The sequence below is a fragment of the Pteropus medius genome, unplaced genomic scaffold (assembly GCF_902729225.1).
Source record: "Pteropus medius unplaced genomic scaffold, Ma_sr-lr_union100, whole genome shotgun sequence".
Lineage (NCBI taxonomy): Eukaryota > Metazoa > Chordata > Mammalia > Chiroptera > Pteropodidae > Pteropus > Pteropus medius.
In genome coordinates, this window is record NW_024344370.1 from 1,712,468 (window position 1) to 1,784,556 (window position 72,089).

General features: G+C 35.5%; 1 protein-coding gene, 1 long non-coding RNA gene and 2 pseudogenes across 3 annotated transcripts in view; 3 read left to right on the top strand and 1 right to left on the bottom strand.

Annotated features, from left to right (window-relative positions):
* The first annotated feature begins 14,795 nt into the window (after window positions 1-14,795).
* On the top strand, window positions 14,796-33,054 carry LOC120608141 (elongation factor 1-alpha 1-like; annotated as a pseudogene).
* Window positions 33,055-63,501: 30,447 nt separating this feature from the next.
* LOC120608165 (uncharacterized) lies at window positions 63,502-71,226 on the bottom strand. Of its 2 annotated transcripts, none has more exons than XR_005654318.1 (4): window positions 71,098-71,226; window positions 70,257-70,338; window positions 65,170-65,339; window positions 63,502-63,839 (listed from the first exon to the last, which is right to left on the bottom strand). It is a non-coding gene; the product is annotated as an uncharacterized LOC120608165 (long non-coding RNA). The 2 variants fall into 2 exon arrangements; XR_005654317.1 differs by having other exon boundaries at window positions 70,988-71,118.
* Window positions 67,337-67,452, top strand: LOC120608388 (uncharacterized; annotated as a pseudogene).
* Window positions 71,227-71,780: 554 nt separating the features above from the next.
* ITGA1 (integrin subunit alpha 1) overlaps window positions 71,781-72,089 on the top strand; it is a 155,864-nt gene continuing 155,555 nt past the window's right edge. The window contains exon 1 of the mRNA XM_039869916.1: window positions 71,781-71,907. Coding sequence (XP_039725850.1) covers window positions 71,847-71,907 — 61 coding nt within the window. The 5' untranslated portion in view covers window positions 71,781-71,846. The remainder of the gene's footprint in view (window positions 71,908-72,089) is intronic.

Here is a 72,089-nt window from a genome sequence, read left to right on the forward strand (position 1 = left end):
ACAAGAGATAAAGAAATCTTAGGAGATAAAAATGGAGTTTCGAGATTGAAGAATAGGTGAGAGACAACAGAGTCCCACAATATAAGCCCACCCCATCTTCCTCATCCCCATTGAAATCTCTTGAAAATTTCTGATTTAGTTCATTATGTTTATTTATAAATAAGAACAAAGATCTGAACCGGCTAAATTTCTTACCCAAGGATATAGACCTTGTTAGTTATACAGCATAAAAAGAACTGAAGTCTTCCAATTGTTTACCTACAGGGCTAAGGGTATGTCATGATGTCTCTCTCCTCCTCAAAGAGTTCCATTTTGAAAATCACACTCTGACCACAAAAGCGGTGGTGATGGAGCATTGAGATCCTGCTTAAACTGTGAAGTGTGCATTCCAAGAAAACAAGTAGACTGGCTCATCACTGTGTCTGCCTATGTTCTGTGTTTTCTGTACTCTTGCATTTATATCTTTGACCTGATCATTAACAAATGAGTTAGACAGAAGCTTATAGCTGAGAATTCTGTGGTTTCATATATGTGGGAGCCTGTGACTATAGCTATGATAACAGTGATAGAATTATATAAACACTTGTTATGTGTCTAAATTTAGGCACGTTTTAATGAGTTTGAATAAGCAACATTTCCAGACAGATTCTATAATGGTCACTGCCCTCCAGCTATGACTCAGCTAGTGATATAAATCAGCCCACAAATAAACAAATTTCTGTAAACTGGATCTTTCTTGAGAATGAGATATTATCACAAAGCCTTGGGAAGACATTAACTGTTCAAAACATGTTTACCAAAGACTATAAAAACTTTTGTATAGCATTCATAATGATTAAAGAATAACCTAATTAATCCGAGCCCCATTGAATTCAGAATCTATGATATTCATAATTAATATTCATTTTCTTACTCAGCTTGGGCTGCCATAATAAAATATCATAGACCGGGTGCTTTAAACAACAGAAATTTATTTTCTCACAATTCTGGAGGTCAGGTGAAAGCTTTTTTCCTGGCTTTGCAGAAACTGCCTTTTCATTGTGTCCTTATCAGTCCTCGAATGGCAGAAAGAGAGAGAAATTGAGAGAGAGAGAGAGAGAGAGCACTAGCTCTCTGGTCTCTCTTCTTATAAGGACACTAATGCTATGGGATAAGGGCTCCATCCTTATGACCTCATTTAACCTTAATTTCTTCCATAAAGACTCTATCTCCAAATGTTGTCCATTGGACTTGGACTTCAACATGTGAATTTGAGAAAGACAATTCAGGTCATAGTATGCATGATTCTCATTTATTATAAAACTTGGAATGAATGCCATAATGTGGGCCTTAGATGTTTCTAGCACATATTATAAAATGTTTTATGTATTACACAATTATATTGGAATCCATATTATATCTATATTTAAAATACATATAACACAAAGGGAAAGGCATTTTTCAAACATGTGGGAATAAAACATTTAGTACATATGGATTTTCCAGATAAGTAAAAATTACCCTTATAAGCAATGCATCTTTAATATTATAAATATTTAATGGAATTATTTGCTGCATGGTACAAGTGTCCCTCTTATAGACAGCAATTTAAAAAATAATTCAAAAATATTCTCTTGACAATACATCAACATTTGGAAGATCGAGTTTTATACTCTTAACAGTGAAGAACACAGGATGTACAAACTTTTCCTCTACTGTGAGACCCAGATTTAACATCTCCATACTCAAAAATAAAACAAATGCAGAAAAAACACAATCTCAGATATTTCAGATAGCAAACCTTCTATTGTACTGTTATACATTGTTATTTATTGGATAATTCGGTATATTGAATTGCAACATTTCCTTTTACATTTAATTCTGAATCAATAGCATGTGGCCTTTGAGCCTAAACTTTCATACCTGGGAAAAGAGTAGGAACTCTGCAACTTTTACGTTTGTTGCTACGTGTGTGCACACACATGAGTGCACACACATTAATATTTAGTTTATCTTAAGGATTGAAGTTACTAAAAGTCCAGTGATATGTAGACTCATTATTTGAAAGTAATCGAGCCACATTTAATTGAAATATTCTACAATTCAGGCTTTTCACTAAATGTTCTGTATTTATAAGCATAAAATGGAAAAAACTATATTGGCATGATGATTATTATTAAAATATAATTATGTAAATATTTCTCAGTTCTATTGGGAGTAGCCTATGTACTATTTTTACTATATGTACTTCTCATAGACCCCAACATATTCAAATAATTTAAATTAAATAAAAAACAAATGTTTTGTACAAGAATTTAACTCAGCTTTCTTATTACAATAATGCCATTTTATACATTTTCAATACTTATTTCATTTCTACAGAGCTGGCTCATGATTTTACTAACAATTTTTAAAGTTATTTGATTAGAATTTTATTACTATTGGTGAAGATAAACCTTAAATTGTATTTTGAATATGATATTCATTACTTTAAGTAACATTCAAGTATACATTAAATATGTAGTATGTCTATGTGCATTTTGGAATTTTAGAGCATATTTGCTGTTTTTCAAAATTCAATATGTATAATTCCAGAGAGACATAAATTAAAATCTATTGGTTATGAATATAAATGAAGACTTAGTTTTAGGTAAGTAAGAATTTACTTTTTTATTAAAAAATATTTGGCAAATATTCTCTGTTGAGATTTGTCTAAAACTTCTGATTTATTTTCTCTTAACATTACACTATTGCTTCACTAAAATGTTATTATAGTTGAATAGAATTTGGCCTTAGTTTTCACTCTGGCAACCCAACTTGGTAGATCAAGACACTTATATTCCACGATCTCATAGTAAGCCATTCCCTAAACTTCATGGACAGTGGTTTAATAATAAGACAGCTTTTTTAAGATTCCTTTGTTGTCACAATCATTAGCAGAAGCAATGTGCTATAGTAAAAAATTTTAACTTAGATTCAAAATTTTGTTTCAAAGAAATTTGGGAATATGTATCAAGAAACTAAACTATTCATAGAATGATTTTCTCTTGGGGACCTATTATTAAATATGAAAAAGTTAATATTAAAATGATACACAGAGATAAGCATTGGGGCACTATGTTATAAACATCTGAAAAAATTAAAATTACATGAGAGAACATTATTTTGTTCTCAAAATGTGGTTTAAAGCCTAAAATTAAGGCCCATTGTTAGGTACTGCCTGGATATGTGGCCTAACCACAGTTCTTCTCTTCCCTCTGTTTTCACAAATAATGTATAAGCACTGAATGGTCATTTCTAAAACTATCAGTAATAGTATGTGATTTATTACAAGCCAGAATACATTACCAATATGAAAATTCAAGTGCTTGTATTCTGTTATAATTATTAACATTTAGAATGGGCTGGGGTTTGGACTATTTTTTTTAACCACTAATCATCAAAAGACGGTATCTATAATAATTTTGAACATCTTAAGAGGCCTGTTTCCATTTGAACCATTTGATATTATGTAATTATAGGTTAATACTCTATTTTAAAAGGTCTCAGAAACTATCATTCGAAGCCTTCACAGATGTATGTGATGCATCAGACAGGAGAGCTTAGCTCTGGAAAAGAAAGATTAATAACACTAGATGGTGGACCAGAATCTAATTTGAGAGATAATAACATGTTGAGTGAAATTTAGTCAGGGGAAAAAAACAAACAAAAACTTTTGGGACCTATTCTGAAGTAAGCCACCACTAAATAAATTGTTTCCTTCACTTGAAAATAAAAATAATTTAACAAAATGAAAAAGCATACCAGAACTGAGAGAAATACATGTCATCAGATGTGACTTCTTTCTTATTTTCTCTCCTGAATGGGTGTGTGCTTTTGTCCAGAGCTTGCAAATTAGCTCTTTTCTGTCTGTCTGTCTGTCTGTCTGTCTGTCTATCTATCTGTCTTCACAGCTGGGGTTGGGAATAGAGTCTTTCCCACACGAACACCACCAATTATAACTAACATAGGCAAAGAGTCCAGTGGCTATTTTTAAGAATATTTTGGCTGATTTTCTCTTGTAAAATATTAGGGAATGTATCTAAAAATCCACAGAAGCAATTTTGGAAGACATGCAGATACATAACTCTTTTACTTAAAAAGAGTTCCCCCCAGACAGGACCCACCTCAAAATGACCTATGTGATATGATAAACAGAGGACCAGGCAGTTTCCCTGGCACTTAATCCTCTGGTTAAAAACACCGAACTCGCCACTAAGCCTTCCATGAAAAGGCTTTCTAGAATTGTGTCCCTAATATTAGTGACATAAAGCTTTATCTGCAGATACTTTGGGCAGAATTATAATAGGTTCCTTTGAGTAGGACTTACAATTTAAATAGAAGCTCAAGAGGAAGGAGGGAGTCTCTGATAAGGAAAAAGACTAGGGGCTTAGGAGTGAAAAAGATTCATCATATCATTTACTTGGCAAAGGAATCAATATCTTTTGTACAAGTTCGGAAATATACATTAAACCACATATACACACATGTATACATGTAAACATTTTTGACATTAATTAAACAGATTTTTTCTCATCACTAAGATCATATCTATTAGATCACTTCAACCTCTAATTACAGCCTCGCTTTAGAATTCATCTCTAAGCACAATATTCATTAAGAAAAAAGACCTGTTATTCTTTCTCAGTCTCAGAAACTGAGACTAAGTTTAAAATTTTATCACAGCCAGGAATCAGTTAATATAGACTCATGTGTTAAACGAACCGACCAATAAATTTGAACAATTCTTGTTATTTTCTTTGACCTGTAATAGCACTGTACATCTAGCTGAGTATTTCTTGAGGAAACTACAAATAACATCCTTCGGCTACAATACTACTTAATATTCTTATAAAAATCTTTAGTATTGCTATATTCTTTTGACATAAACAATCCCAAGAGAAACTGTAAGTCTCTGTGCACATGAGTTTACTAGTTTCAATTAAATTACTTAAATTTCCATTTATTTAGAGAACAGCACAACTAACTAAAATCTAGAGGAGAAACTCTCAGTGGGACCATATGTGAACTTTGAGTATTAATAGAAAAGTCCAAAGTTTATACAAATCTCAAATCATAACTCCAGCTCTTGCTCATTATGGAAATCCTGAATTTTTCTCACACCTCTGCATGTTCAGTTATCTTTAAGACTAAACATGGAAGTGCTTAAATACCAAAGGCATGACTCTTTTATGTTATTTATGGCCTGACCAGAGCAGGAAGTATCAGAAACCTCATGAGGATTCCCTCCCTTGTGTTATTTTCAGCATTATGTTTTATGTTTTTAGTGGTCTGCATAGTTAAGAAGGCTTTCTCAAAAGCAAATGAACCTGAATCTTTTTCAAAAGCAAGTCCTAAATATCCTCATAGTTCTATTCTTTAAATTTTATAAGAGCTAGGAGAAATATACTCCAGAAAGCTATTTTCTGGCCTATAAAGTGGATTCAATAAAAAGCAAGAGGTCCACAAATGTTTAAAAAGTTTAATCTAAATTGTACTCAAAATAATCACACAACTCTCATATATATGAATAAGCCCAATGACCTAGGTTGCATACAGAGCATACAACGCAATATACTTATCCCTATTTATCCTTACTTATCCCTTGGCTAATAGCAAGTTTCTTTAATTTCATTAAACATACCAAGTCATAAAGTTTTCAGTGAAAGAAGACTGTGGAAAAGTAGAACTGGGTTTCATCCTCAGAAATCATAAGGGCACAATAACAATAGCTCAGCAAAAGGATAATCAGGTACAGTAATTCTAACCAACACCGCTGCTAGTGTATATCTCCTTCTCTGGAGGAGTGTAATGGAAAAGGCACCACCATCAGGAAAGACACATTGGAAAAAAGATGCTCTTCCTACAGGAAAAGGCATTTGCATCCTAAGGCACATGACTTGGGAGTAAAGCATAGGCTATAGAATTCTGACCCCATCTCCCTCTCTGACGCTGCCTTTATACCCAACTGTACAATCAAAAAGCAGGTTCTGCTTTCTATACATGGCCCTGACTATTGTCACTGTTTACATGCCCAAAGCCTAAAATAAGTCAGCAAGTGCTAGATTTAAATATTGTTCTCAATTTAAATCTTCTATTTATGTTCATCGGGAGGTCAGGAACGCTAAAAGTGTTTTCTTCTGGTAAGATCAATATATTTTTATTCTTACGAAGTAGGAAACAATAAAAAGGAGAAGAGATGGGAAAGAAACACAATAATCTCTTTTATGTAGGATTAATGGAGACTACATGAGTTTCGTCGACCTAATACCACTTTTTCAGGCATATTTAATTTTATAAATTACTTCCTAGCCTGACAAACAAAAAAATACAACTGTTACAAAATGCCTGGTATTTGCAAAAAAATAAAGACAGAAATATTTTTTTATATACATTATCGATGACAGAATCACACTAAATTATGTAAGAATTTCACATCACTTTAGCCCAACCAGAGTCACTGTACTCTGTTCTGCTCTCTGTTCTAACCCGGGTTGTCAACTGGTAGATTGTCAACTAGCTATAGAATGTTCAAAAACATGTAAATGATCATGTCATATTTCTCCAACTATAGGTTGACAGAAAAATTGTACAATAGGTTAGAGAATACACTATTCTGTGACCAGAATGTAAATGTAAAAGATTTAAAACAACTATTCTCATACTAAGCTCTTCATTTGCCTCCAGACTGAACTACTGCCATTCACATTTAGAGAGGAAGTACTGCCTAACACACTTAAGTTAACAATACTCTTTTTATTTCAAGAGCATTCCTTCCTTTACACAGTGTTTTAGCAATACTGGACAATAATGCTACAGAAAAATTTGGAGACACATTTTATAGAATATTTTATCTTTAATAGCAATATAGCTTAAAAGAGAATAAACCAGTATTCTAGATCTAGGGTGAGCAAATAATAGCTCTCAGGACAGATTAAGCTCACTGCCAATTTATTGATGAAGTTTTATTAGAACTGAAGCACATTTATTTACATAGTCTAAGTGTCTGTTCTCACTACAACAGCCAAATTGGGTAGTTGCAACCGAGACTATATGGCCCACCAAACCAAAAAGGTTTATTTTCTATCTGGCTCTTTACTGAATAAGTTGGTAGGCCCTTGTTTTAGAGGCAGCTTCATCATTTATGATCTGTGTGATCTTGAGCAAGCCACCTTACCTACTTAATTTCTCCTGGAAAATTAAAGCTAGTGACTTCATTCAGTTTCTGTGAAAATTATGTGAGATAAAGCCGATGAAGCACTTATCCCAGGACTGGATGCATAGTGAACTAGTATTATAAAGGTGATGAAGAATCGATCTTGACTCTTTTTGCATGTTAATCAAACACCATCAGAAAAGCTTTTGAAAATATTTTGCAGAGTAACTACTGGCAATTAAAATAGGAGATGTGAAGAGTTTTTAAAAACTCTTTGATGTGTGATGTGTTTAGTCAGAAGGGAAAAGGCAGAGGCAGAGGGGACACTTGGGAACAGAGACATGTGTGGTGCTGGACTGCCATTTTTTTTCTCTTCTTGTGTCTGTAGACTCATCCCCACAACTTCTATTTGTTGCAAGGTATCCTGGACAACATAGTGTCAAAAAGAGTACCCCAAAGCACCACTCAATGGTGTTTGTGAAGCTTTAGTGGTACAGATTGTGTGTTTCTTACTGATGCCACTCTAAAGCAGGTAACAGTGGACAGATGCTAGAAAGACACAATTGTTTTATGATGGAAAAGATGTATAGAGATTTTTTTTTTTTTTTAGTCTCAAACACACAATAAAACTGCCACCCTAAACCTAATAAACCATCTCTCGATACAAATGGGCGTTGCTCAAAGAATCCCCTGCACAAACATACATGCATCTCTCTGTGGCTCTCAGATAATTCCTTTCCCCAGCCCACCTCTGTACTCCCCACCCCTTAGGGAACATTTCACAAAGTCTGAAGATATTGTTGGTTGTCATAACTGGGAGGCAGAGGGAGAGGTACTACTGGCATCTCATTGGTAGACGCTAGGCATGCTGCTAAACAGCGTGCTAAACAGCTAGGCATCTACCCAAACACACACACACACACACACACACACACACACACACACACCCCAAACAATTATCCAGTCCCAAATGTCATTAGTGCCAAGACTGAAAAAATCTGATCCGGCTGAAATCATATAAAAAGTCAGATATAGAAACAAAAAGCTCATAGCAAAACAACCAGTCTGCAGCACCTGGATATCCTCTTAGAATGGACTCAAGATGGCTTGGATTAAATTTAAAATCATTATTCTTTCTCACTCCTTATCTTAAAGACACTGATATAACCATGGTCAATTACTTCACTCATTAAATCTGTCTTTACTATGATAAACACAGAGGACAGAACGGAGAGCAAATTACATTTAGTTATTGCGCTCGTGGAGCTTTATATCAAGGCATATTATTTATAAATTCAGTGACTAGAGCTATGTTTACACTTCTAGTTTTCATTTTTTACTCAATGTGTCTTTGTTTTGGCTTTACCATATGCTAGGTACTGGACTAAATGCTGCTAGGTAAAATGGAGAAAAAAATACAATCTCTATAGAGCGTTTTAGTAACTTTGATATAAAGTGATGAGTGCCACGGGATGCTTTGGCACAAAAAATGAATCTCAGTCTTGGGGAACTGAGGGCGGCTGCCCAGAGGGTGTGACATCTAAGACCAGAAGAATGAATACAAATTAGCCAGACAGGAAGAGCGGAGATTCAGGCAAATTTGCAGTGTTTCAGGGAATCGTAAGCATTTCAATGTGGTTGAAGTACAAAGAGATGAACCTGACGAGTAAGCACAGCCAGATCATAATGAGTCTATATTATCTATTTGACATTTAGACTTTATCCTAAGGACAATTAGAGCTATTACAGGTGTTTAAGAGAGGGAAGTGATCTGATGTGCACTTTGACAAGGTCATTCTGAAAAAGATAAAAGGAAAGAAAAAAACACGGACACTGGTAGATGAAGAGAAACTGTAAACCCAAAAAGGCAGCAGTCGCATTAAATCAGTGGAACCAAGATTGTGACTTAGAGTAAAGGGGTGAAAAGAAGGATGGAGAAAAATAAGGGATTTGGGACGTGTTTAAGTGGTAAGATGGATAGAAATTGATCATCGACATTAATATAGTGACTGAGAACAAAATTCAAGAATGATGCCATTTTCTGGCTTAGGCGAGTGAGTAAATGGTGGCACAAGATAACAAGTAGAATCTTGGACATATTTTGAAGTCATCGTGAGACACTCTAGTGGAGCTGTTTGATATGAGGTTGAATATGTGTATCCCCTTGCTCCTCTCCTCCCTCACTCCAAGGCCAAAGTGATGTCTCTCCATTAGTATCATTTTAAAAAGTTCTGAGGATTATGTTTTAGGACATTCTACCCAGGATAGAGCTAAATTATGAGACTTGCAGCTCACTACTGCAGAACTTCCTCTAGAAAGGTTGATATTAATTCACTAATGACTTTTTTAAAGAAAGGTGCTTAACCAATTGTGAATTCCCTAACAAGAATATCCAGTTCATAACTGCGCACAAGGAAAGCATGATATATTTTTTAAATCCTTCCTCTAAACCGAGTGATACAATGGCAATGCCTTTCCTCTTATTTGCCAGTCATAGCGCCCTATCAAATAAAGGAAGTTGAGGGTTATTTAGCATTATTTAGTTTCTACTAGAACCATGGGGCTTATGATAATTTAATATTTTGTTTTGAGTATCTGTGCAAACCATTGGTTTATCAGTCTCTCCAGATTTTTGTCTTGGACTGTCTTATTCCTTAACTTCCAGCAATCTCCGTTTTCCCAGTGGCAGACGATCTGCTAGTTAATTCTGCATCATTTTCTCCCGGCAACACTCTCATTTGAATCAGAAGGCCTGAAGACCCGAGAACTCAATTTCCTAGAACCTCTGCTGGCAGTTTCCACTCTAGACATAAAAAGCGCTCAGGTGAAATTTAGAAGGGAAAAAAGAAAAAAGTAGAAACCATATTTTGACCCTCTGGAGGATGGAGTAGAAGGCCCATTGATTTCAGCAGACACGAGATTACAGCAGCCTCTACTTATTTCCCTGAAAAGTATACTTTTTAGTGCTAGAAGCAGCTGTGATCATTGTCAACCGTTTCCTGCAATTTCCTGACTTCCTAAAATCAGCAAATCTGAGATCTAGCGGTAACCTCTCTTCCTGCCCTTTCGAAAGTATTATAAGCACCTACTTTCTGTCTTGAATTCTTTGACACCCAAAATACGTAGAGTGGCTTCTGTTTTCCTAACTGAAAAATGTCCCAATCAAAACAATGGAAGAGGTAGCATCACCAGGTGATTAACATCATGGGCTTCTTTCTTATTTCTTTTAGACTTTTTCCATCAGAGACTTTATTTTGCAGTGACTTGAATAAAGTTATTTCTATCTACTGTATTCCTCCCTTAACCCTAAGCCTGGAAATACATCGGACATGGAAAAGACATTTAAGACTTGTCAAGAGTGAATGAGTGTGGCTATTTATATAAAAAAAAAAAATGTTGCAAACTAATTTTATTAGCAGTAATAGTGAAGACATTCAATCTTTCAAAGCAAAAGAAAATATGACATTTAAGACAAGTCACTTTTTCTCAAAAATGAACTTTTTTGACAGAGATATAAGGGAACTACTGCAATATTCTCAAAATGCCAAATTCACACAGAATTGTTAACTGGGTATTTCAATGTCACTTCTATGTGAGTAACATTCTTCTCTGGAGTGTCATACTTAAGTGTTCATTTCATGCTTGAAAAAACAAAAATTATGGGAAGTTTCATGGGAATTGGACAGACAAAATGACGATTCCCTGCTCTTTAATTTTACTTTCCATTCTCATATTCCCATTATAAAAAGCAAAATATAAGTGAGACACTGTTTTGCTTCCCAACATTTACAAGCTTTTAAACATTAAGAAGAGAAATGTGGGGTAGAAAACTGAAAGCAACAAATGAACAAAACAAAAAAAACAAGACTCATAGACACAGACAACAGTTTAATGGTTACCAGAGGGAAAGGGGAGTGAAGGGGTAGATAACTGTAAAGAGAGTCAAGTATATGGTGACAGAGGAAATTTAATTTTGGGTAGTGAAGACACAATGCAATATACATATGACATATCTTTAAATTGTACACTTGAAACCTGCATAATTTTATTAACCAGTGTCACCCAAAAAAATTAATTAAAAAATAGATAAATATGAAAAAATTTAAAAACTGAAAAATATGAAGGCAAATGGCTATCTAAGAGTTGAGCAAAATCGTTTATTTAAAAAGCCTATGGTACATTTTGTGGTTTGGTTTGGTTGGTGTTAATTTCCTCCCTAGATATCATTTTCTACTAATTTTCTTGCATATTCTGTAAGGGAAGTATTTTTTTTTTTCTGAAGAGAAAAATGAATACTAAGACAAAAACACCACGAAGTAAACTTTATTTCTTGCTCTTTGGTTATTTATTTTTATTCTACTCCCAGATTAAATGAACAATAATCTAGCATGTTAGATTTGCTTGCCAATTTTAAAATAAAAGTGTAGTTGTTGAATTTTATACTTGTTTGGGCTAACATGTTTGATATCGTTCTTGTGTGTCCATTATTTCTAAAATAGTCACGTGAAAGAATTCTATTATTCAACTTGGAACAGATATTTATTGTCCTGAATCTACAAGGTTCAAGTAGTTATATGTGGTTTTATATATGGCCATGACTGGACACAAATACCAATAAGCCATAATTCCTGCTTTCAAGGAGCTCAGAGTTTGTCAATCTAAGCAATAGATCTTACTTCCCATGGTTTTTATGTTCTTTCTTCAGCAGCCGAGGAGTGAAAATATACCCATGGGCCAGAAATCAATTTTCTAGCTTTAAGTCACATATATGTAAAAAGGGGAACAAACAAAAAAAATTAGACTCCTGAACGCTTAGAGACTTTCCACAAAACTCACACTGCTTGGCACATCAGCAAAACACTAGACATCTGTCAGATCTTCCTTTTTGGGAAAATTCACTACAAACTAGACAAGAATGCATGCTATTTGTTCAAGAGATCACTGGTGTTTCCCTGGGAGTCATTGATTGGTCTGAAAGGTTCACTTCCTCCTGCCACACTAGCCAAGGCAGATGGCCTGCTTTTCCCACACTTAGTTCAGCTGGAAGGATATAGCAGCCGAGGCCCATAGCCTTTAGAACATATGAATAATTTCAGGACTGAGCACAGTACTTCTCAATTTTATTTTCACATTCTATTTAATACATTACTCTCAGGCCCAGGTAAGCATGTACTATGGATTAAAGTAGCAACTTGTACTACTCTTAGGGGTTTCTCCAAGATTCCCTAAGCATTTCCTTTGCAGAGGTGGTGGAAAATTTAAATTCATTTGGATCAAAACAAGGTCTCCTACCTCTCAAATATTACTTTCCCGTAGGACTTCTACATTCCAATTTAAAGACCCCCCAGGGTTTTCTATCCTCCTTTTGTGCTACATTTCACTTTTCTTTACAGTATTTGTGCTTTTTAACAGACTATAAAATGTCCTTCTGGTTTATTAATTGTTTCTCTCCACTAGAATATAAATGGGACGTGGACTTCTGTGTCTGTTTTGTTCATTGCTGCATTCCCAACCCTAGACTAGGTTCTGGTCTATAAGAGTACTCAATCAATATTTTTTCAGTGGTTCATAAATAATCTTATACTAAATAATCTTATTGTGTACATATGAGATACGGTCCATGAACCTGAGAAAAAGTAAATAATACTGTGGATCTCTTTACTAAACAAATTGTTCGAGGCAGTGGTATAGTATAATTGTTAACTGCATGGCCTATGAACTTAGAATGAGTTCAAGTTCCAGCTCTGCTACTACTTGCTATGTTACTTTTCCTAAAATTCTGTTTTCTGTCTGTGAAATGAGGATGTCATTAGTGCCTCTCCTGTAGGATTGTTGTGAAGATTAAAAGAAATACACAGTGCATGTATGACAGTATCGCTACCATGTCTGCTCATTTCCACTTAACATGGTCTCAGTATGCGGCAGTCTATCTTTACAAAAGGTCCTTTCATTCTGTAGGAAAAAGTATTTTATGTAATCTGCCAATCATCACAGTGACATCACAGTCTCCTATTCCTCACCTTTACCTTAACTACTAGACCAACACCCACATTCTGAGATCAGTGACCAAGCAAGAGGGCTCTTTCCCAGTGTCCTTTCTCAGCATCAGAAAAGACTATACTTTCTTTCTATTAAATACCTCTCCCAAGCCATCTTACCCACCCCCCAAAAATATAGTTATAGAATCTCATAGACGAAAGGAATGTTTTTCAGATTTCATCGACCACTGCTCTTTCACTCTACCCCAAACTGGATCTCTTTTGAAATCTCCCTGAAAAGGTGTCATACAGCATTTGTTCTCCACCCATGTACAAAGGAGTTTTTCTCATATATGTGCAGCATGTGTTGTTAGAAAGCCTTCCTCACACGAAGTGAAATCTAACCACTGGCTTAGTTCTGACCTCCAGAGTTACCGGAGTAATATGGCTCCAATTTCCATGGCATGCACATGGGATATTTGAAGACAACCTAGATGTCTCTTTCTTTTATAAAATGTCCCTGGTCCTTATGACCATTTCTCATATGGCAAAGTTTCCAGATCCTTCTTCATCTTGCCCATTTCCTTTAATATTTTTTTCACTCAACAGTGACTCTTTGAATTATGATCCTCATGACATGCTCCAAAGCTATAAATGTGGCGTGACCTCTGCTGTGCCCTGGAATTTGAGCATCCAGGATTGAAATTTCAACTTATTTAAAGGCTTTATGGACTTGTACAGACGTTTCTAGAAATTACATCACACTGTTGGCTCAGTGGGAGCTTGCAGTCAAGTAAAATCTCCAAGTCTGTTTTTTATAAGTTGCTATTGAGCCAGGTCTTCTGGCTTCTTATAAACTTGGATCAATGCTCTGATTTCTTCACATGGTCCGGAGTTATGCTGAATGCGCACGTGATTTTCTTTTGGCAGCCCGTGCACTATACACCAACCCATAAGATTGTTCTCAAGAAGCCCAGGTTTGGTGTCAGGAACAGACAAACCTGAGACACAAACTTGAGGGAACTGAAAGGCAATGTCTATATTAGCACAAGAACTTATTAATAATTATTCATGACCCTAAAGTGATTTGGGGCAATCTACCCTATAGAAATATAAAGTTCAAAACGTGTTTCATTTGGTTATTCTTACCAGCAAGTCTATGAATGAATTTCAGGAAGTCAATGACATTCCGCAAACGCACACGAAATTTAGAGCAAATATGCATTCATTAATTTCTCTGAGAATATCTATAGATTTCATCAGACTCATAAAGGGGCCCATAATCATAAAAGAGATTTAAAACCACTACCAATCCCCTTATTTTAGAAAGAGTATATTTGAGCCCTGGAAGTATTAGGAAAATTACTGAAGGTCACATAGCTAATAGGTAATAGAGTCTGATTTATAATGGGTGTCCTCCAAATACCAGAGCAAGTTCCCTTCATACCGCATGTAATTGCAAGAAAGCATTACTAAATAAAAGAAAAATATATATATGTGTGTATGTTTATATACTATGTGTAAATGAATATGTGTATTTAATACATACATGTCTTAGATGTCTCAAAACTTGTATCATTTTACTTGTTACAAGTATACCCAAATCTCTTATTGAAAAAGATCTTAGACATTCTTAATTGACCATGGACAAAGCTAAAATCACGGCGACTCATACAGGGTAAAAAATAAAATCTTCTCATAGGTGTTATGTAACAGCCTTCTTTGTGCTTTGCAACTGATGTCTCGAACATTATAAACTTCAAAGTAAAATCTGTACTTCAAAAAAATCAAAGGAATTTATACCAAAAGTATTTTAAAACAATCAGTTTTGTTCAATTTGTGTATATGGTGCACAGTGCTGAGAACTATAAGAATAGATGTCACATTGTTCTAAGTCAAAGTGGGTGTCTTTTCTACTGGAGAGAAATGAATAACAATGCTTTAGTATTTGCAGTTTATTAATTTAAAAATGCTATTTGACAAGAGGGTGAATTTTGTGTTTCCTAATTTTATTCTCATGCTGATTTGAGTTTTTAAATAATATATTAAGTTTAATTATACACCCAGTGTTTCTGTTACCCAATTTGAGAAGCATAAGAATAAATAATAGTATTTAATAGTAACTTAAGGCATGCTGGACTTCAAAATACTAAGTGACAATGTCACTTAAGAAAAAAATAGTTCAGAAATGAATCATAAAAATATACGATTTTGATTTGGGAAGGAATGGATAGATTATTTATTGTGGCCTCTTGTTTCATGAAAGGGAAGACTGATACTCAAAGAAATAATGTGACCTAACTTATCAAGGTTACATTGAAAATTAACATCAACAATTAAATAGAAAACCAGATTGAAGTTCAGAATTATAATAATTCTAACAATGGTAGCCTGTTTAGTCTTTCAGGGTATACCTGAAGAGATAAAGAAGATGTGATATATATATATATATATATGATGGAACACTAGTCAGCCATAAAAAGGTGTAATTTTGCCTTTTGCCACAACATGGATGGACCTTGAAGATATTATGCTAACCAAAACAAGTCAGATGGAAAGGATATTATTTTACTCTTATGTGGAATATAAAACAAAAAGGAAACAAATGAACAAGCAAAACAAAATGAAAACAAACTAATAGATACAGACAACAGACTGGTGGTTACTAGAGAGGAAAAAGGATAGGAGGAAGGCAAAATGGGTAAAGGAGTCAAATGAATGATGACAAATGGAAACTAAATTTTTAGTTGTGACCATGCTATAGTGTAAATAGATATTGAATTATGTAATGTGTTCACCTGAAAAATAAATAAATACATACATAAATACATAAATATATAACAATATCATTGTTATTTATCTTATCTTAGTCTTTTACTATTTTAATGAGGTCTGAATTATCTAAGTCCTCAAAAAGAGCTTCATTTTCAAGGAGACATTTACTGTATACAGTTCATTTTAGTCCTTTTGATGTTGACTTTTGCATATGTTCAAAGTTTCTGAATCATGAATAATCTTAGATCATCTGAAGAATCATAGATTGTTAACAATGGAAAGAATGTTAGAGATTTGTCATCCAAACAAAGGGTTTCATTTTTCCAGATGTGGCAATCGAAATGCCAAAGTTGCTATCTCAGTAGAAGTGACTTAAAGCCACAATAAGAGTAGCCTCACTCACTTACTATCACTCCCAGTAATTTGTTTGAAGAATTTGTATTTCTTGTCCCCTCAAATATGGGCTCTGTAGAAATAGCTTCATCAAAATTTAAGCTATAGCAGCTTCCCAGTCGCTCTGTGTTTCAAGTTCTAAGATACCAAGAAGCAAGCAAAGTAGTCATCATCTTGCAGAGGTATTTGATCCCAATCATCAAGGGCTGCTGTTACACAATGAATGCAGGAAAAAATGTGTTCCTCACCCAGCCAATTCATCTAGACATCTCCTAGTATACCCTTGTGCAATCCCGATGACAAATGATGGATGTATCAGCAATGGCCTGAAAAGAGCATGGTGACCTTAACTTAGATCTTTCAGTAATGAGGGTCTGTGTCACCCTACCAGTTAATCCACTTAGATCATCAGAGATGCAAGCCAAAGATGAGAATACAGAATGAATAGTAGAGGTGCTAAGAGGGGAATACCAATTGGGGCCTCAAGATCAACTGCAATGGCAGAAGCATTAACCAGAATCCCAAAGGAGGTGTTACAGAATTTATATTAAACAGGTGCATCTGAGTAGCTCAAGAGGTAGACTAGGATGAACCACACAGATTATTCTTCAAGACTGAAGCATTCGTCTCTCTGGTTTCTGAAACTACAAGCTGAGGCCCTCTCCAGAGGTGAACTTGATGAAAGATACCCGCTTCACTCAAAGTGATTCTCCCTTCTCCAGGGTAGCACACTTTCAACAAGGGTTCATGTAGGGGTGTGAAGACCTGATCCCTCCCCCTAACCAAGTAGGAACCACTCTGCAGAGTCATTCCAGCTCCACAGTGCTGCCATGGGATTGACTGAGGCCTCTGCTGAGACCTCATTACAGTTTAGTTTCTTCCTCTGTCCTGTCCCACTTCATTTATTCCTACTGGTTCTGACTCTACTCCCCTACTAAACCTCCTTTCTGGGGAAACTAATTCTCAACAGTCACCCACCTGGGTAGTACTAGAAAAAACTAAATACTAATTTCCTGATGCCCAGGCAAATCAACACACAAGGCCCTTTTCACTTTACCATTTCTCAAAATTAAATCTGAAATTTGGACTTTTGTGCTCATGCATACAATAGGAGGTTCCTCATCGTATAACTTTATCAGAGTAACCTGAATATCTCAGAAAGATGTACATTCAACACATTGCTGGCCACTCCTGATGGGGAAGAAGATCGTAGTGGAGGATCCAATGCATCAGAGATGCCATCAGGGGGAGGAAGCGGCGAAGAGAAGGACATCTAATCAGACTTAAATAATCCCCTTTTGAATGAATGAAATTTGATTGAAATTGATAAAGTTAAAGGATCAACTTTTGAATAAATTTACTTAAAAAGCTCAAGTAAAGTGCTTAATTTTCTAATGAACGTATTTACTCTAAAATGTCTTGAGCATATGTTGATAGTATTGTTTTCATTTATTCTGAACAACAAAAAATGTGTCTTAATCTAACACAGGAATCGATATATCTGAGGTGTTAGAGGTTCATCTTTTTTTAAGCATTTTCTGTAATAAAGTTCCTCTAGCTGACATGTTGAAGCATTTTACATTTGATGCTTAGTTGAGCAGGGCTTTTCAAGAGTTTTGATAATAATATACTGACCACTTACAATAAATGGTTGACCTAGTTTTATTTCCTAATAAATAATAATAACTTAAACCCCTCTGACTACTCAACAACAACTCTCCACTTCTCTACCTTACAATTTTTGCACTCAATTATGAGACCCTGGGCCCACCGGACAATTAATAAGTATTTGATAACCTATTTAGAAAAGATCAACATTTCCTCTTTTCTCATATTTTCTTTTATAAACAGATCCATTAAGTTTAGGCCCATGAACTGGGTAAAATCCAGAGATGAACATTAAGAAAAATTAAGCTGTTAGTACTATTTCATTTAAGGTGGAAAATTAAAACAGAATTGAAATATTTTATCTTTCATTCACAGGGCAAGTTAGGATTCTGAAGGTCCCAGACACAATGGCACACTGATGAAAACAAGATGTAGTTGAGTGAAAAAAGCCAAACATTTCAATCCTATACAATGTCAACCCAGACAGACACATATTTCCTCTCCTGTGTGGAAAAGTCTCTTATTCCTAACCAAACTCACTATAAATTGAAGAGTTAAACTAGCAAGAGAGAGACTGGTAATGTGCAAGAGTAAGAGGAATGGGGATGAGGATGGAGTCTGTATATCAGTATAAATATACAGCCTGAAACACTTTTAAATTTTAATGTAAATCAATGGAGCTTATTATCAACCTATATAATATGAATACCTGAAGAAAAATATTACAAAAGGATAACTAGAAATTTTTCAGCTTAGTGCTTCTTCAGCATAGAAATGTAAACCAAGTGTCAGTCTCATATACATGTATGTGTGGGGCAGAGGAGTGGTTTATCAGAAGGAAATGGAATAGAGAAGCTGAAATAAAAAGTACAAGTGTAGGCAAGAGAGCCATTTAAAGAACTGACTGTGATCATTCATTTTATTTGTTAACTTAACTGGTCCACGCTGTGCCCAGATATTTGGTTAAACGCTATTCTAGATATGTCTTCAAGTGTGTTTGCAAATGAAATTAACATTTGAATACGCAGACTGAGTAAATTAGATTTCCCTCCCCAATGTGGATAGGCCTCATCCAATCCATTAGAGTCCTCAATAGAACAAAAGGTGTAAGAAAGAATTTAAGCTTTCTCTCTCTCTCTCTGCCTCACTATCTGAGCTGAGACATCACTCTTTTGCCCTTGGACTCAGGCGAACTAGGAGTTACACCATCTGCTCTTCTGCTTCGCAGGCCTTTGGGCTGGCACTGGAACTATACCTGATTGGCTCTCCTAGGTCTTATCCAGACTTCTCAGCCTCCATAATCCTGTGAACCACCAATTTCTTAATAAGTCTATATAACTATATCTATTACCATATATACGTATATACATACATATAGATAGAACTGCTTATATATAGATATTTGCATATGTACTGTAGTGATATATATATGTGTGAATTATATGTATAATTTAAACATATAATGTAGTAAATGTTTAAGGATATAAATAATTATATATACACATACACACACACACACACACACACACACACACACAGCATCCTTTGGTTCTGTTTCTCTGGAGAACCTTAACTAATATACGGAGGGAACAGGAAGTAGAGATAAAATGGTGATCCAGGATAGAGGGTCTGAAATACACAAGGTAGGGAGAACCTGTTAGAATAAAGGCCAGAACCTGAGAGTCAGATCATAGGTACCTCAGCAAACTGGTAAGCAGGTGTGCCTGAGCTCTTAGGACTATAACCTTACAAAAACTAAAATCCGTGGGATCCAGGGCAAGAGAGGTATTCTTAAATAAGCATGAGCAAAATGGAAATTCCAATCTTTATTTGCATCTCTCAGAGACATTTGAAGAGATTCTAGTGCATTGTACATTCACAGCAGTTTCTATTAAAAGTCTGGTCCCCACCTTTCTTTGGTCCCCAAAAACTCTCACCTGCTTCACATTCTTCTTCCCAAATTCAATATACCTTATTATCTGATTACTGATCACCTCCGAACAACATCTTCCCCCATAAAACACTCACCCAACTTGTTCCACACTAGGAGTTATTTTTCTTAGGAGAATCTACTTACTTCTATATGTCCTTTCTCTCCTTAAAGCCAGTTGCATAGGGGACAGAGAGGGCATCGTGAATCTCCTAATTATTAATAATATTGTCTCTCATGCTAGTTTTGACCAAAGTTATAGTGGAGACTCTAAGAAGATAGGACCTTATGCCTTTTGAAAAACTCTCATCCACTAGAGTCAATTAAGTCTGAATAGCCTAAGGCATCCACTGTATGTGATGAATTAACTTATCTTCTTTGTATCCGGAATGGTACCAACTACTTCCATTGTTAAAAGAACTGAGAAAATAGTCACTCAGATGATTGTCTGTACACTTTAATTCTCCCATGGACATGGTTGAGAAAGACTGCTTTAGAGAATCAAGTTAAAAGCAATAGCATCTCTTCAAGATCTATATCATCAAGAGTTATGACTGTCAAGTTCTCATAGTTCTGAGCCCCTGACATGTAATATTGAGTACACAGCCTTCAATAAAGATTTGTTGAACTGACAAATGAATGTGTCAGTACTAGCAGCTCTATCTAGATAAGTCAAACCCTAAATGTCCTAAAGTAAGCGAACAGCAGAGAGCACCTGATGAGAACTCATTTGAACTTTAATGTGTGTCTAGAAATTTATTAGTGACATTTTGCTTGTATTAAACCATAACTACATTGTACTTCATCATTCCTCCTCTCTTCAGAAAGGTTTAGTTGTGTACTTGGTCAATATGGGCTGGAATACAGTGTACCATATTAGACAAGGGACATTTTTCAGAGAAAAACCCAAACTCAGTGGTTTGCTTTTGATATATACTTGTCATATTTTTATCCTGGAACCTATCACACTTCAGTGGAGGCAATGTCAATGCTGTGACATTTCTAAACCACTTACTGCTTGCTGCTTAACCCCAGTCATTAACAGCTTCCAGCAAAACTTCCTATTGTTTCATTTGTCAGATGCTGTTTGATGAGAGCAAGATGATGAGTCAAGGTGAGCCAAGTTCTGCTTCATAGAGCTTGCAGGGTTTGGTAAAACAAACCACAATGTCAAGGAGTTTCTGTAAACTTTTAACCTATATTTTGCAAAGTTCTCTCACCATATTTGGAGTTGAGGCAATAAATATTCTTTCCTTCTTCTACTCCTCTGTTTCAAATAGTCTGTGCATTCTTTAACCTTCAAGATGACATGGACCCGCAAGATGTAATACACTTAGTTTCTTGATCAAATTCAACAACATCAGTAATTACAGAAACAGAACATCAAATGAAAAGAAAGGCATAAACAATGGGCTCCTGGAAGCCAGCCAGTTCCTCAGCCTTGAATTAGTGCTTATCCCAGCAGAACTCTAATAGCTGAACACAAATAGAGGACAGAGGGCCCAAGCTACTCAGCAGAGTCCCCAAGTAGCTGCTATCCTGTAAGTTCAAGTAGGGGAATATATTTAGACTTTCCGGAAGGTTCCACTTCCACATGGAAAAATAACATATTATTTTCAAAAAGTGGAATAGACTGCAACTTAACAAATGAGTTCCAGCTGTTGAACATTAAACTGCTAAAAGAAATTCCATATATGAATACTCCCTAGGACTATTTTCATTTAATTAGGACCTGTATGATTCATTCTCTTAAGATACTAGCCTCTTCAGATTGAAGCCTGAGATAGTTAAATAAGTGTTGATAGTATGTTGGTTGTAATGATCCTGTCTCTCTTACTGCCTATATTACTTACTTTTAAAGGTGAATATTAAACAAACAAACAAACAAAATGCTTGAATCACCACCCGGAAGCCACTGACCACACTATCGGATTCATGGGAAAGCAGCAGAGTGTTAGTTGGGAAAATTCTGCAGTGTGATGCAGGAACCTGGGTGAGGATTTCTATTTACCACTTATCAGTAACATGGACTTGGGCAACTCTCTTCATGTCAGTTGTCCAACTATAATATGAGGATGATGTGTGTAATGATGGAATATCCTGGTTGCTTAAAGTCCATCCTAGCTCTCACACTGATACTTTTATGACTTTTCTAGTACGGATTGTATTTTTAATATATGTCTGACAATCAGACAGAGGGACATATAACTTGGCCTCTTAAATTGGTGGGGCTTTTCTCCAGGATGTGCCTTATACTTCTTTTGAGACCTTCTTCATGCCTCCTTAATGTGATAAAGATCCTACTTGTCACATTAGAGCAAGTAGGTTTCTCTTCCCCTGGTCTTAGAATTTGCTCTGATGGGAATGTTGGTTCCTTGTAATTACAAAATTCATTACTCTTGTTTAATTCTTTGACATATCAATTTAGATTATGGTAATTCAGATTAGTTCAAAGGATAACTCAAAAATATTGAATATCTTTGTAAGTCCTATTTTTTTCTCATATATAATACAAAATAATGCAAATATTATGTGTTAAACACTAGTTATTATTCAATACATACTAAACACTAGTTATTATTCAATACATAAAAACTCCATAAAATATTTATACTGCGTACAGCCCTCCTGAGCAGAATGACTAAATGATATTTCTTCTTTTAAAAATTTCCAAGTCAAATAACTTGATACTACACAACCTAGAGACCCAAGGTGAATCTGGAACCCACATATAAGTTCTTGTGGTTTGATTTTTTTTTCCCTGTTTATCCTTAAAAAAAAAAAAAAAAAAAAAAAAAGCCCTATGTCATCTAAAGCTATGGTTCTCAAACAGAAATAAACAGAAAAACATGTAGGTAGATGTTGACAAAGAAAGGGTGATCTAAGCCAAATAGTAAGCTTGATGCATCTTCTAGAACTTCCGCTTTAAGATTTTTTAAAAAGTTTACAAATACAGACAAGTAGCATCTGGCTTCAGCATGCTCCATACCTCTTGCAGAGAAGCACCAAGCCTGGCACTAACAGCAGCCAGCCTTGATTTGTGGGTTGGCCTCTCAAGGCACCTCTAAGCCCAGCATGGGTGGTGGTCATCTGCAGATTGCTTGGTGGTTCATGCCAGGTGGCCCCTGGAAAAGCACGTGCTGTGGTTGAACCTGGCTTGTGGTTGAATCTGGCTTGTGGTTGAACCTGGCTTGTGGTTGAACTCTCAGGAGGCCCTGGGGCTGGCATACCAAATGGCTAGCTTCTGACTGAGCTGGAGTACCACCCCGGGCCACATGCAAGGACAACACACTCAAGGGTAGACTCAACAGGCACTGCTAAAGTGAATCCTGCTCTGTGGGGTCAGCCCCTGCGCAGCAGCTCCTCTACTATAGTCACTGGTCAGTCCTTACAACCCATGATCCCAAGGGTCAATCCCTCCCACTGACGTACAAACAGCAACCAAGGCTCAACTACAATAGGAAGATACACAGAGCCCACACAATAGGCACACATCTGGAGCATCCAGCTCAGGTGACCAGGGATACTGCATGACTGGGCTTGCATGACTGGGCCCTACAAGACATCTACTACATAAGGCCACTCTATCAAGACTGGGAGACATAGCAGCCCTACCTCATACATAGAAACACAGGGAGGCAGCCAAAATGGAGAGACAAAGAAACATGTCACAAATGAAAGAAGAGAAAACAAGTTCTAGAAAAAGAACTAAACAAAATGGAGACAAGCAATCTACAAGATGGAGCATTCAAAACACTGGTTATAAAGATACTCAATGAACCTAGGGAAGAGTAGATGAACTCAGTGAGAACTTAATCAAAGAGATAGAAAACATAAAAATGAAGATAGAAAACATAAAAAAGAACCAGTCAGAAATGAAGAATGCTATCACTGAAATGAAGAATTCATTAGAGGGAATCAACAGCAGATTAGATGAAACAGAAGATTGAATCAGTGATTTAGAAGATAAGGTAGCAGAAAACACCCAATCGGAATAGCAACAAGAAAAAAGAATCTAAAAAATGAGGATAGCTTAAGCGGCCTCTGGGTCAACAGCAAGTGTACCAACATTCACATCACAGGAGTATCAGAAGGAGAAGAGAAAGCAAGAATTGAAACCTATTTGAAGAAATAATGATGGCAAATTTCCCTTACCTGGCAAAGGAAATAGATATACAACCTTAAGGTGTTCAGAGAGTCCCAAATAAGATGAACCCAAAGAGGTTTACATCAAGACACATCAAAATTAAATTGCCAAAGGTTAAAGACAAAAGAACAATTTTAAAAGCAGCAAGAGAAAAGCACTTGGTTATCTACTAGAGAGCTTCCATAAGACTATCAGCTGATTTCTCAGCAGAAACTTTGCAGGTCAGAGGGATTGGCAGTAAATATTCAAAGTGATAAAAGCAAGGACTTAAAACCAATATTGCTCTACACAACAAAGTTATCATTCAGAATCAAAGAACAGGTAAAGAGTTTCCCAGACAAGAAAACACTAAAAGAGTTCATCAGCACCACACCAGTACTACAAAACATGTTACATAAACTTCTTTAAGAAGGAAAAAAATTTCAAAAATATGAATAATAAAATGACAATGACTATATATCTGTCAACAGATATGTAGTTATTTTAAATGTAAATAGATTAAATGCTCCAATCAAAAGATAGAGTAGTTTAAAGGATAAGAAAACAAGGCCCTTACATATGCTGCCTACAAAAAAACTCACTTTAGATGAAAAGACACACACAAACTGAAAGCAAAGGATGGAAAAAAATATTTCATGAAAATGGAAACAAAAACAAAACAAAACAAAACAAAAAGCTGGAGCAGCAATATTTATACCAGACAAAATAATCTTTAAAACAAAGGCTATAACAACAAAGTACCCAGTAATCCCATATCTGAGTATTTATCCAAAGAAACCCAAAACACTACTATGAAGGGTCATGTGAATCCATATGTTTATTGCAGCATTATTTATAATAGCCAAGATATGGAGGCAACCTGAGTGTCTATCAATGGATAAATGGATAAAGAAAAGTGGTACATACCGTGGAATATTACTCGGCCATAAAAAAAAAAAGTAATCTTGCCATTTGCAACAACATGAATGGACCTAGAGAGTATTGTGCTAAGTGAAGTAAGTCAGACAGAGAAAGACAAATGCCATATGATTTCACTTACATGAGGAATCTAAAAAATAAACAAACGAAACAAATGAATTCATAGATACAGAGAACATTTTGATGATTGCCAGATGGGAGGTGGGTTGGGGGATGAAAAAGAGGAAGGAATTAAGTACAAATTGATAGTTACAAAATAGTCACAGGAATATAAAGTATAGCGTAAGGAATATAGTCAATAATATTGTAATAACTGTGTATGGTGTCAGATGTGTGCTAGGTTTATCAAGGTGACCACTTCGTAAGTTTTATAAATGTCAAATCACTATGTTATACACCTGAAACTAATATAACATTGTATGTCAACTGTAATTGTAAAATAAATTCAAAAGTTAAATAAATAAAGTTTATATGATTTTCTAAAATAAAACAGGTGACACAAAATAATTCTCAAATTTTCTATACGCTGCTTGATAATATGCTCCCCAATCCACTTCTCTACAGATTGAAGATATCAATTTTTATTCTTCTGCCATTTAGGAACACTTCAATGGATACTTCAGGTGAATACACCTAAGGAAATCCAAAATTTTCTCTTTGAAATACAGAAAGACCTACATAATAGAAGACATACATATCTATTTTCTTCAACAATATAGGTAATTGCATCCTAAGTTTATATCTGATTAAATATTTTGAAGTTCTCAGAGATTTTTTCACCATCAACCTTTTTACCACCCACCCACTTGTGCTATTTCTCACCCTTTGATACCTTATTCAGTGCACCATCTCAGAGTCTTATAAGAGTGCCTTGATCCTATAAAGAGGTTAAATGTTTCTAATCCAATGTTTCCCGTCTTTGCTAAATCAATTGTCATTATTATATAGCAAATGCTACCCAAGTTTTGTCTGAATATCAGTTAACACTATTTATAAAATGTATGATTTACTTCAGGTATAATTTTGTAAAAATGAAATAGGCAAAGGTTTCAAATCTTTCTCTGGTTGTAACAATAAAAAAGAAAATGATATATCTCTTGCACACACACACGTGTGCACACACACAACACTTTCACACACACAAAAAATCATTCTTAAAAAATGATTCTGAGGTAGAAATAGTTGCCGAAGGGAATGTAGTAAGAAGCTAGATATTATCAGAAATTCGGCCTCCTCTCTCAGTATTTACTTTCCGACATAAAAGAACTAAGTTTTTCTAAAAAAAATGTTTTGTTCACAGAATGCTGGAGAAGGTCTGTTTTCCTTACTCTTGTCTCTTTTCCATATCAATAAAGCTTGGGTCACAGAACTTACATGGCCTGTTTGTTCTTTGCTTAGAAAACAACGCTGGCACACTAGGTGTAGAGAGGAGAGAGGAGACCAAAGAAGAGAGTCCGCTTCATTCTGAGTCAGAGACTCAGGAAAAGACTGTGGGAAAAAGAGCTGGCCTCCAGGGCCTTCCGATTTGACCACTCTTCCAAGCCTTTCCTTTATTCCACAGGAAGGAGGGGGCCGAACACTGTTGCCACCAGAGGAGATCAATCAGGATCCTTTTGGGCAGGGACAGCCACTTATCCCAGCCTGCCAAAGACAAAGGATGGATTTCAAAGGGACAGAAATGGCAAGTCACCAACAAATCAATCCATGTATTGTTTTTTAACAGGGAAAATAGCTTAATTATTTATTTAAAAACTAACTCATGCTTATTATACAAAATTCAATCAACACACAAAAAGTACAAGGAAGAAAGAATGAGAGAATCATCTGAAACAGGCATATCATTTCTTGAGAATCTATCATGTGCTTGGCATTGTATAAACACTGCTAGTAGCAAGAAAGACACATAAGATGTTCTCAAGGCATTTATAATCTGGTGGAAACCTGGCTTTTGAGGCAGTCTCTGATAGGATGGCAAAGATCACTAGACTTATATATCGAAGCCCCCAAGTTGTTTGTCAAGTCATCAGAGGGTTGGCTGAATGCCAATGAAAAGAGGGCACTCTGGACATCTTCCGTTACTCCTCTCAAGGAGGACAAAGACTCAGAAGACCCTGCTGGGGAGAGAAGAAAAACCTATTATTTGTTTGTTTTTTGAACAACTTGAGAAACTCTAAAGAAGTACTGACAGAGTTCAAGTAATGGTTCTGCAGCACATAGCAATGTGACTATAGACAAACCTGTTAAACTGTCTTAGCCTGATTATTTTAAAAAGCACAATAATTTCTACCTCACAGAACTGCGGTAACAAATATTAACTCATGTAATCCTCATAACGACTCTATAAGTTATCTGGTTTAGTATTATCACTGTATGTGTGATGAGACCAAAGCACAGAAAAATCTGTGTAACTGGCTCAAGGTTACATACATAGTAAGTGGTAGAGCCAGGCAGTCAAATTGCAGAGTACGTGCTCTGTACTCTGGTAGTTGGTTACTACTGCTCATGCATCAATCCCTGAAATTAGTAAAAGTCCAGTCTCTGCCCTTTGAATTATAGTCTGGTGAAGAGAGAAGGAGTGATTTTTTTAGAGCCTGAGGACACAGCACCAAAGAACAGGCTTTACAAAATCTTAAAAGAAATGAAATAATAACAATAGCTGATGAATTTATCAGGTGAAAGGCATTATTACAAGTAATGGAGGCACACGTGTGTATGTGTGTATAAATGGTCTCATTTAATCCTTACAATAATTTGTCAATTATGACTTACTCATCATCCTACAGATGTGACAACTGGGGCTCTGAGATTTTAAGCAATTTTCTGTCACAAAAATAAAACACTGTAATGCGGAAATTAGGATTGAGCTCTGTGTGACCAGATTCTCAAATCTTGGCATAAATTTGTTGAGTCAAAATGGTACGTGGGTACTATTTAAAAAAAAGAATAAAGATAGAAAAATCATAGATCCTCTTCCCTACAGCTGCAGTAGTGACTGATGGTGACCCTGGGATGCCTGGATGCTAATCCTAAATCATCCATTTGATGAACATGGCGATGAGCAAATCACTCAGTGTCTTTGCTTTGGTTTCTCTATCTATGAGCAGAATGTAATAGGCTATGGGTTCTTAAACTTTTGGTGATCATAAACCACTCTCATGAATTCAATGAACTCTCCCTCCAGAAAAATACATACATGAACATAAGACATATATCTCTCCATTCAGTTCAGAAGAGATATTATATTTTATATTAATTGTCAGTCTTTCCCACTGAAATGTACTATCTGTGAGGGCAAAGGACTTAAGTCTTTTTCATATTTATATCCCCAGTTACTATAACGGTAACTGGCACATCATAGGCTCTCCAAAACTATCGACTAAATGAATAAATAGATTAGGGCTCCTGGTGTCCTTGAAGTCAAGCTATATTAATCCTGGTTAAGAAACCTTGGATTAAATTATTTCCAAAGTCTTTTTTGATTCTGAAAGATCTAAGATTAAATCAAATGAAATTGCCAATACTCCACTGATTCTGACCAAAAAATGGCAATTTCATGTGCTTCGACCTAACACATTAATTTAAAATTTCACTCAACTTGCCTAATAATGTATGCATATGCGCTTTGATATCTGGTGATAATCTTTTGGTATTAATTGTGTTTATCTGCGACCGCTGTTACTCACCTTGCATTTACATGATGAAACCTAGGCGAGTAGATAAATGTGTAGCATTTCCTGCTTCTTGTAAACTGCCTGTGAACACAAACAGGGCCTATTTCTGTTTAATGTAGTTTAATGTAGTTTCTTCTTAAATTACACAATTTGAAATTTATCAGCACTTACATAATTCCAAATGCTTTCTTAATGAGGTAGCAACTAAACAAGTTAGGACTGGACTTAATATAAATAAAGCAGACTTCTAGAATAATTGTTAAAAACAAGAAAACAGTGTGCTCAACCAGAAGCAAAGCTTTCTAAAATACATGCAAAGTATAAACTTTGGGTTAGTTAACATGTAGAATGGCTATTTCATTGTGTGACTTTTGTATTTGATCATAAAATATAGTGTTTAACATGTATTCAGAATTCCAGATATCCTATAACATCCATCCATTATTCAAGCATTGTGGATTATGAATTTTTAAAGTCCCTAGAGATACCTACTTGTACAATACTCTTGATATTAAATCACTGAAATAGAATATACTTTCATGAGTTAATTTGATGCAATTTAACTATTGTGGTAATATTTCTGAAATATGTTATGGATATGTTGCCTAACTAATATGTTACCTGTTACTTACCAATGGCAATGGCAATTTATTTGGATTTGTAAGGAAAACAAATGACAATACATGGAAATTGTTTGGGTTCTAAGACCACTCCTGCTTCTTCTTAACATAAAGATTTAACAAGCGGCCTTTCAATGAGATCTCCACCAGCCTCCTTTTTTTCTTCTCTAAAAGAATGCTTCCATTAAGATGGGTTGAGGTCAGTACAGGTAGAATTAATATTAAAAGAATAAATCAAAAAGCCTTCCTAATGAAAGGACTAAGAGAAGTACAGTGCACGGTAAAGCCTGAGAAATAAAAGGGGAACAAAAATAATGGGATATGAATATCATGATGTTTAGCATGTATTTCACTAAATCATACCTACTGTCTGGTATATTCATTAGGAAGTCGAAAGGGTTTTTTTGGGGGGGTTTCTATTTTACTGGTTACATTTTTAAAATATTTGACTTGCCCGTTGCTAGTTGGAAATATCCCAAAAAGTGATAGAATTGGATGGAAGAAATTAATATGTGAATTCTAAAGCACTTCAAATTCCTAAATGAGGGTGTGCGTGTGTGTGTGCATGTGTGTGATATAGGAGAGGGGTACTAAAACAAAAGCGACATTGTAGGCAAAAAATTAAACTTTAAATATAGTTATTCCTCAACTGAACTAGTAAGTAGCAAATTTATCTCTATGATGAAAAGGTACTGAATAGAAAAGAAAAAGAAAAACAAGGAAATTGGATCATCTAAACCAGAATTACCAAACTTTGCAGTCCTCCTTTAATTCTCCAGAGAGATTCTCCTTTCATTCAGTCATAGGGAAGCAAACCTGAATCTATCTTCTAGAAAATGAATCTTATCAGCATACCGCATAACTCTTCAAGACAGCAATTTCTGAAAACAACATTATCACCATAAAATTTTAAGCACCTATGCTTCAGGAACTTTTAGAGGGAATGAGATGACGAGTAGAGGGGATCAGATCTAGTTGTAAACTATACTTGTAAGAAAAACAGTAGGGAGAAATTTGAAACTATTGAATACAATGTTAATTTTAATTATTCTTTGTTAATTTTAATTATTTGGTCTATAATTGTCCTTCTTTTCACTGATAAGAATACCCATTAAGAGTAAATGCGAGTACTATGTTCAGAATTTCACACTATATTTCCCCAAAGAAATGCCTTTCATAATAAAGAGTTCAGATTGTAAAATTATTAACTATTTTTATGGGTATGTGTTAGCAAGTGTTTAGAAAACCAGTAGCCTAGAATTCCTTTCTAACCTCTACTCCTTCTCTCTGATCTCCTTAAGTCATAGAAAATTCTAGAGAAAAATGATAAAATTATTTTCTTTTTGATCATAGCAACAATTTTTAAAAGAGAAAGAAAAGGGAGGTTGAAAAAACTGAGAAATAGATTTTTTTTTCTTTCCTGGAACCATGAAGTTCTGCTTTTGTGAGGTCTTGTGTGAGAAGGGAGAGAAAGTGTGAGAAAACCCAACTTTTGCAGAATCATAAGCCAGAGCCAGAGCCTCTCTGGGACAAGGATGTCCATCCTCATTAACTTATCTCCCCGTATGATAGAAAGCAGACACAAAAGGCCACAGTCCCTCCAGCTGTAAAAGAAAAAAGACACAATTACCCTGGAGAAAGATTTTTAAGATATTGCATTGAGAGAAAGGTTACTGATCAGTACACTTACTTGCAGTTTACATTTTTTAAAAAGTCTCAAAAGTATCAAAGAAAGCAAGGAGGAAGAGGAAATGGATACTAAAACATAAAAAACAAGCATCATAGGCAAAAAATTAAAAATTAAATATGTTTATTTCACAATGAACTGATTGGATAATGAAATTATAAAGAAGTACTAAATAAAAGGGAAACACAAAAATAAAAAATAAATAAAAAACAATAAATAAAACACACCATGAAGTCTTTTCTTCACATTCAGATGGTAAAAGCTATGAAGAGGAAAACTATAAGATCTGAAAACAAGGAAACCAAAATAATCTTCAACTTGAAACTGCAAAACTCCAGCAGGGAGATTATCTCAGATTACACTAGAAGGAAGTCATTGCTTATAGGCAGGCAACAATTGTTCCAGGCTCAGATGGCCAAAAGAGTCACAGGATTTCTGCTCCCCTCCCTAGGATCTTGATGGTCAAAGTAAGCAATACAATGTCTTTGCATTTGTCAAGAGCAAACAAAAGAGCCACTAACAAGAGCTCTCAGATGTAGAGTGCATTAGAGTCACCTAGAGGGATGGTCAGGAATTCTGATTCCCAGAATCCTCACCAAGGATGCTATTTCATTATCTGAGAATGAAGCCCAGGAAATCATATTTTTAACTAGCATCTAGGGGGATTCAGAACAGATATCTTTTGCACTTCACCTTGAGAAACATTACATTAGAAATTACTAGCTTTTTTGTAACAGGTTTGCTGCCAGAACACAGATGTCATGAAAACCACCACAAAATCTAAGCCAAAATGGGAAGGAAAAGACTCATATCAACATCACCATCATTGGACACGTACATTCCAGCAAGTCTAACACTACTGGTCATCTGATCTATAAATGCGGTGGGACTGACAAAAGAACCATTGAAAAATTTGAGAAAGAGGCTACTGAGATGGAAAAGGGCTCCTTCAAGTATTCCTGGGTCTTAGATAAAGGAGAAGCTGAACCTGAGCATGGTATCACCACTGATATCTTCCTGTGGAAATTTGAGACCAGCAAGTATTATGTGATCATCACTGATGCCCCAGGACAGAGACTTTATCAAAAACATGATTACAGGCACACCTTAGGCTGACTATGCTGTCCTGATTGCTGCTGGTATTGGTAAATTTGAAGCGAGTGTCTCTAAGAACAGGCAGACCCGTGAGCATGCCCTTCTGGCTTACAAACTGGGTATGAAACAACTAATTGTTGGTGTCAACAAAATGGATTCCAGTGAGCAGCCCTACAGTCAGAGGAGATACGAGAAAATTGTTAAGTCAGCACCTACGTTAGAAAAATTAGCTACAACCTTGACACAGCAGCATTTGTATCAATTTCTTGTTGGAATAGTGACAACATGCTGGATGCCTTGGTTCAAAGGATGGAAAGTGATCTGTAAAGATGGCAATGCCAGTGGAACCATGCTGCTTGAAGCCCTGGATTGGATCCTGCCATCAACTCATCCAACTGACGAGCTTTTGCGTCTGCCCTTCCAGGATGTCTACAAAATTGGTGAGATTGGTACTGTCCCTGTGGGCCAAGCAGAGACTGGTGTTCTCAAACTCGGCATTGTGGTCATCTTTGCTCCAGTCAACATTACACCTGAAGTAGTCTGTTGAAATGCACCATGAAGCTTTGAGTAAAGCTCTTTCTGGGGACAATGTGGCCTTCAGTGTCAAGAATGTGGCTGTCAAAGATGTTCATAGTGTGCCTGGTGACAGCAAAAATGACCCACCAATGGAGCAGCTGGTTTCACTACTTAGGTAAATGTACTGAACTATCCAGGTCAAATGAGAGTCAGATATGTACCTGTGCTGGATTGTCACACAGCTCACATGGCTTGCAAAATTGCTGAGCTGAAGGAGAATATTGATCACTGATTGTTGTTCTGAGGAAAAGCTGGAAGATGGCCTGAAGCTTTTGAAATCTAGCAATGCTGCCATCATTGATATGGTTCCTGGGAATCCCATGTGTGTTGAGAGCATCTTTGACTCCCCTCTTCTGGGCCAGTTTGCCGTTGGTGACATGAGATGGACAGTCGCTGTGGGTGTCATCAAAGTAATAGACAAGAAGGCAGTTGGAACTGGCAAAGTCATCAAGTGTGCACAGAAAGGTAAGAAGGCTAAATGAATATTAACCCCTAAATCTGCTACCCCAGTCTTAATCAATGGTGGAAAAACAGTCCCAGAACTGTTTGCCTCAGTTGGCCATTTAAGTTTAATAGTAAAAGGCTGGTTAATGATTACAATGCATTGTAAAACCCTCAGAACAAAGGAATGTTTTGTAGACCATTTGTTTTTTTGGTATGCGCGGCAGTTTTTGTCATTAGTTTTTAAAATCAGTATTATTAATGAAACAACTTGACTGAATATCTGTCACAGAATTTGGAAACCCATTAAAACAAAGTTTAATAAGGAAAAAAATAAATTGCTATAGAAATCTCCCTGCTCAAATGCTGTTTTCTGTGCAGGTTGTCGGCAAATATGAGACAGCTTGGTTGGCTCACTCAAAAAATAGGGATGAGTACAAGTCTAGTTGTTTCCTTATGTGAGTTAAAAAAAAAAAAAATCAAGGTTTTTTCCAGCAACCTATGCAACTACTAGAAAGCCTTCTGTTATTTTTTTTATTTTTATTTTTATTTTAATGCTAAATTTTCTACACTATTGCCTTCATGGATCCAAAGGAATACTCTGCTTTGAAAGCTATTTTCAGATTTCTTAAGACTCTATAAAAACAATCTGTGTAAGTATATATTTCAGTACATGTTTTAGAGGAGAAATATGTGTTACTTGTCCAGTTTACGAGATAGAGTTTTAAATATATTTATTGATTTGATTCGAATGGGAATTTTTAGGAATAGGATTTTTAAAAGTTATTCCCAAATAATTAAGAAATTACAAAGAAAAAAATGGGCAGTCCTACATCTTGTTTCTGATAACATTCATCTTTCTAAAATTTCTTACTGCTCTCTGGTCCTAGGTGAAGCTAAGAAAACTCCCCTGAAGGACAGTGGGCTGTTCACATGCATTTATGTTTGTGAGAATCTCGCTGCATTACTGACTGTAGATCAAATCCCCCAGAAAACTGTCTTGCTTTACTCACTTGAAAGGAGCTTGGAATAGAATGTTCCTTTTTAAAAGGAGCCCCATGAGTTACTTTGCTTCTCCAGCAGTGTTAAGGTATATTAATTTGCATCAGATTAATCTATCTTCTTATGGATCAAAACTGACTTTATTATTACTCTTCAATGTTTTTTCAATTGTGGAATCTTATAGTTTTAGTACTCCATGATCCATTGAGTAATCAATGATCGATATTTTCTATAAAATAATACATGAAGTATTACTAGACTAATAAAGACATTTTTTATAGCCATGATGTCCTCTCTAAGTACATCAGTCTTCATTTAATATAAGATGTATTACATTATTTTATGTTATTGTTGGAGCCATGAATCATATTACTTTCTTTTGTGGAAGACTGAGGCTTATATTTATATAATTCTTTATGCTGTGTAAAAAAATCACTCTCCAGTTCTTATTTCCAACCTAGAGTAACTGCAGTAAGTGCTTGGCCTGGATACTCTAAGAAAGTCCTAGCATTACATTTTTCTCCCACAGTCAAACTCTATTTCACAATGTCAAGCCATCCATGACAAAAGAAAAAAATTTTTTTAAGAAATATAACTACAAAGTCAATATATGCCTTAAAAATAACTGACTTAATCTGAACATCTCTGGGGACCCTCTGCCCCACCCATCCCCTTTCCCATTCTTGGGATCTATTCAATGAGGATTTGTTGAAGATGACATTGATCTTAACCCTCAAGGCCTTGGGACACTCTTGCTCTGTAAATTACATCATCTGTTTCCTGCTTCAGCAAGAAAAGAGATTTCCTGCTGAATACACTGTGCTTTAGTTTTAATGCTCTCTTATCTGTTGGGCATGTGTCTGCTGCTGCTCTCCCAATAATTTTTTTAACTGTGACCTGGTCTTGACCTCTAGTTTTTACCTATTCTCTTGTTCTTCTTACTCAGCTGCAATCTCCTGTTTCTGATCATCAGTTTTATCTGTCCCCATTACTCTGACTCTGCTCTTCTAAGCTTTTAGTCTTAAATACCTGTAGCATCCTTCTCTGTGGCTCAGCCTAACTCCTACTACCTTCTTTCAAATTCTCCTCCACACCGACTCCCATCTAGACTTTCTCATGCCTTCTCTTCCCAGCTCAATGATACACATTTCCTTCATTATAGCTCCTGTTCTAAGCTTTGGTTTTCTCTTTTCTGCCACTTTCCCAGCACTTCCCTGATAAATTTCTGATTATTGAAGCTATTAGTAGCAAAAGCAGAGGTATACTAAGAAATGAGTCTTCCAGGAGTAATATGTGTAAACTTGGGAGGAATGTTGACATTGGAGAAACTGGAATTCAGCTTCAAAAAAAAGAGGTTATACATGAATAAATTGAGTTTTCCCATTTATAACCCAGTTTAATTGCTTTGATTTGTTCTTTAGTTAAAAAAAAAAAAACAAGTTAGTAAAAAAGACTGTAAAGTTAATTATTTAAATGAATCGAGAGATTCTTTTAATGAATTTCTTGCAGGCAACTTTGATCAGAATAATCAAATTTATTTGTACATATGGTTCATTCTCAAATATACATATACACACACACACACACACACACACACAAACATATGCATATGTGTATATATAACAACCAAAGTCTGATATAAAGCTATTTTTTAAAATAGTAAATATTAGACAAAATTATCAGCCAGCAATAATAATCCAGGTACTTTACAACTTTTCTAATTATAAATACATTCTTATGTGCATATCCTGCTTATTTTATTATTGTTTTATTCCCCAACAATATCTAGCCTGACCTGTAATTCATGCCAAAAACACTAAAGCCAACTCTCATTACTACTTCACACACCATATGGTTTTCTACTGCCCATCTGCTAAAACACATAGTGATCGTAGAAGTGAAGATGCCATTTTCAATGAAGAAAAGCACTCATAACAGTGAGAAAGCAAATTGCACTCACAATAAATGAAAAAAAGAAATCAATCACTTTGCCTTATTAGTCGTCTGCTGCAGACACTGGTTTTTGGGCTTTCTCGGGCGCTAGAAATGTTGGTCAGGGAGTTACTAATACATACATGGTAGTTGAAGTCATGGGGTTAAATAATATTTCTAAGAGACCCTCGCTATATGGCATTAAGAAAAAATCCATGCTGGATTAGTAGGAGATAAGTTTAAAACAGCAGGACTTTTCAGTCTCTCTAAAATCAGAGTCAACTATCAAAGTCAAAGTATATGTCTCTAGCCCAGCCTCCCCCCGCCCCACCCCCCGACACACACACACATACACACATACACACTCACACAAATTACACCAACCACTTAAATTACTTATATGTATATAAAAGTATGGCAGATTTATACATGACTGTTGAGGAAAAAGGCAAAGTAAAGCCATCATAAATATAGGTAGAGTTAAGAGTAAGCATTTGTTAAAATCTCTGTGGTGATCATGATTGCAATTTTCAGAAAATGTAAAAACAAAAAATAAATATTCTTGAATTTTATAGATCTTTACATATGCTCTGTGAATGCCACACATACGTACACACACACACACACACACATACACACACACGTACCTATACAGCTGTATTTTTAGCTCTACATAGATATTTAATGGCCTTAGCCCTTAGTAAAATTACAGTATGGTTAAAATATGTCCCTGGCAGTTCAGAAATGTGGAATTTTTAAAAAAACTAGCATTAATACTTAAAGATTGAAGGTTTATCTCTTTGTTTTTTCAAGGTCTTCTTTAATTTCTCTCAGCAATGATTTTAGACAACTTTTGATACAATTATCTCAATTATTTTATATTTTTCAATGCTATCATAAGTGGTATTTTATTTTTATTTTCCAATTTTCATTGTAAATATATGTATTCATCACATACAGAGAGAATTGTTTTCATATTGACCTATATTCTGTGACATTACAAAATTTGTTTGTTGGTTTTAGTAGTTTTATTTTGTAGGTTATGTAGAATTTTCTATGTACATAGTCTGCAAATAAAGACAGTTTTACTTCTTTCTAAAAAAAAAACAAACGAAAAAACTACTTGGAAGTCACTTAATCTAAAATATTAATTTTACAGATGAAGACACTAAGACTCAGTAAAATGAAATAATATCTCAAATCTCACACAGACGATTGCTTTTTCAATCTCTGTGACATTTCCTTTATAATGACAGGAAGCAGCTGTCTTTGGGATTTTCCTCAGGGTGAAGGCCACATCTGCATGTAATTTGCATGTATTCCTCTAGCCTTGAGTGGTGGCTAATTTTAAAATCCAAACTTGGTTTTCAGAATGACAAGATGCCAAAGGTTTATATTTTCCCTCATGAGTGTAGCAGCACTGCCATTTATTGAGTATTAAATGTGCTAAGCATCCTGCTAGGCACTTGATTCATATCATCTCATTTCATCCTTACAGCAATCTTGCATATTGGATATCTTGCATATTATCCTCACTTTATCAATGAAGACAATGAAGCTGAGAAAATAGATATTAGTCTCCAGATAGTATACTGAGTAGATAATAAAATCAAGATTTAAAACCAGATCCATTTGATTACCAAGCCTTTTTTCTACACTTCTTCCATCACTAGATTATATTACCAGGATCCAGGGATAATAGAGAGGAGACAGAGGGCCAAAGAAAGTCAGAAATACCTATACACTTCTCTAGGAGGAAACTCTCTATTCAAGCCAACCTGGCACTGCTGATGATTTGCACTGTTAGAATGATAGATAATGCTCTTCCAGAACTAATAAGCATGGGCTTGATGGGCTCAGTTTTACCAGAGCAGACTTTAGTGGCCTCCTTGATCAGCTTGATTAGTAAAATAGAATATCTTGCCACAAAGTTCTGGTAATCCTGAAAAAGAACAGGTATGAATTTGGAATATTGCTTTATTAAAATTATATGTTTTAATTCAGATATTAAATCTAGTCCAGCATGAATTTTTTTAACAAATTCTCAAACCACAGAATATTAGGAAATGGTATCCACAAGTCATGGGGGACAGCTGGAAAGAAATAATATTTCAGGCTTGAGCAACTTCTTTGACGTGCCCTGACTTCCAGAAGCCTGGAGACATGGATTCCACCTTAATAAATGCCAGGTGTTAATTTTACACGGAATCTGGAAAGTAATTAAAAATAGACAGGATTAGATCCAAGAAGTAATTTTGGTTTGGTTAGGAGTTATGATGTTCAGTTTGCCAATATACAAAAATATACCCTGAAATATGGCCAAGGAAAGAAATAATGTTTGCCCCTCAGCCTTTCCACTGAAGTTCAAGAATTCAAACCCTTCTGAAAACATCATACCAGCTGACATGTTGGGTTCTGTCACTCTCTAACTTAAAACCCTTCAATGGGTGCTTACGATAAAATCCAAACTCTTAAATGTGGACTTTATGGCTCTCCCTTAGTGCCTCCTCTTCTTTATTTTTAGCCACTCCGCTCATTGTGCTGCCCAGTCATAGCCAATTTCTTTCAAACTCTGTCTCTTTTCCAAGACTTAGCTCATGCTCCTCTGGCTGGGTAAGTATCACTCATTCTTCAGTCTCACTTGGATATCACTTTCTCCAGGAGCTCTTCCCTGACTCCCAAGCCTGGGTTAAGTAACTCCTCATAAAGCCCCCACTTTCCTCTGTACTTATCATAGGTCTTTATAATTGCTTGTTATAGGGGGGTTTTTGGGAGGGGGGGGGTGTTGTTTTGTTTTGTTTTGTTTTTGCTAGTTGTTAAGTTCTGTGATGGCAAAGACAGGTTGCTAATTAGCAAATATTTGTTGCGTGTCCACTCTACGCTAGACACTTGGGGTACTGTGTTAACACAGATATAAAAGATTCTATGCCTACCTTGCCCATCACTGCATCCTAATACGAAGTATATGCTTTTCCTCTCAGATAAAATGTATTTATAATGGAAAATGCTTGTAGGAATATCGTGGATCTTTTCATTTGCTGCACATACATGAGGCAGGGCAACTTCCAGGGGGTGGAATCCTGCTCTTTTGGAGTGGAATCAGAGTGGTACGGAGGGCAACCATTAGAGACTGCCTCCTGCTTGGGCTAGATCAGGCAGTGCCCATGGAGAAATCCTTTGGTGTACTTTTGGAAGACAACGTGCCAAGCTGTATGCTAGGAGCAAGATATTGTCTTTGTCCTCTTGGAAACAAGATGTTTCAAAATACCCTAAGCATGAATTCTAGTGGTCTTGATGGTATTTCCCCCTGCCCATTAATAATGAATGTATTAGCTAACACTAACCTATTATAAGATTCCTTTCCTATATGATAGCTAATTTACTTAATAGAACTCCTGATAGGTATTATGCATGCCAAGAAATCAATAATATTAGAAATGAAGCAGTCTAGGAATATCAACTGCAGAAGGCTGCCATTTGTACTCAATACATTTAAGTTTGCTGAAGACTTACCATTTAGACTCTATCTCCGTGGTTTTGTAACACCTGGACTAAAGTAGGCATCTCATCCAATTATTCAAATATATTGATATGTAAATTTAGACCATCAATAAGAATGAAGTAAGGTGATAAATTAACCCCTAGGCACTCTAGATTTTGAAAGCCCTCTTTCTCTCTAGTATAATTTGTGCTGCTGTATTAATTCAGAAAATATTTCATTTGCCACAGATGTACTGAGGTAAGATAAATTGTTACCATCCGGATGATTGACTCTCTAATTTTCTGCTACTATAAGTGCAACTCATATATGTAAGAATCTTCACCCATTAAGCAGATTATATCATTTTATATCTTTCTCTCAATCTAAGAGCCACTGGTAAAATGAAAGGGTTGAGAGACAGGAAGAAGATGAAGAAAGAAAATGGAATATTATATTGGATGCTTGGAATGAGTCTACCTCCAGGGTGGCTTGCGGGAGAGAGATGTCTGTTAGTCTTGCGTCCATATGAAATAAATAATTTATTAAGAGAAGAACTTTGGATTTCTGAACATTCATGTTAATTTTATCAAATCTCTTTAAAATTATAACGTAAGAAAAACAGTACTGATGCTGCTAAGTAGATGCAGGACTGGTTACCGACCAAATAGATCAGAAGTGACAACCTAAGTATCTGCAGGGAGAAGCCTCAAAGAGAGTCATTTCTGTCTCTAAAACACTCTACAAAGGCTCAGAGGTTAGGACCATCAGCCCTCAGGGCTAGCAAGGGCCTTGGGGAGGCTTCATGCTGAAATAGGGTATCGTTCCGTGTCTATACATTAAATAGAAGGGTCTTTCAAACAGACAATTACTAATCATAGGAACAGCTAAAAGTTGTCTGAGAAAGGAACTAAGAATAGCAATAGTTATTATTTACACAATCGTAGCAATGTTAACATGCCTGTTTAAACAAAATGTGTGGGAAAACTATATTGGGAGGCTGAAGAAAAGGGAGCTTAGGGTGTGGTGATGACAAGGAAAGGTTATATTTTCAACTACTACAACAGGAAGTCAGTAAATAATACTTAAAATCGATATATTGAGAAACATCAGTTAGAAATAGTATTTACAAATATAGAGAAAATAGTGGGGTGGGGGAAAGCTATAAGAGTTGAAAGTTGTTGCCTCGGGGACATGAGATAGAGTAGGACAGGATAAGAGACAGCTTTTCAATGAGAAACTTCTAGCTTTAGATGATTCCTTAAACTATGTGCATTTTATTATTTGGATAAAAAAAATATAACTTAAAAAAAGAAAACTGCCTTTGGGTTCCTGGGATAGTAAGGATATTAGCGTGAAAGAAACTTTGATTTTATAATTTTACATACACAAAATGTCAGGGTCTCTTTGGTATGTACCGAGGAGGTACATAATCATATCTGGATTGGTGAGTCATTAAAGCCACCACAATAGTTTTACAGCAAAAAGAAGCTAACGCAGAAATTCAGGCCACAAAAGGTTATATTTTGACTCTTTTGCAAACTCCAACACAGTGCCAGGGGGTTCTTTACAAGGATTCTTTCTGTCTTGTTTACTGCTATATTCCCAGTGCCTAGCACAGTGCCTGGTTAACATTGGTGCCTTAGGAGTGGTCGTTTAAGAAAAACGTACAGAGATTTCAGAATGATACTTAATAAACTATTTCTGAATTAACTGGAGGGGCCAGAGAGGAAGAGAAGGATATCTGAACTTGCAAAAGGCAAAATATAACTGGGAACCAGGACAATTTTTGCCCTTTTAAGAAATCAAAACATGGGGGAAATTAGGATGAAATCCCTAGTAAAGGGTAATGAGAATAAAATAAATTCAGAGTGCTATATCTGTGAATTTAATTTGCTTAGTTGGCACTTTGTGCATGGAGGGAATGGAGTTTATGAACTAAGAGGGCAAGTCCATATCTCACGCATGTTATTCAGGTTGATATTTGAAAATATAGAAAAATAGTAAAGGTTTGGTCACCCAGTTTAGATGGATAATAATATGTATATCTGCATTCAAAGGAATGAAGTTGGACTCTTACTCACACCAGTACAAAAATTAACTCAAAATAGATCATAGACCTGAATATGAGTTAAAATTATAAAACTCTTAGAATAAAGCATACTTGTAAATTTACATGACCTTAGATTAGCATTTTCTTAGATGTGACACTAAAAGCCAAATAACAAAAGGAAAAAAAGTAAATTAGTTTTCATCAAAATTACAAGCTTTTATTTTCCAAAGGACACTACCAAGAAAGTGAAAAGACAATTCATTGAATGGGAAAATATAATTGCAAATCATATATATAATAAGTGTGTAGTATCCAGAATATATATAGTATCCAGAATATACATAGTATCCAGAATTCTTACAATTCAACAGTAAAGAGACAAATTACATAACTTAAAGATGGGCAAGGATTTAAATAGACATTTTTCCAAAGTAGATACAAGTGACCGATAAGCACATAAGATGTTCACCATCTTTAGTCATTAGGTAAATACAAATCAAAACCACAAGATGCTACTTTCTACTCACCAGGATGGCTATAATCAAAATGGAATATAAGAACGATTAACCTCTTTGGTCGTTTATTGATACCTTAAGGTATCCAGGTAAAAGCAGGTACGAAGAGGGTTAGAGGATCTCTGTCTCATCTTTCGTCTTATGGGGAACTCTCAGGACATCCCTGGACCAAGACTTTGCTCAGATGTGTATATCTGGACCATGCATTCTGTTAGCCTGTCTGTGACTGCCACAGGTCTTTGGGGATGTGCAGCCAGGGAAACAGTTACCTGGAGAAGCACTTGACAGAAGAACACCAGGAAAGGAAGGAGTGTGAATCACGACCCAAAGTACAACTTCTGTCTTTCACCTAGTTTTAGAAAAAGAAGAGGATAGGGTTGGAATGTATAAATATAATAATCTTGGCTTTGTATGGACTGTGCTCAATGTACTTAATTTCATGTAAAGAAATGAACTAATATCTATGTAGAGTACATTTGCTGATCATTTTTCTGTTACAATATTTTTAAATAAATAAGATCAGAAAATTATAGAAGACTTATTTAACATTGCCTTGTCATTTTCTTGTTTATTCCAGAAATGTTTGATATAGTTGTTTGGCTATTTTTGCTTCCCTCATTACAATATTTATTTCATCAAATACATGTTCATCATTTTCCATTCTCTGAAAGGCACTAGTGTAGTTTGTGCTCTTATGCTCTGACCTTTGAAAAAATTCATAATTGAACTAGTGAATGCTGTTCCCTCATTTTCCAACCTCAAAGCTAGCAAGTAACTGCTAGAATCATCTGTGACCTATAAGAAAGAATTCTAAGAAGCTTATAATTATTAGAGAATGGTACTGTTTTCTGCAAATCAACTAGACGCTGAACATCTTCTAGAGAAAGTAAATAACAGGAATAAAAATATAATTCCTCTATATATAATTTCCCTATAATCTACAACTAAAGTTATACTTTAACGCAATCAGAAAATAGTCCATTATTTTTCATATCTAATATATTTCTACTATTTGCCAGATAATCCGCTCAACACAGAGACTGAGAAATGAGTAAGCACCTCATAGCTTAGTGATGGAGATAGACATATGAACAAATAAATTTAAATTCATTCTGATAATTGTAATAACAGAACCATGCACACAATACTGAAGAAGAGAGTGTTTAATTCTGTGGAAATGTCAAGGAAATCTTCTCCATAATGTTAAATTTCCAACTACAGTCTCACATAGTACTGTCACTTTATCTTTGATAGCAGCTATATATCACATGTGCAACTTTCCATTTATCCAAGGATCATTTGATTAATATCTATTTCTTCCATTAATATGTAAGTTCCATTTGGACACCAAGCATGTCTGTTCATGCCCACTATTAAATTCTCAACACTCAGGATAATGTACACAAAAGGCTCTCAATTAGTATCTCTTAAATATTGTTGAATGTATGTAGAAAAAGTATTTCTTAAAGAATACATCAGGATACTAGACATAGCTGTTAGAAGTAGATTAGGAGTTTGCCAGGAGACGTAGGCAAAAAGAGGAGGACTTTGCAGGCAAAGAGTATAGCAGTATGCACAAAGAAATGAAGGCACTTGTGTTTGGTGCTGGGGCATAAAATCTGAGATGGGGTTTGGAGGACTGTGTCATAGGGAGCAAAAGAAGGGGAATGCAGAACACCAGAGATGTCATGCTAAGCAATTTCAGCTTTTATCGCAAGAGGTATAAGATAGTGAGTCACTAAAGCATTATAGGCAAGTAGGAAACATGAGTGGACTTTCCTTTAAATCTCAGAAATACCAGTTTTTTACAGTTCCGTGTTCATTAGGCTTTTTAGGTTGCAAAGAACAGAAGTTACATAAGAGAGTTTATTATAAGAATAAGCATGAAAGTAAGGGAATTCAAATGGATAATATGGACAAATGCTGGATATGTTTTACAACTTTGGCAAAAGCAATTTTATTGATGTTGTAAGAACAGACACCTGATTATAAGTAGAGGACTTAATTGGTGAGGAAGACATGGAAATACTAAAAATGAACTACATTTTCAAAAAGCTTGAAAAGAGAAAGAGGCTTCCAGGCCAACATGATGCTGAAAATTCATGCTTTAAAAAACCTTCCCAAGCATAGCAGTGAGGGATAAAATGATAAACACGTGCGTGTGCTTGCTCACACATACACACACACATACACACACAACTGGACTCAAATACAAGATAAATATCTATGTGGATGAGAAACAGAACAGAAACAAAGAGTGGTGAATGGAGGCTAAAGTTAGTTTTCTGGGTTTGTAGTTGTGGCAAATACTTCAGCAATGCTGGGTCAGAGGTCATTAAAAGTAGCCTTCTCAAAATGGGAAGGACTTGAGTTTTTCTTACTGTTTAGAGCCCTGGATTTTGTGAAACTCCCCCATTTGCAGAAAGAAGCAAGGGGTACAAAATATCTATCAGCTTGCCGAATAGAGCTAAGAATATATAGCAATTGTGGGTTCAAGAAGGCATTGAGGGGGAAAAAAAAAACAGTTTTGTATACTAAAACTAAGTGATGCTGCCTTTAGGCTTCAGCCTGCATTCAACCAGTCCATACAGGCAATAACTTCAAACTGTGGTTATAAAATCTAGTCCTATATTGGAGAGTTAAAGTGTTCAGAGACAACTATAACCCCTAGACCAAGAAGGGTGAGCAGTGTGGGGTAGAGGTTTAGAGGAATGCATACATATATATGAGATGTGTATGGGGCTATTCTGTCCTTATTGATGCTATGATAGAGGGTCATATAGAGAGTCCTGCAGAGAGGAGAAAAGCACAACCAGGTCTCTATTCAAGCAAAGAGAATCTCCTCCCCAATGGCACTGCTGGCCCCAGCTGGTCCCAAGCACTGGAAGGAGACATAGAACATGCATTGTAAAGCATGGGCTCTCTGAGGCACAGGGTCCCTGATTTCCAAGGTCTAAGGGCAGACTATGCAATGGGGACAATACTACTGAGTTTGATCCAAGTTCCCAATTCTAATTGAGCTGAATTCCTCCAAGGTTCAGGTCTCAGGATGGCAAAGGCCGTAGTAGAGCTGTTCCTCCCTGAGCCTCAAAAGATGTGAGATGATATACAAGGTTGAGGGTTGGTTATGGAAAGAGAAAAGAGGACACTTCTCCATCAAACCCATTGTTCTTATTTTGCGTTATCACAGGATTTTGATTATTTCAGTATTAACATAAAAGACTCTAGAGAATATACAATAATTATTATTACATGAATAACTACTCTTTAGTTACTTTGCCTTCAAGAAATTTACAGAAACATTTAATTAAGTAGGAAGGCTTGACAATGAAATACTTTTCTGAGAAGTTGTAGCATGCTACAATGGCAACATAAGGTCAAATGCCAGTGGTCTTATCCTCAAATGAACTGTAATAACTTCCCTGAAATACACTCCTTGGAATTTACAATTGTTATGAAATGGAATTTATAATTAAAGGAAGAAACTAACACAGTGTGCTAGACTAGAATTAAAGTTAGAAAACTCCAACTTATTTTGAAGCACAAAATAATACAAAGGGAAGAGAACTAACATGATTCTAATGTTTGTTGAGAGCATACCATAGATCTATCTGACAGTGTATTGGACAATTTTACTTTTAGTATTTAAGTTAGAACTCACAATGGCACAATGCAGAATGTTCATTAAAACAACTAGCAGATTTCAGTTTTAAATAGCAGCAATGTTCCCCAATGAACAGATTTATCAAAACAGGATATGGGGATAAAAAGCATCAAATACTTTCAACAGCCTATGGCCAGACATATTGGAGAACACACCCAGGACACAGCTACATATATATAATCAGGCTCAGGGATGATAAAACTCTTCCAGCTACCCCATTAACTCGTCCACCTTTGCAGCAAGTTTTATTTGCTTTCTCATTATAATGACTTAGATATCCGTTGTCTCTGTTTTTGTCTTATTTGCTATAATTCAAATAACATTTTCTATAGTTTTTAAATTCAAACTCAAGGAAAAAGTAGGGAACTGCATAATCCATTAAAAATTGATCTGGCAATGGTGTCAGAAAATTCCATGGTATCCTGTGTCTAGGCATTATTTCCAATAAACTGAACTTCAGTTTACTCAGCTAAAAAATGGGTATATTTATACTTACCATGAAAAGTTGTACACATTAGGCATAACTTTGTTGAAGTTTTTTGCATAGGACTTGGTATAAGGCAAAAAATCACAATGTATATATAATATCACTTATTTTTATTACAGATTTTTGGATCTGGTATTCTTGGCCAAATATCATCTAGTTTTGGGCCAGCGTAGGCCGATAGATGGTGGTCATGAGAAACACGGTGATAGCAATGACTGTCTAGCTCAGCTGCTTAACAAAGTGCTGGAAGGTTTCAGACTTTATCCTAAAGTGAGTTGGCACTAGTTTGCAGTTCTGACAGTTCACTGCAACATCTCCAAAAGGTCAACTGGTGGCACACTTGCCAAGCTCCAGTTATCCTTTTATAAAGACTCTGAACAGTGTGTATGGTCTATAGTTTACATAATAATTCACAATAAATGCTTTTATTGTAAATCATCCAATACTGTCTTTTCTCTTTTGAAAAGAACTCATTAATGGACTAGGTCCCACGAATGAAAGAACATCTCTTGCCAAATTTGACACCCACTCTAAATTGACAAATCTAAGCTTTGAAGGCAATCTAAAACATTTGGGATTTTGTGATCATCTATTCTTGACCTAATCTAATTTCCTATTTTGGAGAGGAAAATTAATATTAACCCTCATTAGAAAATCCCCAAAGATTTTTCAGACACCACTGGTCATCTTCAAACCAAAAGCTAGCAAAACAAGCATAAATAAACCAAAACATGTGGGATTTATTTCTTTTAAAATGTACATTAATTTTTTTTAAGTTCAGGCAAAGATTATTTGAAAAATTCTAAGAGTTGTACCAAGCCAGAAACATCTATATCTCATGGGATTGTAGTAAGATTCTTGATTTCTAGAGTGCATACATGCACAGAATATTGGAATTGTACTCATTGCCTTTAAAAAAATGTTTTAAGGAACAAAGGTAATATGAAAGCCCTTGAAGACCTAGAATATGGTCATTAGTATAAGTAATCCCAAATATTTCCAAGTAACTTAGAAAAGACAACTGACTGAGGGTGAAACTCATGTCATTGAATCATATAGTCACCTCCTACTTCTCATTTCTTCTCCTATGAGGTCAGTAGTAAGATAGAGGCATTCTCATAAGCTGTACTCTACAGAAAGACTATCTGTAATAATGTAAATATTCCTCATTCTGCAGTGTCCAATATAGTATCCACTAGTCACATGTGGCTATGGAGTAATTAAAATATGGCTGGAAATAAAGAACTAAATGTTTAATCTAATTTAATTTTGATAGCTTTAGATTTATATAGCTTAATGTGGCTAATAGCTACCATAATAAACAGTAAGCTCTACAGAATAAGAATATACTTCTTCAATAAATCTCTATAACAATAATAGGAACTAATAATAATAATAAATACCTAACGTTTGTTAAACATCTGGGGTTTTGCCTGTTTATTCCCCACAGAGCTAATTTCCATCATCATTTGTGCTCTGGGTGTTGGTAGACTTACTTTTGGTAAGATCCAATCCTAATATAATCAGAAGGAACAACTCTGGTGATAAGTATAATAACAAGCAGCAGATCCAGGAGAACAGAACAGAACAGTTGATAGAAGTACTGATGAGCTCAGTGGATCAGATGGGAAATTTCATGCAAGTGAAGTGCAAGGCAGAGAGAATATTATGGACCAAGAGGGTCGTAGGCTTATAAGAGTCAATGTTCGCCCTGCAAGATATCAGGATGCAGGTAGTCTTGATATAGGTCCCATTCTAAGTGCCACTCTATGGAGTCCTCTGAAAGGGAGAGAAGAAAATGGGTAGTTGACAATGAACTCCAAGGAGTATGTTATAATCACAGGTTTTAACAAGCTGTTGGGATTGAGATACGAATATTTGCAAATGAGGAAGAGCTTGCCTTTGGTGACTTTGGAGTCATCCTTTACTCCTCTCTTTCTCTCACACTGCTTGCCTGATCTCTTCAGCAAATCCTATTGGTTATATCTCTAAAATATATTCAGTCTAACCATCTCTCATCACCTCCATTGGTCTGAGTCACTATCATCTCACACATGGATTATTGCAATTGTCTTCTCGCTGCTCTTTTTGCCTCATTACAATCTTATCTCAGAAAATCATACAGTGATTCTCTAAAAAATAAGTCAGATGATGCCACTCTCTGCTCAAAATCTTTCAGTGGCTTCCATCTATGGATAAAAGCCAAATCCTCTAAGTGACCTACAAGTCCCCACATGATCTGATCTCATCTTTACCACTCTACCTTAGTCACTCTATTCCAATCAGACTGGTACCTGAACATCCCAGGATGCTCCTTCCTCCAGGCCCTGCTACTTTGTCTTACCCTAGATTCCACAAAGACCCTCTTGTCTTTGCTCTAAAGTCATTTTCATAGAAAAGCCTTTCCTGATTATCCTATCTTAAATTCACCACCCAAACTCCTACTATCCACTTTTCTCTCTGTCTGCTTTTTTTCTTCATAAAACTTATCACAATCTAATATACTATTTTTCACATTTTTTAATTTCCTAAATCTCTCCATTAATGTAAGCTTCATTAATCTCTATTTTTCACATTTTCAATGTAAGCTTCATTAATACAGGAATAGCCACTGAAATAAATTAATACAATGAAGTCATAAAGCTTTCTGGATGAAAATTAAACAGAAATTTGATAAACCTCTAAAAGCTAATTATTGGGACAAAGTTTGCATGTATTTAAACTATTTTACTTTTCCTCAGATATCTGTTTTCCCAATTTCAATTAACATAAAGTGGCACACAGCTATATTTCGTTTTTAAGAGAATTTCTCTCCAACTAAGAGAGCACAGATCTTGTTTTGCCACACTTGAAAAATGTAGATGCATGGAATGTTACAGCTGGAGAGGGCCTGAGGGAACCCACTCCAGGAGTCCTCAAACTATGTTCCCACAATAGCTAAACCAAGCTTTCCCACCATAAAATTGAAGAATGCAATATTTTTTCCCCAATTTGCAGAAACAGAAAGTTAATAGAAAAAATTTCCTCAATTAAATTTTTTCTCTGATAAATTTCACTTAAGATGTTGGTACTGCAGCCACTTATCAACTAACAAGTACTAACAGGTGTCAAAAATCAATAAATGATGCAAACAGATGAAAATAGAAAAACCCAGAAATGTTTATTGAAATAGCTTGATTTATCACAGGTACATACAAATGATTATGATTATATTTTGCCTCTATATAATCATATTTCTGTAGTACAATTTCCACTAGTCTGTTTGATAAATTAAAAGTTACATTTATACGGTATTTCACTAAAAATGTACTTTAGCTAGAAAACAGAATTCGAACGCAGAATTTTCTCATGTCCAATGAGTTTGAAAACTTCTGATCTAGTCTAGATCCTTAATTGCACAGATTCAGCAATTCACACCCAATAGAAAAGACTTCCCCAGGCTCACATACTTAGTGACAAAAATAGATAACTTAATAAATCTCTTTTGCTCAACACCTCCTTATTTTAAGCCTCAAGGATTCGACCCACTTTTTTAAATTCTCAACTTACTGCAGGGAATATCTACTACAAAATCTGTCTCTTGAGTAGGGTGAAGTTTCCCTGACATCCAATTCCCTTTCTGTTTCCCAAACAAGCTTTTTTTTTTTCCCTAATCACTATGTAAATAATATGTTTTAAAAAGAGAGAAAGTTACAAAACTACTCAGAAATATAAACAGAAAGAGAAAGTTTTACCTCATTTACTTTCAGAAATAGTTATAAACTAGAGACCCACAAACTGTTTCCAGGCCCAAACAGGTTTTTCTTGAATCATTTGGTAGAGAGTGGGAAAAGGCCAATGTATAAAAATTAGATGATTTCCAATTTTAAAATATTCTAAATTTCTGACTTTTTAAAAAATACTGAAAGATAGTACTATACATTCTTGGACAGCAATAATCATTGGGATCTAAGTAGCAATCATTCTCTTTGTACGAGGCCTAGAGTTTCCTGTTTACCCCAATTCTCTTCACCCTTTCACCAACAAATGTCAGTTTCCATCTATTATCTAATTTTATGTGCATTTTAATTTTATTGTAGTGAAATACATCTCTGTCCCCATGTTAGCATCAAGACTGAGGAAAAAAAATAAACTGAGACTGTAATGATTTTTTTAAATAAGAGGAATCACATTTATTTTGTGTAAACGAAGACTACTCCTATATGTTTTAATATGCATATGATGTGTATCTGTGTAAAAACAACTTAAAGTAGATTTTTCATACTCCAGTGTTTGGCTTTATTTGAGTTTCTGTCTTACAGTCATGGTTACTAACTCACTTCATAGATAGTAACTGAAAGCCACCAGCTTCCTGTTTGGTTTTTCTCCTGAAAAATATTTATTACTAAGACTGCATACCCGTAGTAGACATGTGTGTCATACCTAATGTCTCAAAAACTTCCTTGCTCACCACCTACCCACTTCACAAACATACAAAAATACTCGTAAATTGCCTGTTCAATAAAATAACTCTAAAGTGTTCTTTGCAGAGTAGTAGTCATGCTTTATGACATTTCTGGGCACTTAACCTGAGGGTACTACAGCTTAGATTAACCTCTGAGCCACGAAGTGGCCTGGTTTTCCACTAAGGCAACCAGACTTGCTCCTTTTGAATTTTTTAAACAATATTTTTATTTTTATTTTTGTAAAATGTCAGTTTTTGATTTTACGAGATGGCCAGATAATAATGAGAATAGAAGAGTCAGCCAGAAAGAAGCAGAGAATTAAAAAGAAAACTTGTGGGCCACAGAAAAAGGATTGGTGTTTCTAATCCCTGCCACTGTGGCCACATGATTGTTCTCTTTCAGAATATCTATATCTACATCTATATATCTATATCTATATCTATCTATCTATCAATAGATAGACATAGATATATATCATCCTAAATTAGATTATATTGTAACATCTAAGGAAATTGTCTTATGCCAAGTGATTCTTACCTATGTGGATGGCCCCTTGTTCCACGTGTTGTTTTATAGTAGTTCATGTGACCAGAAATCCACAGGGTGGGTTGCATGAGTCTTTTATTAATCAGACTGGTAAAATATAACCAATAAATAGGCAAAACATGCCAAAGTAACCCAAACATGGTTTAATAAATTTCTTAAATATAAAAGGTTTTTATTAATTGATCCAGTGCTATTAACAGGTCAGTTTTGATCAAGTTATGAGAATGCAGTGCGTGTATTTAAAGAAAGGCTACAGAACTTTTTTCAGGGCTCATCCCAATTCTGAATTTAGGTCAACATCATCAATAATGACTTTCAGATATATTTGATAGTTTCTGTTAGGTTTTTGCCCAGTTTGGTCACAGAGCTGAGTATTTCATTAATTTTAAGATTTATATATACACCTCCGGAACATCAGGGTTTATGTATCAGCTTGTTAACAAGAGTTCACTAGTTTCTTTGGATGTTGAGGCATGTAGGTAAACCAGATTTGTGATTATCTGGGAAGATATTGAGGTTTCTCTTCCAAGAATTTCTGCCAAAACTTAAAGTGCGCTTCATATTTCTTATAACTTGAGAACTTCCTCTGAATTTGGACCATCATTAATATCAGCATATCTGCAAATATGGAAAATCTATGATTTTACTAAACTCTGGGCAGATCAGAAAAAGGAAATGAATCTCCATTTACTTAGCTCCCAAGTTTGGTTAGTATCTGAATATTTCACTTCCTTGAAGAAAGTAGAGCTATTTTTATCTAGTTTGCTTTTCTTATAATTAAGTTTAATTTGTGATATTTTATAGTATCAATAAGAAACGCTTGTGCCATGAACTGAGGAGTCTGACAACTTAGTCTTAGCTCTCCTTAATTTGAAAAATTCTTTGGTATCAACACATAGTTTAATTCTTTTCAACATATTTTCATCTCTTACCCAGATAACAGTACGAAAATAAGCAAATTGTTTATATATTGTTTGTAATCCTTACCTACACTGGTAAGGTATGATCTTGCGTAGAAAAACTATTTATAATGTTGATAATTCCCTTCGTCATGTCATGAAATGAACCCAACTTGGAAAGCTCATAGCAAAACTTGCCTGATGAACTTGGACACTAGGCACCCCAAGGGAACATGAGTAAACTATAGAAAGCTTCTTTGGTCTCTTACATCACAGAGCTCCATCTGAAGGAAGTAAAATCAATTTTTCAAAACTTTGATCAAAACTTTCAGCTTTTTGCTGGCAAAACTTATTTTGTCATCGTTTTCTTAAAACATTGCTAAAAGTTTCAGACAGTCTGCACTGGAAGTCAGGTGACCACAGCTGATCTAACTTAGAAAATTTTCTTTACAACTTCTGCTCCTTTTATTTATTTTTCCCAAGTTTGGTGGACCAGTTTCTTGCATTCTGTAGTCCTTGTTTGCCATCCACCTCCCTTACCCAAAACAGAAGCAACAGACAAAAGTGCTACCTCATATGCCAATAGTTTCCTATAACCTACATAAAACCAGCTCATAAAATCCTAGGCAACCTAAAATAAACAAATAGTAATACAACTTTGCTCACAAAACCTATTTGATTCATGACTGAAGTGACAGCAGAAACACTATTTTTAAACCAGCTCAGCTGTTATGTTACTATGTGTGATCTAGGAATTCTAATCTCTCTCTTTGTATTTTCTCTGCCTCATGACGAGCCCTAGCCACAGCTGCCTTATAATGTAGAAATTTACCTTCCCTATTGGATTCTGACTTAGTATTCACTTTTTTTTCCTATCACTAGCTTAAACTATAATGTTTAATTCTCATCTCATGAGTTTCTTTATTATTTTATCTTTTGCTCTTTACATTCCTTGGGTTCTCCTAACTTCTGGGCCCAGGTCAAGGAGCATAGTTTATTTCTATAATCCACGGTCACTTCTTGAGGGCCCATGGAGAAGATGACATTGGAAATGGACTTTAAGGATGGTAAAATTCTAATGAGAACAGATAGAGGCAAATATAGATTGATGCTTTTGATTTCAAGATACCCCAAATATGCAAGGCTTCTGGGCTGCCAGAAAGTGACCTTATTTATCACCTGTAAGGCTTATCTTGTAAACCATAAAACAGATATCTGACCAGTTTCCTGGTAGGGCTTTGTAGGTGTTGATCCCACATAAGAAGTGCAACCCTTATTCATTAATGATGAACTTGTTATGCCTGATTAAATGAAACTATTCTCATGTATTCTCCAGAAAATGCAAGCAATTTGGTTGCCTAATCATGTTATTCAACTATATCCTGAAAAAAAGATGGATAATTTTTATTGTACCTATACAAATAACTACATTCTTACTAATATGGCAGAGAGAAAAAGCGAGAGAGAGAGAAAGAAAAAAATAAAAGGACTTTCTCTCAATTCTGAGGGTCAGTAAGAACAAGAAAGCATGTAAAGAATGTTCTGCTAAATTAATTATTAAAGAAAGCTTAAGAATAAAGAGAAAAGATGTTCAACTTAGGTCTTAGCTTTCTTCATCATTTACAGATGAGTTTCTCAGGTCTCAGCTTTTACGTGTCAGCTTAGAGATTTAAGTTTCTTTGAAGCTTTCACGGACTTCCTGAACTGGGTTAACTGTCCATCATGTGTGTTTTTATTGCACTGTTTACCCATGATAAACACTAAACATTATTATAAACACTAAAACATTGTTTATAATAACAAAAATTGAAAATGACTTATGTGACCAACAGAAGAGAACATGGTAAATCTATACAATGAAATATAGTAACTAAAAATAATAGTTTAATGTATATTCAATGGCATGAAAATATGTTCATAATAAATAACAGATTACATAGTGAAATTACATAATTAAAAAATAGATCACAAAAAAATAGTATGCATGATCACATTATTACAATAATCCATGTAGACATATATACATCATAATAAATTTGAAAGGCTCTAAATATTATAAATATGTTATCACTTGATAGTAAGATTATGTATTATTTTACTTTTATTTATTGTCTAATTTATATACTTTTTTTACTTATTGTCAAATTTGTATAATATTTATTATCTAATTTGTATTTACATAAATTTCTTTTATTATAAGGGGAACAATTAAAGTAAACATTTCCTGAGCAAGTAATTGGTAATTTAAACAATAAAACATGATTCATTCAATGAAAGCACACAAAGATTCTTTCCTATCCATCACTCTAGATGGAGCATAGAGTTTTAAAATGGAATATCACAAGATTTATTTTTTTTCTGTTTACGATAATGAAATGTCTTTCCCTTCCCCTTTTTCCCTTGGAAGGCTAGATTAAAGGTAATCCTCATAAACAGACATATTAAATTGAACTCACAGTTTCTCAAAACATTAATGAACTCGGCACTCTATTTCTAAAGGCCAGACGTGCTTTTTCTGGACACTTGACATCAGTTTTCTAGATTCTATCTAGCACAATGTTGACTCTGAACACAACCCAACCTCTCCTGGCTGATTTTTCTGTAACTTCAGTTACAAGGAAGTGAAAACCAGTTGACGCATAGGTTTTCTTACTTGAGTCTTAGGCACTCCATTTAATAACCAAATTTGTTGATGTGATTTTATTTTCTCCAACTGTAAAGAGATATTTAGACACAAGTCTGACATGAAAAATGCATCCTAATAAGCTTTGGATTCCACAGTTAGGTTTATGTAAAAGACAGAGAAGCCTCAGTTTGAAAGAGAAATTGTTTCTTGTTTTTTGTTTGTTTGTTTGTTTGTTTTTATACCATTACACTAATAACAACCACAAAAAAGTCTATAGTGAGGGGAGAGAGTCAGGAGATATAAAACTAGACTGCTACCTATTCTTGTGGTTTAAGGAAAGCCTAAATCTTAGAAACACACACTTAATTTGATCTTTTAAAGTTACTTTTTATATTGTAGAATACAGTGCCAGATTCAGGATAAAAGGATGGTACAACACATTCAGTAGTCACCAGTTATTTAGTGTCACACTGAGAGTGAAAGTGACTTGGATCTCTTAGCTCCTATCCCTACCCAAATAGCTCATGCTACTTGTACAAGCCATCCTGCTAATCCTTTGTATCTCTAGGCCCACAGGGTGGAGAGATGAGAAATAAAAGAGATTTCTTTCATTTTCTTGTTCTTCTCATGGTCTCCTTCTTCCTACAACTGTCATGTACTCACACCACGGTTTGTTATTATTTAATATTCACCTCTGCAAATAACTCACCTTCAATGCAACTTACTCCTGGATTTGTTTTCCCAAAATAAGTTGTGTTCCATATCCACACACATTCCCCAGCTTCCCGGTGTACACATCCATGTTAAAGTTTACTCTTATTTTTTCATATAAACTTAAGTTTATACTATGTGAACTTCACAACTTTATATTTTATGTAATCACGAGGCTAGCTCTTATAAGTCAAAGGACATTAAATGTTATTTCCGCAGACAGATCTTTTCTGACCATCCAAATGAAAGTAGCCACCAACTATTCTGCTATAATTACCTATGTAATATTTATTTCTATATAACATGTTTTCTTATTTATACATTTATTGTTTATTGTTTATCTCCTCCTAACAAATAATCAGCTACATGAGGGTAGGGACTGTGTCTATCTTATTTACTACCTGAGACCCACTTGGGATAATAAAGCTAAATAATCTTAAATCTACACCTAATCCTGCCTGATAATTCTGGACTCGGTCAAGGCCAACAGGAGAATAGACATGATTAAGCACTCAATTTATGGCTCAAAAAGTAAAACTCTATTGTAACATAGACTATAGGAGATAGATTCACGAACGGCATGTTAAATTTTGGTTCCAAAATAAAATTCAATAAAATAACAGTATCAGGTGACTTGAGTAAGCTCCTGCTAAGTCATCAACACCCTAAAGAAGTTCCACTGTTAAGTGGCAGTTCATTCTAACAGAAATTATGTTAGGAGACAATGATTGAGTAAAACAGGTCACAGGCCTTCATTCTGATTTATAGAAAGTGATTAAATATACACCTAAACAACAAATGTGAAAATTTTTTTAAATAAATCTGTTCTTGGCATGTATGAAATACTGATCTCTATGCCTGAGTAGTTTCATAACAAAACTTAAATGTTTTTATTTGACATTAACACATCCTATCTAGTATAGGTCATTTAGTTTCCTGTAAATGTAGTTCAGGAGTGTGATCCAAATGATAAGCAACACATTCAGTAGTCACCAGTTATTTAGTGTCACACTGCTTTTCAACAAAAGTCATTACATCCTGTGTGACAGGAAAATGGGTGGAGGACTTGTATATCAAACTTCCAGAAAATCTTGTTTATAAGGTGACTATTTGCGCTGCTGTGTGGCTGTCCAAAACTTTTTCAGCAGGTCATGGCTTTTTTCTAAGGAAGTTATCTTTATAAAACACATTGATAATTCTTTCCTTTTTTTAGGAAACACAATATCTAAAAACACACATGCACACACATCAGCATTAAAAACTTTTTCACATAAAAGTTTTGAACTATAGAAAAAATATTAAGTGATAAATATTTTTATAGTGGCTTATAGTGTTTAGCCTATAGTAGGCACTCCGTAAGTATTTATTAACCCACTGAATCAAGAAATTAAAGCACAAGTTTCCCATATACTCTCTGCTGTTTGAGTTCTGAAGATTTCTTGTAAGTTCCTGAAAAACAAATGTATTTTTTAACAGAAGTTGCAGATCCTACTGACAGGCAGATTTGAAGGATTTACATATATCACAGTCTAAATTTAAACAAAGAAGCCATTCTACCTCCTGCCTCTGTCACAAAACTCTTCTGCCCCTGACCCTCTGACCTATTCTGTGTTCCTCTCCTGGTAATTTAGCTCTTTGTCAGCCTCATTCAAAAGAAATGAAAGAACTGACTCGTCTTCTCCTTGCCCCTCACCCCCCAGATTTTTCACATTTGAAACAAAAGCCCCAGGTTCTTTTTCCTGGGTGTGAGCATTTCATAAGCCCTCCTGTTCAGTTTCTTAGAAAACATACTCACTGTTCCTTACTTTGTGTTCTCAGAGCAGGTTGTGGAGCCTTTAAATAGCATTGATCTCTATCTAGCTTGGTTTATTTGTCTGTTAACCGACCAAATCTCCTCTTTTTTTTTTTTTAATTTTTTGTTTTTTATAGTAACATTGGTTAATGAAATCCAGTAAGTTTCATCTGTACACTTTAATAGCAAGGCATAAAATATATATATATATATATATATATACATATATTTACTCCGTGTGTTCATCTCCCATAGTTAGATTTCTTTCTGTAACCATATACTTGACCCTCTTTACCCCAGCTATCTTCCCTCTTCCTTTCCTCCCCATTCCCCTCTGGTAACCACTAGTCTATAGTCCATATCCATGAGTTTGTTAGTCCTGTTCATTTGTTGCTTTTAGGTTTATATCTCTATATAAGTGATATCATGTGATTTTCAACTTTTTCTGTCTGGCTTATTTCGCTTAGCATGATTATCTCAAGGTCCATCCACGTTGTCACAAATGGCAGTATTTCATCTCTTCTTATGGCTGAATAGTATTCCATTGTATATATGTGCCACAGCTTCTTTATCCAATCATCTGTCATAGGACACTTCAGACCTCTTCTTAATGTGTCCCTACACTTAGTCTATAGCCTGCATCCCTACCCCTACTACAGCACTTAACTGAGGGCTTCACAGTGTGTGTTGATAAATGAACCAATAACAATCTGAATTTAAAGACAAGAGGATTTCTGCTGATATTTTGTGATCATTTGTTATATAAATCTTGACAAATAAGATAATTTTTAGTATATTGAACCATCAAGTAGTATAATCTCAAGGGCAGCTCATTAAATAGCAGAACAATCTAATGTTCTTATTTCCTTTATTTCCTTTATTTGTAAGTTTTGAATTTTCTTTTTAAGCAGTCTCTTATTGTTATTTTCTTCTTCAATCTCAACACTATATTTGTTTGACATAAGGGAAAACTATAGGACATATTGTAGTAACAGTAATCATAGTACTGGTCATAATTTTCTCCACGTTTTGAAAGAATAAATTCCTAGAAGAATTGGATCTCATCGGATCAAAGGTGTCATCCAGTAGAATGTAGCCGTTAATTCCCATGTGTTGGCTGCAATTTTCTCCCTGACCTGCTAGAGAGGTAAATTTAAACAACCTTCAAAATATGGGAAAATAAGATTCATTAATAGTGTTCAATAATATTTAATCATATTAGTTCATATTTATGTGATATCAAACATATGCGTTTTTTAAAGATGATTCCAGTGCCTTTTGGCAAGCAGTTTTTTTCCTAAAATGAGAAGCGGAGATGCACACAAATGTAACACAAGAAAACGATTTCAAATATATTTTTTCACCATAGTGAGCCGTGTATGTGGTCTTGGCCTCCAATGTTAATTAAGATTGAATATCAAATTCGGTTTCAAAACATTTTCATTTTATAGAAACATAGTATTTCAGAGTTTTGACCAAGGGTCCCTCTAGTTTGGTGAGTTTCTGTCTAAGCAGAACCTGAATGCCAGTGTTTTTTTAGCACAGAGTCCCTGGGCTCCTCTGAGGAACTGCTGCTATAGTGTAAGGACACTCAGGAACTCGCCCCCAAGTCTATGGCCCTGACTTTGATTGATCCATCCTTGTAAATTAACTTGAACTTGGAGAGCCTAAAATTAGAGGGACCTGTTAGAAAACACTCCTTACCCACAAGTACCACCACCAATAATATGGAGTTTAGGGGTTGAGAACAGGGACAGAGGGGAACGTTGCCTGCTTTAGTCAGGTGGCCCCACTAATGAAAGCATCATCCGAGGCTTTTGAGAAGGAATGCTCACTTATGTACGTACACTATGAGAGGTCAATTCTCTGAGCAAGTCAAACAGCCAGGCTAAGAAAATGAAGCACTGGATATGGGGTTGGCTATTTGCCATTGCTCCCCTTGACCCCCTCCCTCCCCCAGATCCATTCTCTGCCCTTTTCTACTCTGCTCTATATTTCAGGGAGACTGATCCCTGTAAATGGCATCACACAGGTCCCCATGCCCACTGGAGGGTTAGGCCAGTAGGATCCTTTGGCAGGATTTTGAAAAGCAGAAGAAGGGATAAGGTAGCTGTTTGCTGTTGCCCTTCCTGGCTCCCTCTCACCCTACCCCACACTCATCCCACTGGCTGCTTCCTCCTTCTACAAGGACAATTTCTATTGGGCACCCTCTCCCTCCCCGCTCCAAGACTCCAACTTTCACTGGTAGTGCCATCTCCTTTCTTTGTACCTGGAGGCCTAAGGGTGAGAGTAGTTTGAGACTCAATATGCTTTGCTGGTTTCTCCAGCCCTAAATACATATCTGTGTAAAGAGCCCCTTTATTGAATTCTATTTGAACTCCCAGCTGGTTGCATTTTCTATTATCTTCTGAGTCATGGCTGACAGATTAGGAGGCAAATACATGTATACATACACACATACGTTGATGTATGTCACTAGAGAGGCCTCATTCTTAGTGAGGGGACTTTGATTTCTACAGGAAATTTAATAAAAACTGCAGAAACTTTCCTTTGAAAGAAGAGATAAAGAGAAGGAAGGGAGAGGAAAGGAGATAGAGGAAATTTCTCTGCCTTAGTACAATTTTTTTAGTTCTTGATGTCTGATGTGTGTTTAAATAATAAATAGATTCCATGTCAAGTAAACTAAAGTTGAATATATCTTCTCATCAAAATAATTCTAATTCTCAAATCCTTCATTTAGATTTTTAAGATTTTAAACTAAGATTTCTTAATTTAGCAAATTAAGAACAAAGGGCAAACTTCAATAAATTTTCTTCCAAGTCAAAAGTTAATAACTTGACCAAAATATAAACTTACTTAAAAGCTGTGCACCTACTTAGGTAGAAAATACATTAAGGCGCTTCAACCACCTGTGTTACTTAAAATACAGAATAATACATTTTATACACATGCCAACATCAACTTATAACAGCATCATAAAATTAACAAAAACAACTTGGGTAAGTACTTAAGAACTGTCAGTATTTTTTAAAAATCTCTGAATTCTTTCTTGAAACTCATTTATTGCTATTGAGAACCATATCATTTCAAGGTTTATTTCCTAAATGAATATATTCCAAGGTTTGCTTTCTTTTATAAAAGCTTTTGAGATAATCAGTTCCCACATTAACAGTGAGAGCTGAAAAACATCATCACTGGTGCTATTGTCATTTCTTGAGGTTTTCAAATGCCACTTTTAATTCCAAAAGCCTCTAACATGGTGTGCACAATGAACAGGAAACAGATGTGTCCTAGAGATTTATTCAATATTTTGTGTTTATTTACAAATAGACAAAAATTAAAATACAGCTTAACATAAAGTAAATTTTCTTTAAAAACTCTTTAAAATGTCCCCAGATTGTAAGCACACAGAATTTAAAAACAAAAAACAAAACCTCCAGTGTTAGATTAAGTCTTGGCAATCCATTTATTGTGTGGCTCTGAATTTCTAAAAACCAAATTAGAGATACCTACCCAGACTTCCTAATGAGAAAAATGTGAAATTCAAATTTAATAATAATGGAACAAGTCTCAATAATTATAAAATGTCATACAAATAATACTTAAAAAAATTTTTTCTTTGAACATTTATGTTGTAAAATGAATGTTTAATTCCTCTTAAATTTAGAAAAAGACTAAATCTTTGCAAACAATGGTGAAAGACAATGTCATTGAGAAGCGTATGAAGCTGTAATGTAAAGACAATAAAGGAAGCAAAAGGCTAAAACATTACAAAGAGCCACGTACATAACTCAGTGGGTGAGCACTCTTAATCTCATCTTGTGGTCTGCATAGACCAGTGTCATATTGGGATTACGTGCTGGGATCTGTGTGTGTGCATGCGTGCTTGCACGCATGCTCACAGTCCTACATGTGTTTTAAATGTTAGGATGCAACCAGACTCACTTTATTAGTCAAGTCGTCTATTTTTTATTAATAATTTTAAGACAATCTTAAGACTCCCCTAAAATTCAGTCACTTCAAGTCTCTATTTCAATTTCTTAACTTTGAATTTCATTTAATTGCTTCATAAATAAGAATTAGAATAATTCTTAAAATAATCAACTAGAATTAATGATAGACCACTAGAAGTTGCTTACTTGTTAGGATTTTATTTCCGGTATTCCTTCCTGTTTTCAATTTTAGGACAGCTAACTTTATTAGAATAGTTAGAAGCATGAATTCAATGGCATGGCTGAAAACAAATGGAGTGTTCCTTTGTAATGCCCACTTCCATGGTCTTGTGTTGCTATCTAGAGCTTATTCCCACTGAATATACTCTATGTTCTGGTTTCTTGTCTATCCCAAGCATTTTGTGAGCAACAGAGATATTCTGGGTGAATTTTATATTGTCTAACACTTTGTTTTAATTCGTGGGTATTCTTGAATCAGTGCTTCAATCAAATAGTAAACCAACTACTACCATTTAAACAGTATTTATTTTGAAGTCTGGTGGTTTGATTTTTTTTGTTTTGCAATTGTTGTCAGGGTAGTACTTCATGTTGCTCTCTAGAATTTTTACATGCATCGAATTGAAAACTGAAAAAGAAAATTTTTTTCAGTTGTTCCCTTATTCTTTCTTTTACATAATTTTTAAACTATTGTCTTCATAGTTACCCTAGAGATTACAAGTAACATCTTAACTTAAAACAATCTAGTTGGAATTAATTTCAATAGTAAATAAAACTTGTGCTCCAATATAGCCCAATTTCCTCCCCTTCTTTTGTACTATTGTTATTCAAATTTCATCTTAATTATAAGTTCACCAACACAGTTTTATAATTATTGCTTTATGTAGTTACTTTTAAATATGATAAAAGAAAAGAAACAAAATACATTTGTATTCTTTTTCCCAATTACATATGTAGTTACCTTTATCAGTGTTCTTTACTTTTTCATGTAAATTTGAGTTACTATCTAGTGTTTTTTCATTTCAGAATGAAGGACTCCTTTGGTATTTCTTGTAAGGCAAGTTTGCTAGCAATGATTTAGCTCAGTATTTCTGTATGTAGGGATGTGTAAATCTCTCTTCCTTTTTTGAAGAATAATTTTGCTGGATATGGTTAATGATCTTTCCTTTTAGAAACTTGAATGTCATCCTACTTCATGATTTCTAAAGAGTAGCCAACATAAGTACTTTTATCTTACTGCTTTCATTATTATTTTACTTCAGTTTTCTTCAAACATTCAACGGTTTGACTATAATGAGTCAGGGTATGGCTCTCTTTGGATTTTTTTCTAGTTTATGCTTCTTGGATATGAATATTAATATTATTCAACAAATTTAGAAAATTTTCAGGCATTATTTCTTTAAATACACTTTCTGGCCCATTTTCTTCCTCTTCTCCTTCTGAGACTTTCATCATGCACATGTTGGTACATTTGATGGGGTCCCGCCAGGTCGCTGAGGCTCTGTTTATTTTTCTTTTTTGTTGTTATTGTTCTGTTCCTTAGACTGGATAATCTCTTCAAGTTTCCTGATTCTTTCTTCTGCCAGTTCAAATCTGCTTCTAGTAAATTTTTGTTTTGCCTATTATACTTTTCAACATTATAATTCCTATTTTTTAATGATTTCAATTCTTTATTGATATTCTATATCTAGTTAGGCATCATTCTCACACTTTCACTGAATTCTTTGGACTTGGTTTCTTTTGTTCTTTGAATATATTTATTATAGGTGATTTAAAGTTTTCTCTAGCAAGTCCAACATTTAAAATTCCAAAGAGACAATTTATATTGTTTCTGTTTTCCTGTATGTAGGTTATACTTTCCTTTTTCTTTATGTGCCTTTTTCTTGTTAAAGCTGAGTATTTAAAAGATTATAATATGGCAGTTCTAGGAATCATATTTCTCATTCCCTCAGGTTTGTTGTTATTGCTCTGTTGTTGTTGCTGTTGTTGCTGCTGTTGCTGTGTATATTTACTGAGGGCCTGTCCTGGACTAATTCTGTAAGGTCTTTATTTGTTTTCTTATGGCTACTGAAGTCTCTGCATGATTAGCTTAATGGTCACTTAATGATTAAACAGAGGTTTCCTTTTAATGCCTTGAAACATTAAGTTTGCCAGCCTTTGCTGAAGGGCTCTCTCTGCATGTTAGGGCACATCTTCAGTGCTCCAGCAGTCAGTTAAAACTGCTTTAGCCTTTACTTCCTGATTGCACAGAGCTTCAAGGTCAGCCAGAGGTCAGGGTCTTCTAAGGTCTTTTCAGAGCATACACACAGCCCTGCACATGTACATGTCCTTCTAGATTCTCATGAATATATTGGATCTTTTCAAAGTTCCCTATGGGCATCTTGTTTCTCCTTTTGTATTTTTCAATCAGCCTCTTGTTAGTCCCCATAGGTATTGCTGCCTCGGGCTGTTACGGTGTTAAACAATAGCCAGAGATTTTTTTTTTTTAACAAATGTCCTTGAAATAGGGTTACTTTCACAGAGCTAACTCTGAATCAGCCCAAATGAAAACAAATCTTGAGAATTGAGCTTTTCAGGGAGCTTCCATTCAGGACAAATAGTGATAATTCCCTTGCACTGAGGATTTGGGGAGATCCAAAGCTGTTCTGCCACCTGCAGTGGCTGCTAGACTGCTAATTTTCAGTTACTCTAGTTGTGAGGCCATTTGCTTTCAAGGTAGCACAGAGCTAAGAAGAAGGGGATGGAAATAGAGCAAATTAAAATGCCAGTGTACTGTTTTTTGAGATTCAGCTGCTTTTTTTTAATTAAAAAATATATATATATATAATATATATATATTATATATATATAATATATATATTATATATATATAAAACTTTAATCTCAGAAGTCTGAGATTAAAGTATATATATATATATAATATATATATAAATATATAAATATAAATATATATATTTATATATATATATATTTATAAAACTCTTTGTTTAATCTCAGAAGTCTGAAAAACTTGATTTTGACGATTTTTTTTTTGTCAATGTTTCTATGGCTTTTAGGGAGGAGTATATTTTTGGAGGTATTTACTTCGTAATTCTGAAAATAGTTCTCCCTTCTTGTTTGTTTTAATATTACACAAATATGCCTATTACTATTGTCCACTCAAAATGAGTCTTTCATTAAGACATTTTCATGAAATAAAATTCTCATCGGAACAGTCAGTTTTGATCACCACAAAGTAGAAAATTTTAATTTACTTTCCCTAACTTGTAGCGACATAAAATACAAAACAGTCTCAACATTAATTTTTGTGGAGACGATAAGAAAAATCTAAGTATTGTTACTCTAGCTAGATTAAATTTAAGTCAAAATTTTTTATTATACTACTGTTTGTGTGGTTTTGTCAGGATGGTCATTGTGAAAATGAGCTATAAGATCCTGTAAAAGATAAACATAAATATCAGTTAGGATATGGTCAGGTGCCAGATATATATAGTTTGCAACTTACTAGGCCTTGTTTCTAAGCATTTTTATGTCTAATTTTGCTAAACACCAATAATCATTTTTAGATTAATTAAATATAATTCATTTTTATAAATGTATGTAAGGGATTTTTTTTTATGTCCCAACTCAAATAAAAATTTTAATCTGGTTCCAGTCAGTCCCCCACAAACACAGGTGGGGTGGGTGGGAGTGGTTATTTTCCTTTTTACATTACCACCACTCCCCCAGGGACCCAGAGCCCAACTTAGAATGTTTTAAGTGACCTAGTTATATTGTCTTTGTGGGTAGTCATGTGTGGATTGATTCAAGATGTACTCAGGACAACACAACAGCTGGCTATGACTGCTGGAGAACTTTTAAATCACTGGGTCCTGATATGGATGATATAGTCTTCTTACACAAAGCAACTGTTAGTCCCGCGAATAACGAGCAGGTATCGAATAGTTCTTGTGCAGCTGCCAGGTGCTAGCAAATGACAGGTTGTTTTACGTTTTGTTTTAAGTTTTGGTTGTTTTAAGGTTGTTTGGGCTATATCTGGATTCTTCCCACCCTTACCTTTGTAGTCACTCATACTCCATTAGGATTCCCCAATTTCTCTCAATTCTTATAACTTGTATGACTCCTTTGTCATCCAAGGGGTTCAGCAACTTTCTGTAGCTCTTCGAAAAGGAAAACTCATTCCTTTGGTCACATTCTCTTCCATTTTCCTTTCCTTTTCAGCAAGACTTAAATTAGGGGAAAAAAATAAAACTAAAGTCAATCCAGAAAAAGAAAAAAGAGAGGGAAACACTGAATTATCTTTTAGTACAGTATAGTGGGGGCTCGAAAGAAAAAAATAGTCATAAAAAGTTTCCTTTTTTATAGTTCTCATTTGTGTGACTGTGAAATTCTTCCCTGCAATATAAACATGTAATTGCCTAATTAATATTATCATTTTTTATTAGTCTCATCTATACACTTAATATTATAATCACCTGTTCTATTACTTTTTATAGCTTGGATAAATTTAGCCATAATTCCATAGCAGGTACTTAAAATTCTTCTTATTACTATGAAGCACATTGCATAAAAATTCAAGGGATAGAACTTTCAAGGTGTGCTTCATGGATTTAATATATTTTATTTCCTCTACTATAAAAATTACATTAAATCAAGCCACTTCTGGAAATAAGAGAAAAAAAATAAAAACAGAGTTAAAAACAAGTTTGAATATGTCACTCAGAACTCTGAAAATATTCTGTGTTTGTGAGGAGTCCAAATTCCTTGGAATCCTTCTGAGATACTTTCAAATCTGGTCCCAACTTCACTTGCTTATCTTAACTTTTATTCCATTCTATTCATCTATTGCATGCTGCTTCTTGCCTAGAATACCCATGTCCCCTTTTCTCTGCCTGTGAAACCTTCTGCTTACTTCCTATGAGGCTAAATTTCAGTGCTGCTATCTCTATGAAACCCTGTCTTTTTTTCTTGTTGATTTTATCCTTCATTCTAGGAAATTGTCTGATGCAATTTGGGAGAGCATTCTAAGCATAGCTCTAGGTAGGTTGTGAATTTCCTTAAGGATAGGGCCTAGCACATCAATATCTTTGAATTCCCAGTTCCTAAAAGACTTCCTGCCGTACAGAAGTAATTCCATAACTATTTGAATGACTGAATTACATGGGGGTGGATGCTGACTATCTTGGTATAGATTATGGTCTGGTTAAACAGATGGAAATAGCCACATAATTGTTAAACAAACTATTTATGTCAATAGACACTTTTTCTTGAAATATTTACTTTTTATTAAATTCTAAAGAGTATACCATACATATATATTTAGTGACCCAGTCTCATTAACAAGAAATACCAGTTTTCTTGGTTTAATTTCTAACTAATCATTTATTTGTTGCAATTCTGGGATTTTAGAGCCCATCTCCTTGATTTAACTTTTTAGAAATTGGTTAAAGGAAAATAACTAAATCAAGCTGCTCAAATAATCCTAGAATCACCCCTTAGTTTAAAATATAATTAATTCAAATTTCAAATTAAGGGATCCAGCAACACAGCTAAAATGTTACTGCCCATCAGTGGTGGTTATTCTGAGTCAGAGAGTGCCACGAATTGAATATTCTTGCCAGGGCACCACCCCAGTACACCCTCCCCCACTGCAGCCCAAGTGTGTCACCCTTTGTTGACGTCTGCCAATAAGTTTTAGAGAAGTTTCCTACAGTGTTAAAAACTGCACCTCACCAGAATCTTAAAGTTCATTTTTTTCATCAGTACCAGTTACCCAAATGTCTTTGGAACAGGCTTCTGGCACAGACTTATTCAGGAAATAGGGTGGGAGGAATACCTAGTCTACATTTTAAGTGAAAAAACACTCACACGAGAATATTATGCAATAACCAAAAAAAGAAAAAAGAAAAAGAAATTGTTGGTTGCTGGTGAAGTTCAAGCTCCACACCACTGCGATTTTATTTTGGTCATAGGAAAGGCAATCTCAAGTTCTAGCAGTGCAACTAATATAGTAATTTCACTAGACTGTTTAATTTAACAGGCTTAAAATGAAATATGTCAGTGTTAGAAGTGAGGACAAAACTGCTTGTTTTCTATTCCTAATTACAGCATATTTCCGGTAGGAAATCAACTGTTCGGACGTGGTTCCATAGTGTAGCAGTTAGCACATTTGCTTTATACACAGAAGGTCCTGGGTTTGTGCCCCAGTGGAGCCACAGTCCATGGTTATGGCCATGCCACCCTGAACAAGCCTGATGTCTGATCTCAGAAGCTAAGTAGGGTTGGGCCTGGTTAGTACTTGGATGGGAGACCACCTAAGAAGACCAGATGCTGTAGGCATAAACAATTTTAAAGAAAGAAAGAAAGAAAGAAAGAAAGAAAGAAAGAAAGAAAGAAAGAAAGAAAGAAAGAAAGAAAGACAGAAAGACAGAAAGACAGACAGACAGACAGACAGACAGACAGACAGACAGAAAATCAATTGTCCTACCCATTTTTGCCTCTGCAGAACATAGGCTTAGAATCTAATACTTAGCAGGAAGTTTGAAATTATTGAACTAGACTAAGCTGCCCGTAAGGGTAAGCCCTGTGAGTTACCATCACTGCCTTGGGGTGCTTTTACACACACAGTAACATTCAGAAATCTGAATTTTTGTGAAATCTTTGTAAAATCAGGAGTTCTAGACAATAGCACTTACGTTGAAGCCCCTAGAGGTGGGAAGGGGTGGGTGATGAAATACACTTTGATGCTACCTTAAAATGTACTTGAAACTTCATATTTAACTTTTTTTAGAAACATCATTTTGTATTTTTCTTATTCAAAAAAGCTATTATTTTAACATAAATCAATTTAAAAATTATTTACTATTGAGTAAAATTGATACCAGCCCTCTACTCAGATGGGAGAAACTTTTTTTATCCTGCTGCTTTGAGAACTCATGATCTTACTGGCAAAGAACCCTGAAATACAGCAGAAGCAGAACTCTAGACCTTCTTCTATTTCAAACCCCTTAGTGAAATTATCTTCTCTTATTTCCAAAAAGAAAAAAAATCTCTTTAACAGGTAGCTAATTTAAAAAGCAAATCCTGGTGAATGTCATAATGGGTTCTAATTTCTTAATATATACTCATTTTATAGGGGTATCTTCAAGATAATTTCCTAACCCAAAGAAAATATTGTAAAGGTGAAGATTCCAGAAACAATCATAGGAGCTGATGGAGATGTTTTCAGTCAAACACTAAAGTTCCCTTCTGATGCGCATCAAATTATATCAGTTCCAAGAGGGCCCATCACTGATAGGCCCTGCCCTGTGTTTCCATTGTCTGTCTAACACTAGTTCTCCTGCTACCAAGAAGAAAAATGATTCATTTCTATTAAGCACTTATTTTAATCCAGGCATTGTGCTAAATGCTTTGTAGGTTTTGTTTCATTTAATCTTTACAACAGCCTTCAGAGAGAGGCAGTATTTTCATTCCTATTTTACATTTGAGAAAATTGAAGCTTAGAGAAACTATATACTTTTCCTGAATCACACAGTTACCATATGGTGGTTCCAGGGTTTGAATCTAAGCAGTCCAGCTCTAGAATCTTACTTAATTCAGTAATTTTATGCATTATATAGATAACCACTAAGGAGACTATTTTGATAGAAAATAAATGTTTTTCTTTTTGAGATTATTGTTCAGTAAACTCAATTACTATTCCCTCATTTTATAAACCCTGCTTTCAAAATTCTTAACCTGTTCAATCTCTAACCCCTTTTGTATACTTTTAATTTTCACCCATATTTCCAAACCCTAAAAATGATCTGATCAGATTAGGCATCTTTTAAAATAGAAGAGTATATACTATAAAGTCTAGAGCTTCACAACTGCCATCAAGTGACTACATATAATCACTAGTTTGTGACCCTGGTTTTTGTCTTCTCGAAGCTTCAGTTTATTCAATGGCATGTCTTCCTATCAGTAGGGATAAAATTGGTTAAGAAAACAGCTTGCCTGACATTGATTTATGTTTAGATTTATTGAAGTTCAGGAAATGAGCACTGATTCTAAATGTAATTCTCCAGCAATAGCTATTTTCTCAGTCTCTATATTTGTCTTGATTTGACATAAAGATCAGTCGATATTGCCATAAGATTCACAACACATATGAAAATTAACTTTAAGCTCAGCAGTAGTAGTGGTGGTTATCACTATAAGTTTATCAGTCCTAGAGAAGATAAAAAAATATTTAAAATCAAAGTATTTATTAACCTAAAAAAAAAAAGTTCCCAGTAATTATAGCCTTGACCATATTATAAGTATGTTTTAATCCTACTTTATTTCAATAAGATATAAATTTAAAAATTTCTCTTTTTTCTAATTTAATATATTGCAATTTTCTAGAAGTCCATATGTGTATAAATATACTTATACACGCATTCATATATAAACACACCATTATCTATTTTTAAAAATTGAGCAATTTGGAGAAAATCTTTTTTACAATAAAACCACAATATTTTTGAATCAAATATTTGTTGCAATTATAAAAATATAGCATTAGTCAATTAATCAGTATTTATTAATTATTGTGCAAAGCCCAGTGAGTTATACTGAAAGGCATGAGACATAAATGAGATTATAGACAGGAAGATGAAATGTACCCAGGGAAGGTATTCCATGGCAAAGTTTTCCCAGGAACAGCAGGAAGCAGGTTGATGATATCAGGTTAATGAAGATAAGAGAGAGATTGGAAAGCCAGACTGAGATATGAGACCATTGAATGCAGGCAAAGAAGCCTAAGTAATGAGACTGAATTATGAAAATCTGATGAGATTGAACTATGAGTCAACATAATGCAATTTTTCTAGAGATCTACTTGCACAATTTTGAAGATAGCACTGAGAAATGAGAAAAATTAAAGCTGGAAACAAGGAAAACAGGATTTTCCATATATTTACTAACTAGTGGAACACTTCAAATACGTAAATTAGAGGTGAGATTTGATGGCTTTCGACCTTCCAGCTCAGCCCACCCCATTTTCCATCTTCATTAAATTTCTTTAACTTTCATCTTTTTAAAATTTTAATCCCTGCAGTTGTCTATTTGGCGATTTATTTAATCATTCTTGAAGCCATCTCCTTTCCCTTTCCTTGTGTTACCTGTACTGTGTCATCTGTATTGTGTTCTAGGCAATGAGTCCTCCTTTGGGTGGCACTCTTGTCCTGCCTAGCCCCAGACTTGCTAGATAGAAAGACTCAATTAGTTGTTGGATTGGATTGGATTGGATTGGATTGGATTGGATTGGATTGGATTGGATTTAATTGAATTGAATTGAATTGAATTGAATTGAATTGAATTGAATTGAATCCAATCAATGGAGCTGAATACAAATCCTCTACCACATGTAAACACGAATCCATTCACCCACATCTTACCTTTCTTTGAAATTCTCAAAGTTCCTAAGACACTGTGGCTTTAAAAATAGCAAGTATTAGGTGAAGCTTATATGTGGTTGTGGCGTCTGACTTAGAGAGGTTGTACAACTCAGCAGGCAGAGGAAGCATTGTAAACTCCTGGGGCTTCTTTCAGCCCAGGTCTCCCAGGGAGGGGCATTTTTGCCTGGTCAATTTCCCTATTCTCAGTCTCTTAGAGTAGTGGGAATGGGGAAAGAGGGAGTAACATGAACAAAACTTAATGCAGTCTTACAAAGTCTGTAGCAAGAAGAAAAAAAAAAACAAAAACACAGCACCCTGAGTTCTTTATTAGATTCAATTTCCAGTGTACAAACATTCTAATTCAGCTTAAACAAATAGCCCACACAACATTCCATTTCTACGAAGACTATTTTCCTCCCCCGCTTTCTTCCCTCCCGCTTCCTTCTTGCACTTACCTCTTTCTCCCCACTTTTTTTTTTCTCCCAATCTACTGCTTATCATAATCTCAAAGAAAAGCCTAGCTGCAAATACCCTTTAACCACGAATCACCAGAAATGAAGCAAACCTTCCATAAGTGAAAGCAAAGCCCTCAGTGGGGCGTGTCGGAGTGGATACCCCTCCAGCGCCGGGTCCGCCTCTCTTAGTGCGAGAAGACTGCACAGAGAAGTTCAAGTGGGCGCAGGAGAGGGAAGAGAGACCCCAGACCTGCTCACTTCTGCAGACAGTCTGATGCGTTCTGCGCAATCGGACCTCAGGAAAGCAGCCTCTCCTGAAGGGCCCAGAAGTCCCGGCATTTTCAAAGAGTCCTCCCTGCCCGGACCCGGGAAGAAGTGAGGGTGTGAAGGCGGAGCCCCAGGGCCGGTGAAACCCTCCCTAAGGTCCAGCCCTCGCTCATCTTCCTACCACCTTAGGGACTTGGCACGGAGAGTGGGATCACCCTCTCAATGAAAGGCAGATGTCCCTTTAAGGTTTGCCTTGCAGCTCGTGGACTTTAGCCTAAACACGGACTCGCGAAGCTGGCTTTATTTGTCCATGTCTCGGACAGAGCCTGGGAGGCTGCCAGGGATTTCAGAGACCAAGAGCGCGAAGGGGCGGGCGATGTGGCAATCCGTCTAGGATATGAAAAGCGTGGAGCGGACTTAGAAGCATTTGTCGAAAACACAGGAAATCACTCTGCGGCTCCTGGGCGCCCAGACCAGCCACTGAGAACAGCGACGGTGGGCAGAGTGGCCGAGCGCTCGGCTACTGCTCTCGGTCCAGACGGGTCCTGACCTCCGATCCAGCACGTCCCTGGGCTCTGCGGCCGCTCCGGCCATGGCCCCTCCGTGCCCTGCCAACCCAGGGGTCGCTGTCGCCTGCTGCTGGCTCCTCACCGGTGAGCGACCCCGCTTTTCTCTGAGCATCTCCTGCGTGCGGGGCTTGTGGCTTAAAGGGGTGGTGGGGGGCGGGAGTGGGGGGAGTACGCGTTTCTGTGGCGCAGAGAGGAGCAGGGAGCCCTGATCCACTTTCGGGCTCTCCAGGTCGTCTGGGCAGGTTGGAACACAGAAAGGAGTTTCT